Below are 63963 nucleotides of genomic sequence, written 5' to 3'. Positions count from 1 at the left end.
GGAGTGCCAGAATACCTTTCCATCCAAGCCACAATGCTTACAGATATATTTTATGTTCATATCTGATTAGGTAACTCAGGCTTGCCTTAAATGGTGATATGGCTGCTTCAGCCTCCAGAACTCACTGTGTGTGTGTGTGTGTGTGTGTGTGTGTGTGTGTACAATGGACTGTGAAAGAACTTTGGATAAATGATAAAGCATTTAAGTGAGAATACTATAATTTCTCTCCTCTCCCTCCATCTGTGCTTTACTTTATTTTGGTTATGAGACAACAGTCTTACCCTGTATCTAGGTGTCTTGGAACTTGCAGTATAGTCCAGTCTGGCCTTGAAGTCTTTGCAGTCTACCTGCCTCAGCCTCGATGGTGCCTCTCACTTTATTAAAAAACATAACAAAAAAACCCAGTTGTGTGCTTATGAGTAATTTTAATTTTTTCTCTATAGTTTTCAATCGTTCATATTATGGTAAGTACTTTTATGTTTTCTAAAGGGAAAAAAGTATGTTCTTCTCTAATCAAATCCTGAAATATAAAAGCAATTTGTCTTGTTTTTGTATCTTATATGTAAGGGAACTGTCCCAGCAAGTGAAGACATTTGTTGACAGTCACACAGCAATGGGTACATCCCATGTTTCACTACAGAGTAAAGATGTGTTCAGAAGTTCTTACAGGGCCAGACCTTGTGCCACCCTGGAAAAAAATGAATTCTTTTGTTTCCAAATACTTAGCATAAGTGGGTAGCTGATTTTTAGCTGTGAGACTTACTTGCAAACTTAAGAATTCATGCAAACTAAAAACTTGTCTAACTGGATTCTTCTCTTTACTGGGATGAGAACATTTTGTGACTGAAAGAACCTGCAAGACTGCCTTAAGAGACAAAGAAAGAAAGAAAGGAAGAAAGAAAGGAGGGAGGGAGGGAGGGAGGGGAGGGAGGGAGGGAGGGAGGGAGGGAAAGAAGGAAAGAAGGAAGGAAAGAAAGAACAAGAGCCTACAGAAGAAGAGGGCAAATGGAAATGTTTGCAGAGGCTTTTAAAGTTCAGTCTTCCAGGGTTTGTATAGGGGAAGAATGACAAAAACCCACTTCAAGTACCCATTAGTGGTTGCAGGGTTACAGGAAATGTGTATTGCTGCTGTGGAATGCCATATGGCCATTAAAAAGAAGGACATAGCTACTTGCACAGAACTTCAAGATATTATGAAGGAGAAATTCAGATATATGTATTCACAACACATACCCAACACTTACATATCTACTTCAATATTTATTATATCTTTATAGAGCAAAATAAACACTAATAGTGCTTTTCTACAGTGCTAAGATATAAAATGCTTAAAAATAGCTTTGCTTTTGAAATTTAAAACACACAGACATGCTTTTCTTTGGCTTCAGGAAAGCCAAGAAGTGATAAAAACTCATCTAATACATCCATCAGATGTCAAAATGCTACCTCCTCTAATTTCAGTGAGAAATAAAGAGCAGCTTTACAGAGTATTGCAGCTTTCCTCATCACCTCATTCTTGATGAACAGCTTCTGTGAGTTCATGTACATACAATGACACTTTAAAACTTCCAAGATACTGTGTAGTCAGTAGTTTAACACGCCTGTTAGAGAGCCACACTTTAAAAACTATACCGACATCACCTGGTTATTAAAGTTATCAAAACATTCAAGTAAGAGGTATGTACATTAGCAGCATTAACTAAAACTAATATATTATTTGGCATATTTTGGTATCCGTTTTATAACAAAGAAAACAGCATTTTATTCATTTTATCCACCATCTGTACAAACAGGAAAGTAGATAATCTTCAGGGCCATGGTGAGTGACAAGAATATTATATGAAGGCACTAGGCAAAAAGGCCAACAATTATTTATGAGGATGGAATGAACTTTGGTTTATTTGAAATTCTTAGGTTTAAAAACTCAGATCTTCAAATACAAGAAAAGGTTAGGAAATGCAATTCTTACATATATAAAAATCCCATGTTAATACAACCTCATGGAAGATCAAAGAAATGATTGTGTTGGGCTTGAGCATATGAGTTCCATACACACACACACACACACACACACACACACACACACACACACACACAGGACCCTTTATACACATACAGATGTGTTAGCCATGACAAGTTTGCTTTGCTTCCAGAGCAAGAAGCCAATCATTTTTAGGAAACAAGGCAGTGGGAGATCCTTCTTGGCAGCTTTCTAAAACATAAGTCTAGTTTTAAATGTCAGGAAAGGTTAGGAGCCAAGTGAAAACCAGTAGAAGACTCAAACTGTCTGTCACAGGACTGCAGCACTCTGACCAAAACTTTAAAGTGAAAGCCGATCAAACATTATTAAAAGGGTCAGCTTTGGGGAGGCATATGACAAGGTATTTATTAAATACGGTTTTTTCTGTTAGCGGAGATCTCAAGAGATACTGTTTTTGTAATGTTTTATAAAAACAAAGGTACACACATCCAAAGTTTTAAGTGCAGGCAAACCTAACCCTTTGAGATGTGTATTTAAGCAATCAGAACCCAAACTATGTTTATATTATGGGCTGTTCTTGTGAATAGGCTAGTCCATGGATCTACATCTGAAACCACACATATAACCCCGGAGCCTTACCCACAGCTTCAATACCAAACAGCACATTATAGCCTGGCTCTGAAACATTTGGTGTCCTTCAGGAATGAAGAGCTCTGCAAGGAAGACTAATGCCATTTGAAAACAGAGGAACTGTCTTGTCCACCTTACAAGGTTTTACCCTTCTTCAATTCTGTCACCAAATCTTAGAACTTGGAACCAGGTGGAAACAGAAGGTTGGTGGCTAACTAGTCAACTAAGGTCACTTTTCCTTGAGGAGTGAACAAGGCTGCAGAAAAGGCTTGGAGAGCTGAGGCGCAGGACCTGCAACCTGCCCCAGTCCCCTGCTCAATAGCTGACACTGATAGGGGCAGAGATTCAAGTGGTCCAGGCACAAGGCAGGGGCTACCATGATGGTCTCTCCACATTCTTATCAGCTTTAGCCTTTAGTACCTGAAGATGCCTGTTCACTTGAAAAAATAAGAAGTCAGGTTTAATTTTAAGTCACCAGTGGCATTTGAGAGAGTACTCACTCAGTCTGGAAAGACTTCCAAAGAGACCACCCAGCTTTGGAGATGGGGGAACTTAGTTTTACTTCGGAAAACAACACACACAAACCTTTAAATACTACAAAAATTTAAACAAAAATAAATAAATAACATTCTCCCTCTCTGATTTCAATTATAAAGCCTGAGAAACTTGAGAAGTTAGTGGTTTGGTGGAATCCCCAGCCAGCCATGGCTTCCCACGTGTCAGCCTGCATGGCTAAGTCACTTAAAGCTCTGAAGTCTAGAAAGATACATTTTAACATTTCCACTCAGAGCCCAGGTGGACTAGGCAGAGTCAAGTGCTGAGAAGTTGTAGTCATCATCTTCATGCTCAAGCCTGCTGGCTCCGCACATCCCTTTGAGCTTCTGTTAGTTTCTGGATGAGATAACGCTTGTCACGGCTCTCCTAAAAAAAAGAGAAGCAGGTCCGGAGTCCATCTCATGTTTAGAAATGTACAAAGCTACTTCTGTCAAATGAGTCTCTACTCAGGCTCAAGGGAAGGGATTCCAGCCATTGGACTGCCACAGTGCTTTGCAGTCTGGCCTGTCTCCCTCACTGGATTCCCCTTGTCCACAGCCCCTTGTCCACATGACAGCTGGAGATCTTCTAGAAATGTACATGGGGGCTGAGTACCTGGCATGCACACAGCCCTGGGTTCCACCCCCAGCACTGCATAAATTGGGTGTGGTGGGGTCCATGCCTGTAACCCCCATCCCTTAGGAGGTAGATGTAGGAAGATCAAAAGTTCAAGGTCATCCTTGACTACATTTTGAGTTTGGGACTAGCCTGGGCTACAAAGACCCAGTCTCAGATAGACAATTTAACCCAAATACTCAATAAAACCCAAACCTCCTATCAGATCTGCCTAATGTCAAAAACTCATCTTGCCACCCCCATCCACCACAGCCCTCCAGCCACACACTCCCATTCTCTTGTCTCCCCAGAGTGTCTGGCTTATTCCCACACTAGGTCCTTCCACTCCACTAAGGACCTCTAATAACTGGCTACTGCCATCCTTCCCATGTCACCTGACTTCCTTCAATAGATCTTCCACATCCGCTGGCTGAAGTAGCCTTGACCCCTCCATCACCCCACATAGCTAGCTTTTATGATCTTCACAGAAATTAGTTTTCAGAATGCGTGTCACTGTGTGTACCTGCCCTTGAGATGTGTACATGTTCATGTGGGGGTAGAGGAGCATATGTGGGGGTAGGGGAGCATGTGTGTGTGTATGTGGACATTCATGTAGCAGCCAGAAGTCAAACTCAGAAGTCAACCTCAGGTACCATTTCTCAAGTAGTGTTGGGAAGGTGGAAGTGGTATTTGCTATTAAAATTCTTTTTAGATTTGTTTATATCTTATGTGCATCAGTGTTTTGTCTGAAGGTGTGTATGTGCACCATGTGCCTATCTGGTGCCTGCAGAATGTCAAAAGACGGTGTCAGATCCCCTGGAACTGGAATTATGGATGACTGGAAGCCACCATATGAGCACTAAGAATTGAACCCGGGTCCTCTGCAAGAGGAACAAGTGTTCTTAACCACTGAGCCATCTCTACAGCTCCCTGTCCACCATTTTTTGAGACAAAGTTTCTTAATTGGACCAGCTTATAGGATAGGCTTCCTGGCCAGTCGGTCTACAGACCCACCCGATTCTGCTTCCCTGGTGCTGGGACTACAAATGCAGGCCATGGTACCTGCCTTTTACATGGACGCTGGGGTCCAACTCAGTCCTCATGCTTGTGCAGCAGCAATTTACACATTCAACTATCTCCCCATTCCAAATATATCATTTCTCCAACTCTTTAGTGCTTTTGTCTCTCTGGCATAGTACTAGATGAACCAGTGAATGAATGAAACCAGAGAGGGCTGTTTTATTCCCCCGCCCCATTTCTTTAATAGAAACAAGGTCTTGCTGGTGTAGAACTCACTATGTAGACCAGGCATATGTGGAACTTGCAACCTTCCTGCCTCAGCCTCCTGAGTGCTAGGATAGCCTGTGCCATCATGCCCCGAGTCCTAGTTTCATGTTCCTGGCCATGGCCCTCTGGGTCTGTGGTTCCTTACCAGGAACAGCTGCTCTCGGAGCTGGACAACCACCCGCTTGTGTGCTCCAGCCAATGCAATGAAGTAGAACATGACAAGGCTGCAAGACAAGACACATGGGTTATAAGGGAACCTGTGTAATTAGCCTGTGCTAATCATAAAGTTACTGATGCTTCTGCCCTGATGTTTGGGATGACAAAGTGAGAAGAGGAAAAGTCAAAGTCAGTTAAAGGTGTCAGAAACTGGCTGGGATGCTCACTTGGCAGGTACTCTGGCCTCTATTTCCTCATCTGTGAGATGGATAAAGGAAAACTTGGTGACAAGCTTAGGACTAAAAGCCATTAAAAACTTCTAGTCTGCAGCTCTGGGTCTCAGATAGAGTCAAGTTATGGTGGGACAGAGGGCAAGACCACATTTCATGGAGAAGCCAATCTCACCTCATTCCTGCCTAATGTCCCCAGACAGGGCTGATAAAGTGAGGACCAAATAACCAAGAGGTGTAGAGATCCTGCAAGTCTCTTCAAGCCACAGGCCTCTAAGGACAGCAAAGGCAGAGCAGATGTCTAACCACCAGGGGGCATGGGTGAACTATGAACCCATTGCTGCTGGAACACAGCTTCTTGGGAAGTCCAGGTCAGCTAGCTGAGCATCTCTAAGTTATTTTATTATTAATCTCAGCAAGGAATAGGATTCCTCTTTTCATGAGTTTTGTTTTTTTATCTTTTTATTTTTTTTTAATTTTAAGATTTTATTTATTTATTATGTATATAACATGCTGCTTCCATGTATATCTGCACACCAGAAGAGGGCACCAGATCTCATAATGGATGGTTGTGAGCCACCATGTGATTGCTGGGAATTGAACTCAGGACCCCTGGAAGAGCAGTCAGTGCTCTTAACCTCTGAGCCATCTCTCCAGCCCCAAGTTTTGTTTTTTAAAACTACTTTCTATAGTGGGATTTTACTGGACTAATCATGTCATAGGATAAGAGTGTTTTGTAAGTTAGGGTGAGGAAGGTACAGTCAGTTTCAGTTAATTGTAGCTTAGACATGGCAGAGGCAGGGTTCAAGTGCAAGCAGTTCTCTAGTGCTCTTCTGTTGCCCACTGATCCATTATTTTCTTTTCATAGAGTGTGAGATTTAGGCAAACCACCAGTGATGTCAGGAATAAGTCATGTTTACTGTGTTTTTTATAAGCAGGAACATAGGGCTCAGGTCTTAAGTGTGTAAACTTTCTGAGTATAGTCAACATTCCCCTGAGTGAATGTTATTATGTCATTTTAAAACTGGAAAGTGAGGCTCAGAGAAGTTAGGTAACTTGTCAAGCCTAGCACGTGACACTCTGGGGCATCCCCAAAGGCCCATATGCTAAGAGTGTGTCTCTCAGCAGGTAGTGCTGGGATGGGGTCTAGTGAGAGGAAGGTAGGTCTCTGGGGTGTGTCCTTGAAGGGGATTTTGAAACCCAAGTCCTTCCCTCTTTCTTTGCTTCCCAGTGGACATGAAATGAACAGGCTTCCTGTACCACGAGTTCCCACAGAAGGGACTCTGGCCAGCTCGAGGGTGGTGAGCCAGCCTCTGGCAGGCCTTGTTCTTCTCTCCCATTCCCTCTGCCTTGCTAAAAACTGTTAGTTTACATTCCTAAAGCTAGTCACCAAGGTCTATTCCCTTAGTAGGCCACTTCCTCCTCCTGAGGCTGATTACCAAGGTCCAGTTATCAAAGTATTGAAATCCATCAATCAAAAGCCCCTTTTGGCTCACCTAATTAATATGCCCAGTTAAAATTAAACACCTCTTTCCCTCACCCCTGCCCTGAAGTGGGTGGGAGAGCTGGCCCTGAGGTCATAAGAGTAGGAGAGCTAGGCCTACCATCATCAGCTACAGCACTGGGGAGTGTGGCCCCTATGCCATGCCTGGGCAATACAGCAGAGCTGACTCTCAAGGTGTAGATGTAAAAGAGCTGACCCTGAGGACATCAAAGCACAACTGGCCCCGCCCCTTGCTCATTGCTGCAAAGGGTGAACTACCCAGGGCAATGCAGGAGACCTCACCCTGGTGGTGAAGACAGGGAGAGCCTGTGGGCTGACCAACCCTCCAACTATCCAGGCCCAGAACCAAGATTATGGGCTGGCCTACCCCAATATCCACCCCATCTGTGATTTGCTGGAGCATGTAAAGGGACTGGTCCTGCAGACCCAAAACTGCACGATTTCCACAACACAGGGGAACAGCAGGATAACCAAGGGAAGTTCCAGCAAGGGCCCAGCACCAATGGTGTAGCAGAAATCAGAGACCTTGAACCAGACCAATGACTCTCTGCAATGAACACTTGCAAGTAAAGATATATGGACAGAAGGGTTTATTGAGTGGCTCACTGTGTCACACTACAGCTTCCATGATGAGACTGATTTTTTCCCCTTCTCTCTCCTTTTCTTTTTTCTCTTAAGTTTTATTTTTTGGGTGGGGAGGTTGCAAGGGCAGAGGGTAGATACGAAGGGATGGGGAAATGAATGGGATGGAGATGTATGATGTGAAAGACACAAAGGATAAATAAAAGGAAGGAAAAAATAAACATTAAACACCTCATCGTAACTCAGGGTTTCCCCCCTTTGCCTTTATAAACCTCCATTTTCCTATGGGCCATGTCTGTCTCCTCTCTATCAGACCTTTGTCCCACTCTCCCTTGTTCTCTTCCCCTTCTCCCTCATCCTCTATCTCCTGTCTTTGTCCCTTATCCCTATCCTTTGTTGCTCTGGGGCAAACAAATCTCCTTTGTGCTGAGAACTTGGTCTTGGAGGTCCTTGGCTGATACTTTTCCTTTCTCCAGCCATGCTATACAAGGCCACTACAGGCCCAAAGGCAACAGTGCCAAGCCACCATGGAACAGAGTGTCTGAAACCCCAAGGCAGGATAAAGTTCTCCTCTTTCTAAATTGATTCTTCTGTCATTTTGTCACAGTAACAGAAAGCATCTGAACACACATCCTCCATTTCCCATGTGGGAGGAGACACACTGCTCTGGTCTGGCTGTCACTTACCAGATGATCATGAAGAAAGGCACTGCGAAGGCTTCCGATGTGACACCATGGATCAGAGTCTGCAGCGAGCTGGGAAAGGTGCTCACAGTCAGGGGGATAACCTCCCAGGTGGTGTTGTAGTTGGTGAATGGCCCGCAGGCTTTGGAGGAAGGGATGCTGCCAGGACAGAGAGGGAGGGAATGCAGCCCAGCCTGAGAGGTCTGCTGCTGCATGGCCAGAGTATTTATTTACAATAGCCTGCAGGGAGCTTCCAAGCCCACACGTTTCTGGAGTACTATGTTTGAAAATGCTGACCCTGAGATTCCAACAAGTCTCTAGGTCTAACTTTCAGTTTGCCGGACACACAAGGCAGAAATGTAAGCTTGATGTCACAGAAGGAACACACTAGACATACTAGATTAATTCCTTTAATCTGAAGGCAGAGAAAATGGCCAGAACTCCTTAAAGAATCAAAGACGACTACAAAGATTTGACAGCTGAGCACAGTGGGAACAATTGCTGCTTTAAAATGAACCTGCGAAGACTGTGTTGGGATAAATGAGAAATTTGAAAACTGGCAGGAGTAAATTAGCAGTGTTTCTTCTCTCTCCTCTCCTCCCTCCCCCCCCCCCCCTCTCTCTCTCTCTCTCTCTCTCTCTCTGCACACGAATGCATGTGCACATGTATGCATGTGCGTTTGTGTGCACACGTGTGTTCCTGGAGGCAGAAGTCAACATCACTGTCTTCCTTTTTTAAAGCAGGTCTTCTCAGTGAACACTGGATCTGGGGCTTGCCCTTTTGACCAGTCTGGCTGGCCAGTGAGCCCCTGGGAAGCTGCCTGTCTCCATTCTCCCACCTGTCCTCTGCCTGCTACCCAGCATTGGGGTTAAAAAGTTGCAAGACCAAACAAAACAAAGGAAAACCAAAACAAGTATGTCTGGAGAAGCCAGTAGGGACTTCTGTGGGCTCTAGAAAAGCCCATGAAGAATGTTACAAGTTCTGGACCATAAAGAGATATGAGTCACAAAAGAAAGCAGTTTTAGAAAATGAAGGAATACTTACCGTGACATGCTGATTGTTAGTGGTATTATTGCTAAACACAGCCCAATCAGCAACACCAGCAGGAAGAAGAAGTTAGAATTGGATGCTCTGAACTGCCTTGGGGAGGGTCTGCAGGTGTAAAGAAGACTCAACTATGGAACAAAAGAGAAAGGAAAAAAAAATAAGAGTCCTGAGTAGTAGAGTCCCACGTTGTAGTGCAACTAGGGACTGTCTATCCCTGCCAAGGCACAGTATCACACAGGTGGAAAAGAAGAATACTCAGTGCAGATTCCACTTGGGAAAATTCATGCTGATGACATAATAAGAAGAATGGACCAAAACACAGTGACACTACAACTGTTGAATAGAGGGAACAACCCAGAAGGAGTGTTGAAAGCTAACAGTGAGGACTCCTTAAAGAGGATCTGAAAGATGTAGGGATGACAGCCTGTCACATATCATGCACTGGAAGGAAAATGTTAAACTTCAAGACCCTGTAAAGCACAAACTTATTAAAGTTTTACTATTTTATTATTCATAGAGATTTAAATATATATATCTACAGTGATCTATGTCAACTAAGGAAGATATTTTGCCTGAACAATTTACAAGCACATAATCTTTCCTATGTGTTAAAAATTAATATTTACACTGGAGGGAAAAGACTTGAAGGAAATACCAAGTAGAAAAGGACAGAATGAAAAATAAAGGCATACTATTCCCAATAAGACAAACAAGACACTAGCATTTCTGGGTAGGACATGAAACTTGTCTGAATTCCATAGGAACCAGAACAACTTGTGAGCTTCTAGAGGATACTCAGCCAGCCAGTGGGGCGGGCCTGAAGCCTGTGTCCCACAAGAGGCCAGTGACCCATTTCACACTCCTGGGCTTCACTACATTGCACATGGGAACTCACTAGCCAACCAGTATTTTCCTGTGAATGTGTCCACACTCCTGTCTCCTCTGATGACATCAGCTAAGTGATGTTTCCAAATGAGGACATGAGAACATCAGTCAAAGGCCAAGGCACCCAGAATAAAGCCTGGCCCAAGGCAAGGTCCCACTCACAGGGTGGGCAGTCATATTCAGCGGCAGCAAGCTAAACCTGACTCTAACACTCAGAGAACGTGCTCACACTGTGTGACCTGGGACTGGTTAGTCCTCTGAACCTCAGCATTCTCCTTCATAAAAAATTAGTGTTGGGGCTGGAGAGATGGTTCAGAGGTTAAGAGTACTGACTGCTCTTCCAGAGGTCCTGAGTTCAATTCCCAGCAACCACATGGTGGCTCACAACCATCCGTTATGAGATCTGGTGCCCTCTTCTGGTGTGCAGATATACATGGAAGCACAATGTTGTATACATAAATAAATAAAATCTTTAAAAAAAATTAATGTCTAATTCCAGGGCTGGAAGTAAGCACCACAGACAGGAAGTGGGGGCACTGAGGAGCACAGGCTAATAGTATTATTATTATCTGTTGTCACCATCATCATTATGAATGCTATTATTTCCATTTTTTAATTGCTAGGTAATCAATAAAATTTAGATTTGGGGTGGGTATACAGGTGAATGGCACGGTACTTGCCTAAACATGCTCATAGTTCTGGGTTCAAGTGCCAGCACTAAAAAATTAATTAAAAATAAATCTTAGGGTTGGTAACAAAGAATACAGCAGAAGAAGGGTGGTGATTATTATTTATATGCTTGTTTTATTGTTTAATGAGTATGGGGGCTGGTGAAATGGCTCTTACAGAGGACCAGAGTTAGTTTTCAGTACCCCACCCATACCAGGCAGCTCACAATTCCCTGTAACTGATCTGAGAACCTAGCACCTCTGCCCTCCAGATGTGTGTGCTGTGTACAAGTGTACACACACAAACAGAGAGAGAGAGAGAGAGAGAGAGAGAGAGAGAGAGAGAGAGAGAGAGAGAGAGAGAATGAGAATTAATAATAAAAAGATCTCTGTCGGGGGCTGGAGAGATGGCTCAGAGGTTAAGAGCACTGGCTGCTCTTCCAGAGGTCCTGAGTTCAATTCCAAGCAACCACATGGTGGCTCACAAGTATCTGTAAGGAGATCTGGTGCCCTCTTCTGGTGTGCAAGCATACATGGAGGCAGAACACTGTGTATATAATAAATAAATATTTTTTTTTAAAAAAAGATCTCTTTGTCTTCATTTTAAAAAATAATGAGTATGACTTGCTTTATAATAATGAACAAACTAGTAAGTCACCTTCAGGGCCACTTCACCCATATAGCATCTGATCCTGCCACAATGTGTGGGGACTATGAACTGTGCCAGTCACCAAACCCTGAAAAGCTATGCATTGACTCTGACATTACAAAACAAATCAACAAACCCTTGGCTAAATGTCACTGAAACATACCACTGTTGTTGGATTCCTATCCGAGACTCAGCTCAGTCAGTCAGTCCTATATAAAAACTACACTTACATTATAGGACGAAAGCAATTCTTAATGTGCTTGAGAAAGTTGTCAAACAAAACAACAACAATAAAAATGACCAGTGAGCCCAGCACTTGGGAGATCAAGGCAGGAAGATCAGGGATTTGAGGCTAGTTAGAGATACACAGCAAAAAAGAGATGAAAAGTTATTGGAAGTTCTTTCCTAGAATAAACACATATTAAGGAAGCAGTATTGCATGAGGCCCTAGATTGGAGGGACATGTAATTACGATGTGTCTCAAGGCTAAGGAATGGCCTTCAAACATGTGAGTGCCTCAGATGGGGCTGGGGACACAGCTCAGTGCTATACCACTGGCCTGGCCTGCTGGAGGCACTGGGCTCCTGTCCACAGCATAGCAATAGCAAAACAACAGAAAGAGCATACAGGGTGTGAGTCCCATCCCCTTTCTTACCTCTTTCACGTAAAAGATGATAACAAACTTCAAAGTGGCAATTGCAGGGAGGAGTGGGGAGAAGAAGGCTCCAATCCAGCAGATGGTCTGCCCATACACAATGCCCAGGACGTTGTCTGGGATGGCAAATTCCTGCTGCCCCCAGCACTGGATCAGCTTCGAGGACGAACAGTAGGTCACCAGGAGCCTGGAAACAAACTAGACATATCTACAAGTACCCCTAAGGCTACAGAACCATACCCACCAACCAACGTCATTTCCATGGTAAGTTAAGTGTATATATGTATGAGTGTATACATGTTTGTGCATGGGGGTGTGTGAATGTGCCTCTGGGGACCAGAAATTGACATCAATCAGATGTCTCCCTCAGACATGCTCCACCTTATGTTTTGAGGCAGGCTTTCTCTCTCTCTGAGCCCAGAGCTTACTGACTGGGCTGAAGTGGCTGACCATTGAGCCTCTGTGATCCTCCCATCTCCAATTCTGGAATGCTGGGATTCCAGGCACAAGCTGCCACTCCAGGCTTTTATATAGGTGTTGGAGATCTGAATTCAGGTCCTCCTGAATTTTGTATGGCAAGTGCTTTACTGACTGAATGAATCATTTCCTCAACCTAATGTTTCTTTTTTATTATTTATTGTGTTATTATTATTATTATTTATTAAAAAAACTTCATTTATGTATGTTTATATGTATGTATGTACCCACTGAGTGCAGATGTGCAATGGCACGTGTGTAGAGACCAGAGAGCAATGTGTAGAAGTCAGTTCTCTCTTTCCACAGTGTGCGTCCCAGTGAGCAACTTCAGGTGGTGAGCCATCTTGCTGGCCCCTACATTTGCTTTTCTAATACCTAATTTTAGGGTTCACTGGGCTTCTAGATAATTCCAGACTGGACTTCTAGATAATTCCACATCTGAATTATCTGCTCAAGTTGCCCAGGCTGGTCTAGAACTCAGGATGTTCCTGCCTCAACCTCCTGAGTGCTGGAATGACAGGCCTGCATCATCACACTCTGGGTGCCTTGACTGTCTGGCAAGCAGAGATTCACTTAAGACTCCTGAAAGAACAGTGGTGATGGTCACAGTGGTGATGGTCACAGTGGTGATGGTCACGTAATGTTGAGCTCTGTGCCACAGAGTGTTCTCCCTGTTTTGATCTGTGTTATTGTGGTGGTTTGAAAGAAAATGGCCCCCATAGGGAGTAGCACTATTAGGCTTTGTTGGAATAGGTGTGGTCCTGTTGGAGGAAGTATGTAACTGTGGGAGTGGGATTTGAGGTCTCATTTGCTCAAGCTGTACCCAACGTCACAGACTCCTCCTGCTGTCTGTGGATCAAGATGTAGAACTCACAACTACCTCTTCAGTACCATGTCTGCCTGCACACCACCACGTCCTGCCATGAGATAATGGACTGAACCTCTGAAACTGTGTTTGTCTCTTCACAGCAATAGAAACCCTAACTAAGTCAATTATCTTGCTTACTCTCAGAGGAAGGCTACGAGGTGGCCCCACTACCATCCTGTTCCTGTCTCGGGTGAGAAATTCTGTGTCTTGTTACTGAGAGAAATAACTTATGCATCATTACATGATCAGCAAGAAGCTTCTGGATGTGGATTCACATCCAGAAGCTGCACCCAGTGTGTCTGCCCTGGCAGGGTCTTGGCTGCATCAAGTATAGGAAGTCAATCCCAGGAGGCCTTGTGGGAGGAGGTACCATCTCCACCCCGGGTACCAGGGCACCATCTAAAGATGTGGTGGCTGATGCTGCTACAGTGTCAACAGCCTAGAGCCATTTGAAAGTCACCAAATGTCAGTGGTTCGCCAGTAACTGTGGCGTCACCCAGTTACTCATGGAGAACAGCTGGGTTGGGAGCATCCAGGCATGAAGTTGGGGTGGCAGGGACTTCCACACTTACTTCCTAGGGAAATCCACAAACAGTGTCACGGCCAGGATGATGATGAAGTCAAAGATCATCAGCTTGTACATTTCCTGTCCCACCTGTGTCTCCCAGCACTGGAATCAAGACACGGAGACAGTAAAGGATCCACTCCCAGCATAGGAAGCCAGCCTCCTGTATTCTCAATCATCTCCACATCCCACTGTCCCCAAGCTCATGCACAGACTTCAATAGCCAAGCTGTTGACCATGCCTGGCATGGGACCAGATTGGCCTTGAAGCTGAGAGTCAGGGCCATGGCTCACCGGGTAGAGTTTCTGGTTATAGCCACAGAGTTCACATGTGTTGTCACCACAGGATGTGATCTTGGAGCCCAGCGTGAACACCAGCACACAGATGGTGGCCAGCCGCATGAAGACACACCTGTGGGAAAGGGGAGGGGAAGAGAAGACGTCAGGGCTGGGCTTCTTGTGGATCTGACACTGAGGAACACAAGCACCTTCCTCTCAAGCAAACCTGAAGCTAGGCAGAGTTTCTGCTGGGGGAGTGGATGGTAGGGAATTGACAATGAATTGTACACTTTAAATGGATCAAATAGTAACTTCATGTTATATTATCAATTTTTATTATTTATATGCATATGTATGTGTTTGCGTGAGGACATGTGTACATGCATACAGGTGCCCATGGGGGCCAGAAGGGACATCAAATCCCCTAGAACTGAAGTTACAGGCCACCTGCTAGGACCTAAACTCGGGTCTTCTGCAAAAGTTCCTAACCACTGAGCCATCTCTCCAACCTCTACAAGTTCTAAGGCAGGAAAAAGCAAGGCATGATGGCACACAAATGATGAGTTCAAGGTCATGTTGAGCCACATAGTGAGACCCTGATTCAGAGAGGAAGAGGAGGAGGAGGAAAGAGGTATAGAGACAGAGACAGAGAGAGAGAGAGAGAGAGAGAGAGAGAGAGAGAGAGAGAGAGAGAGTAACCAAATTCAGCATGTGGACCTATGTGGGTCCTAGTATAAAAAGCCACTAGCCTCTCCATCATGGAGACTGGCTCTATTTTGGAATATGTGATAAAGTTTTGTTAAGCCTGGTGACTTGGAGACACTGAAGTGTTTGCGGGTGAAATGAAATGCCACCTGGGAGCTCCTTAATATAACCCAGCATAAACAAGAATGCATGAAATAATATGGGTCAAACGTCAAGTATGGATGGAACTGTTGAGTGGAAAGGGTTGAACATTCCTACAATGACAGGGAGGGTACCACATATGGGAAGGGAGACACAATGTGGAGGAAGTCAATATGATTGAAACACATTATATACATGTGTGAAAATATCACAATGAAACTCATTATATTGTTCTGATAAGTGCTAATAAAAAAATCTCCCCCTGCTCTGTCTTTACAAAATGCAAAGATTTTGTTGTTTGCTTGCTTTTAAAAAATATTCTGGAGTGCCTGTAAATCCCAGCACTTAGGTGGCTGAGGCTGGAGGATCAGAGTTGAGGCCATTAAGGACATAGTAAAGATTTCTAACAAGCATTGTATTTCTCAACAGCAGTTCATTCAGCCACATATAAGTCTATCCTGGATAAAAGATAAATTCCTTAACCTTCTTAAACATACTGAGATTGTCTCGGTCCTGAATAGTTTTATGTCAGTTTGACACAAGGAAGAGTCATCAGAGAGGAGGGAGCCTCAATTGAGAAAACCTCTGTAAGACCTCGATGTAGGCAAGCCTGTAGGGCATTTTCTTATTTAGTGATTGATGAGGGAGGGCCCAGCCCTTTGTGATTGAGGCCATCCTTGGGCTGGTGGTCCTGAGTTCTATAAGAAAGCAGGCTGAGCGAGCCATGGGGAGCAAGACAGTAAGCAGTGCTCCTCTATGGTTTCTGCATCAGCTCCTGCCTCCAGGTTCCTGTCCTGACTTTCTTTGATGATGAACATCGATATGCAAGTGTAAGCCAAATAAACCCTTTCCTTTCCAACTTGCTTTTTTTTTTTTTTTTTTTTTTTTTTTTTTTTTTTTTTGGTTTTTCAAGACAGGGTTTCTCTGTGTAGCTTTGGAGCCTATCCTGGCACTCACTCTGGAGACCAGGCTGGCCTCGAACTCACAGAGATCTGCCTGCCTCTGCCTCCCAAGTGCTGGGATTAAAGGCGTGTGCCACCAATGCCCGGCCCAACTTGCTTTTTGGTCATCGTGTTTTATTGCAGCAATAGAACCCTAAGACAGACTCAAAAAAACAACAACAACAAAAAAAAAAAACTCACTCTCAGATACTTGAGAAGGAGAAAAAAATTATCCTGTTCAAGCATAGTACCACTTGGCCATCTTTACTCACTGGTGTGACTCTCTGGACTCTGCCCAACACTGTCAAGTCTAACAGTTTTAGAACAGTTATGTCCTTTTAGGGCCCCGTCCTATGCTTTCAGTTAATACAGAATCGAAAGTATAACACTGACAGGAGGATCTGGAGTCTAAGTCCCTTCACTGCATATGCAAATGGCAATTTACTCATGGGGCTCATCAAAGGAAGGATGGCATAGCAGGAAAATGTGCCACAACCGATTAGCAATGTCTGCCATGAGTAAGCAATGGTCTAGCGGGCATGCAAGCAGTTAGGCATTACCTAAGAATTGTAAGGCGGATCTCAAAGCCTGGCGAATAATCCTCATAGTGGATGATTTTGGCAAAGATGATGGGGGTAATGAAATTGGCCAGTGTGATCACAATGGATGGGAGGTACAGTATCAAGAGGTTCTCCCCAAAAACCATCTTGTCAATTTCCTGGAAAGATAACAGAAAGCCCTGGTCAGCATAAGTGGGGTGGCGACAGTGACAACTTGAACTGAAAAGAACTCAACTGTGCATGCTGAGCAGACACACAAAGCACATTTATCATCCCATGTGGCTGGGAAACAAAAGCTTTGGATGCTTGGAACCTTTCTTAGATGCATACATACAGGGACCTAATGTCATGCTGGAAGAATAATGAAAGCTACTGGACATATCGGAGTGCACAGAATTCTGTGCATGCTGCATAAACAGCCCATTCAAGTTACTTTCAAGGATGTTGTGATGATTGACTTGTAACAGCCAGTCTGTCTTTCCTTTATAGGTCACTTAGCCAAATGTATAGCTACCCAAGATGAAAACTAAATTTCTTGGCCTTCCTTGAAGCCAGGTACAACTGTAACTAAATTCTAGCTGAGGCAGTAGAATTGCCTCTCATTCTTGAAGAGATGGGTCCGCTCCAGCCCCATCTCTTGTGCTTTGGCTAGAATGTGGAACAAGGCAGTGAACCATCTCGTACCATACAGAAGACAGCCACAGTATATGAATGGATGACAAAGCCATAAGTCAGATGCTATTTATGGTATTTGGGTATCTAATGCCTGATGATTGACAGCCACTAGACCACTAGATGTTTGAGCCTCCTAAGTGCTGGAATGCACAACCACACTCAGCTTCCACCACAGATTTTTTTTAAGATTTTATTTATTTATTATGTATACAACATCCTGCTTCCATGTATATCTGCACACCAGAAGAGGGCACCAGATCTCATTACAGATGGTTGTGAGCCACCATGTAGTTGCTGGGAATTGAACTCAGGACCTCTGGAAGAACAGTCAGTGCTCTTAACCTCTGAGCCATCTCTCCAGCCCCCCACCACAGATTTTTAAAACACTGCTTGGCGCTGGGGAGATGGCTCAGGAGTTAAAGAGTGTGTACTGCTCCTGCAGTGGACCTGGGTTCAATTTCCAGCATCCATAGCCAGCTCCAACTCTAACTTCAGGGGTTCTGACACTCAGCCCACCCCCCTACATATATATGTGCAATTTAAAATAAAAAATATTTTAAAACACTGATCTTTAGATAAACTGAGGTCCTGGCTATTAACTAGAAGAGTCAGAGAGAAAACACAGGCAGCCCAGCTTAGATCTAAATACTGTGAACTCTTCAGGTGGGAAGAGGTATCCCCCAAACAGCATTTTAGATGACTTCAAGGTGGAAACTGATCAGCTGATTTACAATTCCTATATCAACCAAACTTCTCTCTTCACTTGAATAGAGAAATGATGGTGACACCTTCCACACAGGTCTGCAAGGCACCCGGCATGCTGCCACACCAGAGCGCAAGGTCAGCCGACTCTCACGGAGCACTTACTTTCTTCATATGTTCTTGTGAGAAGGTAGTGGCTAGGTAGATTGCATAAAAGCATGCCGAAAGCACAGCCAGCACGATGCAGTTCAAGAACAGCCTCAAGGAGTAAATGCGTATGGTTTCGTCTGAGGTCCTCTCAGCTATTTTCTGTCGTATTCTCTCTTCCTCCAGATCTGCCTGAGAACCAAGGAAAACTGTGAGAAAAAGGAGGGGTACCATGTAACATATCTCACAGATTTCTCTTAAATATTCATGCTGTCCAAGATACTTTCCCAGGCTAAGCCCCACCAATTTTTATGTCTAAGGCTTATGGTTAAGAGAAAACCTAATCAAGATGGCATTTGCCCTTTGTAATAAATGTGTAAGCTGAATCAGCATTTAAGATGCTGTGTGTGCATGTGTGTGCACCCATGTGCACATGCAGATGTGCAGTATTTCTTTAAATGGGATATATTATTATTATTATTATTATTTTAATTTTGATTATTAATTTGTCATTTATTTATCTAAAGTTCTGAGGATTGGACCCAGGGCCTTGTGTATGCCAGGCCAGCACTCTACCATCAACCTACATCTTAGTCCTTAAAAAAAGTTATTATTTTTGAGACGTCTTACTAAGTTGCCAGTAAAGCCTCAAATTTTAGCTCTTGTGTCTGCACCTTTCAAGTAGCTAGGATTATGGGTACGTCCTGCTATGTTGGTTTGTTTTTAATCCAGCCTGGGAGTCTCCACTTCTAACAGGAGAATTTGACCTGTTAATATTTAGTGTAATGAATAGTATATACAGCCAATCCTACCCACCTTCCTTAAGCTTTAGATTCCTACTCTCAACCTTTTCCTGATAGGTTGGAGCAACATCTATTCATTTGTCTTTCTCTATTAAATGTGGAAGTTTTTCTGTTATATTTCAACTTCTCTCTATTCTATTACAACAGCATTCCCTTAATGGTTCTAGTGTAAACAACATTTATGACACTATGGCCAGGCAGGACATTAATAAGACAGGAGGGGATGGAGATAAGACACCATTTTCCTGTGTGTCCTACCTCCTTTCCCAGTCCCAAGTTATCAGCACACATGCTTAGATTAAAGGTGATCAATCTGTTTGCTATGAAGAGCTCCTAAAACCATCAAAGAGGAAGCTTGCTGAGGCAGAATGGGCCCCGAGATCCCATGTAAGCTGCAAACCACCTCCCCAGAGCCAGCCTGGCAGTGAGGTCCTTCCCCAGGGTGACCCAGCAGCACTCACTCGGAGCTCATACCGCAAGCTGCTGTGCTTCAGCTCGGCCATGCTGCGGTTGGTGATGCAAAAGTCCCAGCCAGCGAAGATCTTGTTACAGTAACTCTGGAAGTGCTCCTCACTTCGGATCAGGCTGATTTTGAACCCTTCCACCGACCTGACCCCAAAACACAAGTGTCATTCAAGAACAACAGCAAAATATAGGCCCATGAATTGGTCTCATTTAAGATACAGAGTTGAACGTGGCAACCTTGCTGGCCTCTTGTGACACAGCCAAGTTTATTCTAAAGCTATGTGTCAGCTGAACAGGTATCTGATAAAAATCATTGTATCCAGTAACTTCTTTTTTAAAGATAGACACACTTTATGTGTATGGGTGTTTTGCCTGCATGTATGGCTTGTGTACCATGTGTGCACCTGTTACCTGCTGAGGCCAGAAGAGGGCATCACATCACCTAGAACTGGAGATATATAGTTGTGAGTCACCATGTGGGTGCTGGGAATCAAACCAACCCTAGTCTCCTGGAAGAGCAGACAGTGTATATAATCACTGAGCCAACTCTTCAGGCCTCCACTCAGTAACTTTACACAAAATTGTTTTATTTTTATTTATTTATTTATTTATTTTATTTATTTATCTTAATGTATTTACTTGTTGCAATGCTGAAAATTGAACCCAAAGCCTCTCCCAGGCCAGATCAATCTCTAAGCTAGACTCCTGGCTCCCCTCCCCTTATAATACTTTTATTTTGAAACTTTCATTGAGGTGCCCAGGCTGCCCTCAAACATGAGATTGTCCTGCCTCTACCTCTGAAGTAGTTTTGATAACAGGGATGCACTAGCATGCATGATGCATGGCCCAAAGTTTTTAGTTCAGTAGTCTCGTGTGGTGGTCACAAATACAGCTTCTACTGTGTTCCGGCTAGTGTGTGGTGAGACAATTGTTGACAGTATTTAGAATCTCTCTCCTTTCTTGAGAGTTGCTCTCCAATCAAATCACTAGAGAAAGGCCTTGCTGTCTTATGGCCTGTCAGACAGACTTTTCACACTGTAGCAAATACCTGAGATTGACAGCTTAAAGCCAGAAAGGGTTATTTGCTTCACTGTTCCAGAAACTTCTATCCATGTTGGCTGGATCCATTGCTGGGCCTGAGGTGATGGGGAGGGCATTATAGCAGCTGGGCATGGTGGAAGAAGCAGAGGGGGGAGGAAGGTACCTCATGGTGTCCAGGTAGCAGAGGGGGAAGAGGGAGGTACCTCATGGTATCTAGGAAGCAGAGAAATGGAGGGGAAAGGAATGCTGACAAGGCATGTCACCTGCTTCCTCCAACCAGGCCCGGCTCCTAATAGCCCATTCAGCTGTGAACACATCAGTGGATTACCCCATTTATGAGGTTAGCACCCTCATGGTGCATCCACCTCTAAATAGCCCACCATCTGGGGATCAAACCTTCAACACTAAATTTTTAGAGGGAATTTCACATCCAATCTACATGTCCCTAACCAGGGAATGGAAACACACCATTAGGGGCTCAACACAGCCTCCTGGCCCTGACACAACAGAAGGGTCAGGATTGGGTATCTGAGTAGAAAGAGCAAACAACACCTTCACAGCATTTTGTGCCCACAATCAAGGGAGCTACAGGCTAATAGAAACTGATGTACTATTTCCCACCACTTCAAGGAGCTGCCACCACACAGACACTCAGAGATGACTAGGCTCTTGCTTTTGACATCATTCCTTAGCCATGGCTGTGTCCTTCTCAGAACAGTCTTTTCCCTTCCTTGGTTCTCTGTGTACTCAACTCCCCAGTGGTCCAATAGAGACCCAGTTAACAGAATCCTCCCCAGCCAGAATGAAGCCTATGAGGAAGAGGGACCTGGAAGAAGCACTTAGACCGCTACTCCAGCTCCTGACTTCTGTTTCCTCCAAGTCTTAGCTGTAGCACACTCAATCCCTTTCTCTGAAGACCACCTGTGGGCTCTGCTCATCTTTCAGGCCCTGACTTCCAGAATACACGAAACAGTAAGAGATTCCACCTGTTGAGAATTGGAGATGCCCTACAGACGTATGGGAGTGGAAAAATGTAGGGAACAGGCTCACAGAGGTAGGTCACAGAGCTAGACTCCTGGTTCCAGAGTGTTCTCTGCTTTCTGATCCACCACCATATGAACAAGCTGCTGTGTCATGCTCGCACTGCCATGCCTTCCCCACTGTGAGGGACTGAAATTCCCTGCAACCATGAGCCCAGATAAATCTTTCCTCCCTTGAACTGTTTCTGCCAGGTATCTGGTCACAGCAGAAAGAACGTCGCTGACACAAATGGCAATCAAAGGGAAGGAGAAAGCAAGGCACACTTACTTACCTTTTCACTATCCAAAGGAGACTCAGGGCCAGGTAGGCAATGGTGCTTACTAAGTAAGCCAGGGGCAGATCATATGTGAAGCTCTGGAATTTTACTCCATCAATGGTGTAATGTCCATAAAAAAGGCTGGTCTCCTCCAAGAAACCCTGAACAAAGCGAGAACATGGGGTCAGGTGGGTCAGCTCAGGCAGGCAAGTGAAGGAAGCATCCCTGACTCGAATGCCCCTGTTCATCCCGGAATCTCTCCACACCAGAGAAAAACCCATTGTGTAAGGGATGCTCAGTTAGTGTTATGGGGATAAGGTACTGCTAAAACCTAAGTACCAAAATCCACTGGTAAGTGCTAGAAAGATGGCTCAGCATTGCATGTATTGTGCTTGCAGAGGGCCCAAGTTTGGTTTCCAGCACCCACAGCAGGGGACTCACAACCTTCTGTAACTCCAGTTTCAGGAGACCTGATGCCCCCCTTCTGGCCTCCAAGGGTACTGCCTCATGTGCACATACTCCCACAAGACACATCCATACACAAAGAAAAAAATTAAATACTTTTTAAAAAATTAACTGGCAATTACACTTAACTGACGAGAGAAAAAATTCTGGGCCATTAAGTGAAAGGTTCAGGCTTTAATGCTGATCAGTTCTACCTCTTTAAGAGACAGACCCCACCCCCTGACAACAGTCAGGGCACACACAGGAACGAGCCATCACCACATCACCCACCACACATGCGTGAGGACTCTGGGCATGCGTGAAACCTCAGTGCACATACACAGTCTTTCCTTTAAAAGTTCTAACTTCCCTGCTTCTCTCTCTCTCTCTGCTTCTGCTTCACTCTCTCTTCTCCCATCTATGTGCTTTCTCTGCCTCTCTAGGTGACCAGCCATGGCAGACAGCCATTACCCCTGTTCCTCTTCTCTCTTACTCTCCCTACTCTATAGGGCCCTATAATAAACTGGTTAATATGTCTCATCTTGCACCTGCTTCCTCTTTTTCTTTATATCTAATTTAAACAAAAACATAACAATAAGTATCAAAAAGAACACTTAAGAATAAGTTTAACTCGAGTATAAATAGTATATTCTGAAAACTATGAACCACAGTTAAAATAAAAGTGGGCCAGGGATGTAGCTCGGTGGGTAGAATACTGACCTAGTATGCACAAGGTTATGGATTTGATCCCAGCTTAAAACAGGTATGGGGACAGACACATATATCTGGGTGGTAATGGTCACACCTATAGTTCATGTGCTTGGAAGGCAGAAACAGGTGAATCTCTTTCTGAGTTCAAAGCCAGCCTGGTCTACAGAACATGTTCCAGGACAGTCAGAGCTTTTACACAGAGAAACCTCATCTTGGAAAACAAAAAATAAATAAATAAATGGAAAGGTATCCATTTGTTTTGGATTGTGTTCTTGGTGCAGCATTTCCACATCAATAATCTACAAATGGGTCTACAGAACCAGCACAAACCCAATCAGAACCCAGCTGGCTTCACTCAGAAACCAACAAGCTGGTCTTAAAGTTTAGATGCAACTGCAAGGGAGTCAGTGCCTAAACAACCTTGACAAAAAGTAAAGTTGGAAGATCACTGTCTTGCCTCCAGGATTTACCACAAAGCAAAATCAAGAGTGTTAAGTGCAGGCACAAAAACGGGCACAGAAGCCGCCTTTAATCCCAGCAGCTGGGAAGCAGAGGCAGGATCTCTGTGAATTCAGGGTCTACACAAAACAAAGCAAACCAGCCGGGCGTTAGTGGTGCTCACCTTTAATCCCAGCACTTGGGAGGCAGAGGCAGGCGGATCTCTGTGAGTTCAAGGCCAGCCTGGTCTACAGAGCAAGTTCCAGGACAACTTTCAAAACAATACAGAGAAACCCTGTCTCGAAAAACCAAAAAAACAAAACAAACAAAAAACAAAACCAAACCAAACAGACAAAAAAAAAAAAAAAAAAGCAAACCAACAAACACCACAACAAAATCAGACACACAGCAAAAAAAAAAGAACCAACCACCCATACATCTCCAGCCAATGAGTTTTTATAGGGGAAAACATGTCCTCTGAACACAGGATTCACATGCAACATCAGCTTATAATGGATTAAGCATCTAAGCATTAGAGGCAAATATACAAAAATGCCAACAAGTTTAAGGTTAGCCTAAGTTGAATAGCAAGACTGTTTAAAAATAAATAGATAATAAAGTCCTATTTTTTTTTCATGACAACCATGTATTGTCACACTACCTGAATAAGAAAATGTTTAAATAGAAGCAAAGGTAGAAAGAGGAGACTCCATAGTATCTCCCACTCTATCAAAGGCTGGACACACACATCATAAAACCCTGTCCAGCTCTCCAGATCCCTTTCCACATGGCCACAGGTCGATCTCAGTTCTCACCAACTTTTCCCTCACAATAAAGGGACACCAAAGCCCAGGGAGCCGCCACAAGTCCTTCTGGACAGGGCCGCTGGAGAATGCTATCGGTGTCGCACATCTATGATCATGTGTCACTAATTATCCTTTAAAATACACTAACAAATGTTGCTTGTGGGATGCAACATAATGAAATGGGGCTATTTGGTGAGTTCCTGTCCTGGAAAGCCAAAAAGGAGGAGGAAGAGAGAGGACAGTAGATGTGAGGCTTGGTTCTGGGAACTTTTTTTTTTTTTAATGAGACCTGGTGTTGTCTCCATGTATCCCTGACTGTAGACCAGGTTGGCCTGGAACTCAGAGAGATCCACCTGCCTCTGCCTCCCTGTGCTAGGAACAAAGGTGAACTCCACCATAATAAGCCAAGTTTGTTCCAGTAACAGTGACTTCAGGTAAGATACTGAGTTGTTATCATTTGCACAGCTTCCATTTTCTCATTTATATACCTGGCATTTGACTGTGTACCCAACAATACCCTGAGTTGTTTGTAGAAAACATAACTTTGGGGATGTAAAGGCACTCCCCTACACACACACACAACATATTAAATGCAATGGGCAAACCCCAGGCTTTTTACCTACCTATTCAGAAAAGCAACAAGTTCTGTGATGTGGCATTTTAATACTAGCAACTTCCAGAAAAATAGCTTAATCTGTAGGCTGAGTGTCTTCTGTCTGAAATGCTTGGGACCTGAAGGGCCTGACATTTCAGAACTTCTCAGAATTTGGAATAATACCATAGACTTCACCAGTTGGGTGTCATCAGACAATCCCAAACGCCTCCCAAGAGTTTGGGTTTTCAGATCAGAGATGCTAGCTGCACAGCATTATAATTCAGGCCAATACAAAGGTGGCAGAGAGCAGGAAAAGGCCAATGGCTGGAAGCAGCAGAGTATTTCCTGAATACTCTAGTGGAAGGTGAGCAGCAGAGCACAGGACTTACTGATGAGTTCACTGCAAACCCTGTCTCTGCTGCTCACTGCCAGCACTGGCATTTGGCCTTCACTGGTCTTTGAAAAAACAACATTGTCTTTTGGATTTTGTTGTTGTTTTAAGGCAAGGTCTCACTAGGTAGCTTAGGCTGGTCTGGCAATCCTCCTGCCTTCACCTGTCAGATCACAGGCACACACCACAGAGCCCCATTCAGGACATTGAAGTCTAAATTACTTGATGTCAGTGTAAGGAGGGTCACAAAGGATTGAGTTAAATACTTACTGTGCCAGACAGCAAGTCTATGATGTAACTGTAAAAGTAAATGAGCCCAGAGCTACTTATTGGATAGACAGTGCACTGAATATCTGCAGGAAACAAAAACAAGGATATGTGTCAGAAACAGCCTCATTTTGTCAGTAACTTGTCTATTGCAGCTGAACATAAGCTGTGGCTACATATTCAGATACATCTGTTGTTCTATCTTCAAGTCCCAGTATGTCTGGTACATCCCTTTGCCTCTAATTTCTGTTTTTAGGGTTTCTTTTATTGTTCCTTTACTTTCCTTTAGCATGCGCCTTTACTAAATAATTTGGGGATATATCTATTTTGTTTTGTTTAGTAGGTTTTTCATAGCTTAAAATGAAATGCTTTTATTTGTTTGTTGATTATGTGTGTATGTGCAACATGCTCATGCAGGTGCCCACAGAGGGCAGGAGAAGGCATCAGATCCCATGGAATGGAAGTCCCAGGTGGTTGTGGCTGCTATGCTGTGGGTGCTAAGACCAGAAACATGGATCCTCTGCAAAAGCAGGGTGTGCTCTTAACTGCTGAGCCATCTCTCCAGCCCCTTGTTTCACTGTGTGGAGACAAGGTTTCACTATGTAGTTTAGACTATCACTCAGCATCTTCATACCTCAGCATTGTAAGCAGCAGGATTAGAAGATATGCACCACACAGAGCAGTTAATGATTAATAATACTGTACTTTTAATATGCATTTTATTTTCAATTGTGTGTACGGGAGGGTATGTGCATGCAAGTGCCCACAGAGGACAGACGGGGGCATCACCTCCCCCATATCTGGAGTTAACAGACCACTACAGAGCTGAAAAGCAGACCTACGCCATCTCTGCAGCCCTGACATTTGTTGTTCCTTAAATGATCTAAGTATTCGATAATGAAGTATTGTTTAAGGGAGGGAATAATCATCTTTCTTTAAATGATCACCCCGGCTCAACACAGAAACTGAGGCTCACAAGGTTAACTGACTGACTGACACAGCTGCCCTGGAAACCTAATGTTGATTTTCACACGGCAGCAGGAAAGAATGTCTCTTTAAAAAGAGGATACACAAGAAAATAGGAGGGCACACAAGGCAAAAAGCGGCCCTCAAAGTAAGTCTGAAGTGCTGGGTTATTTGAATTTTAAGTGAATTAAAATGGGAACAAAGATGAGGAGGAATGCATAGGGCCTCAGAAGTGCCCATCCAGGGCTCTTCTGGGTAAGGAGTTATGTCATAGGAGAACATGAGGGTTTGTAAGACCTCAGAAGACCTGAGACCAAGCTGGCTCCTCCATAGAGCCTGGGATCAGAGGCTTGCAGTGAGTATCTGTGAAATAGAGGAATCCCTATTTTACAGGATCCCCAGAAGATCTGATTTTTATTGAAAATACAAAAGCCCAATCTAGCTCTTACCAGAGTGTCCAGCACAAGATCACTGTGAATTGCTATTAGCTTCAAGTGCATTTTTTTTTTAAGTTGGTTTGTTTGTTTTTCAAGACAGGGTTTCTCTGTGTAGCTTTGGAGCCTCTCCTGGAATTCGCTCTGTAGACCAGGCTGGCCTCGAACTCACAGAGACCCACCTGCCTCTGCCTCTGCGTCCTGAGCGCTGGGATTAAAATCGTGCACCACCACCTCCAGGCCTTAAACTGCATTCTTATCATAGATAGCAATCTTGAAATGAAGTCACCTTTGGGTGAGGGATTGATTCTTTTAGGTTTGCTAAATATCCCACCCTGCATTGCTTCTCCTACATGCTCTCATAAACTCAGGAGGGGCTGGGTGTCCTGATTTGGCCAATGAGGTGTGGAAGAAATGTGTTTGTGTGTCATCTCCGAACAGAAGCTTCAGGAATCAGCACACATTTGCCTTTCCCCTGGGATCACAGTGACAATCGGCTGCCCTAGCAATTTGGGCTCCTGAGTGAAGATTCCCAGCCCAAGATGAATCTGGACTATGAGTGAGAAGTACATGTTTACAGTCTCTGGCACTGAAGATAATGGGGTCATTTGTTCCTGCAGCATAACCTAACCCATGCCAACTGACACAGTTGCCTAAGACTCAGAATGAAGATGCCCAGGGAAGGAAGCACTGCCTGGGGGACAGACCTTGGACTCACCCATGTCTTTGAATGGAATGAACACTAAAGTGCTGTTGGTAATCTTGTACTTGGTGAGTAAGATGGGGAGCAAAACCAACATGAAGATGATCAGGAATATCACCAGGTTCAGGACCACCAGGAACCGTAGGAAAGAGAAGTAGGACTGGATCCCTGTGCCGAACTTCCCTGGAAAAGAAGCAACGTGGGTACCAGTGACCTGCTGCACACACTGTGGACTCCATCACCAAGAGAAGGTTGAGGAAAGGGGATCCCTGCTGTGGGAAAGATCCCTGTAGGAAGGGTCATAGTCCTTCAATGCATGTTTTTAAAACTTGTGTGTGGGCCGGGCGTTGGTGGCGCACACCTTTAATCCCAGCACTCGGGAGGCAGAGGCAGGTGGATCTCTGTGAGTTTGAGGCCAGCCTGGTCTCCAGAGCGAATGCCAGGATAGGCTTCAAAGTTACACAGAGAAACCCTGTCTTGAAAAAAAAACCAAAAAAACAAAAACAAAACAAAACAAAAAAAACAAAAAAAAACCTTGTATGTGGGCACTGGTATGGAGGTCAGAGGACAACTTTCAGGAGTCTGTTCTCTCCTTTCACCACATGGGTCCCAGGGATCCACTTGGTCATTGGGCTTCACCTGTGACACCTCATGCTCTGTTCTCTACTTGAAGCCCAGATTCCCTGAGTTTTCATATGTTGATCCACAGCGCTTCTGAATGTGTCCTCTAAGAGCACTGTGAGGTAAGGGGGACTTCACAGTTACCTTTTGTCACATGAATATCCGGCTGCCTCAGCACTGTTGTAGATGCCAAATATCTACATCTGTACATATGTTCTGACTCCTATCCTGTCCCTGCTCCATGCATCTATCTTTACACCAATATGAGACTTAGTTGTTGCAGATTTACACAAAGGGATGGTCTCTGGAGCTACACATCTTCACCCTTTCTTCCCCGAGTTTATCCTAGGTGCCCTTGGTACTTAGCATTTCTAATATACAATGATGAGAATCAGTGCATCCATTTTCTCTCTCTCTCTCTCTCTCTCTCTCTCTCTCTCTCTCTGTCTCTCTCTCTCTCTCTCTCTCTCTCTCTCTCTCTCTCTCTCTCTCACACACACACACACACACACACACACACACACACACACACACACGAGTCTCTGATTGAATTACATGAAATACATGGATGAATTTGAGAAGTGACATCTCATCTTTTTAATATTGAATCTCCTGAACATGATATACTTGGATCTTCTTCAGCATTTCTCAGTAAGATTTTTCTACCTGCTTCCCTTTCCCTCCCATTCTCCTCTTTCTTTTCTTTTCTTTTCTTTGAGACAGGATCTCACTATGTAGCCCTTGAACTCTCTTATATAAACCAAGCTGGCCTGGAACTCAGAGATCCACCTGGCTTTGCCTCCTGCATGCTGGGATTTAAAGGTGTGAGCTACCACACCTGGTCTTTTCTGTTTTGGGGGAGAATCCTGCTATGTAATTTAGACTGGCTTTGAACTTGCCAGGTATATCTGGCTATTCTGGAATTTATGATCCTCCTGCCTCTACCTCCCAAGTTCAGGGATTATAGGCCTATGCCATCACATCTGGCTTCCATAATATTTTTACAGTTTTCTATGCTTGAGCATTATTTATTCTCCTTAGATAAACTTCTAGGGATTTGACCTTTTATGTGTGATTATAAATCATATGAAAAACTTCATTTCGTGGGGCTAGAGAGATGGCTCAGTGGCTAGGAATGTGTTCTGCTCTGTAGAAGACTTGAGTTTGGTTCTCAGCACCCACATTAGGTAGTTTACAACCACCTGTCACTGGCTCCAGGGTACCTTCCTCCTCGGGCACCTGCACCTACATGCATAAACCCCACACAGATGCACACACATAAAATTAAATGTTTAAATCTTAAAAAAATCCTTATTTTCTAAATGTTGCAAGTATGAAGAAATACACTCCAGGCTGGGGTTGTAGCTCAGAGGTAGAGTATTTACCTAGCATGTGCAAAGCCCTGGATTCCCCAGCAACTCCCTAAAGATGGGGGAAATACAACCATTTTATACGACTGTCAAATCAACAACTAACCTTGTTAAATTCACATATTGAATCTAATAGCTTATCTTTTTTATTTTCTATGCATATATTATCTGGACAAATGATATTTTCTTTCTTCCTTTTCTGATTCTTGTCTCTTTCTGCCTCATCCCTGAAATATACAGTTAGCTAAGACTTCCAGGGTAATACTGAAGAGACAGTGATAACTAACACATTTCCTCACTCTCAATCTCAGGCTTCCAGCATGCCATTGAATGGGACACTTGCTGTAGGTTTCTCATACATTTCAAAAGGCAAAATCTTTCTCTAGTTCACACTTGCTAAGAATGAATACTGGGGCTAATGGTGTTTTCTCTTCACCTCTCAGAATGAACATACTGTTGTCATTCATGCAGTGAACTTAGGGACAAAACTCAAACAGAAGAGCAGCCTCCTAGCAGAGAACTGAGGTGTCTGCTGTTCCTTGGAAGTCAAGAACACATGGCTGACCCTAATGATGGGTCACCACCATGCTCTGTCAAACACTCAGTGATGTCACCAGAGGTAATGGCTTTGATTTTGCACACCTTCTGGTTCTGCCACAGGGACATCCAGTCAGCCAAGAAATCCCAGTAGAACAAATGAATAGAAAGGCAAAGATCCAGTTCCCCAGGGAGAAGAGAGTCTCTAATGCCTGCAACAGTCAGTCAGAAGTCTCCAGGAGTATTCCACCAAACCAGGGAAGCTGGACACAGCATCCCGACTACTGTTCTTGTTACTCTGGTCTTGTACCTGACAACTCAAGGAGGAAGGTATATGGGGGCTCACAGTTTGAGGGAACACAGTCTATCATGGAAGAGAAGGCATAGCAGCAGGAGTGTTGACAGGACTGATCACCTTGTGTCCACAGTCAGAAGCAGAAGAGAGACAGGAAAGGGGACTCACCCCAGTGATCCATTTCCTCCAGTTAGGTCCTACCCTGAGGTAGTGACCAAGTGTTCAAACACAGGAGTCTATGTGGGACATTTCATATTCAAAACATACTTGGCCTCAGAAGCCCGACTGCCTGTGTGCCTCACCCTAGCTGGACTGGGTGCACTTGGGCAAGCACCTTAACTTCGTTGTGGCAGGCTAATGGTGAAGTATCCACATGAAAGGGTTTTGTGAGGCTTGGTGTGGTGACACATGTTTTAATACTAGCAGTAGGAGGCAGAGGCAGGCCAGCCTAGTCTACATAGAAACAAAGGGGTGGGGAGTCTTGTGAGGACTAACAGAGGTAATAATGAGTGAGATGCCAAAGGCAACACTTGGTTCATTGTCAATGCTCAGTAAAGAGTTGCTGGTACTTTGCTTAAGACCATGCTATGCTTCCATTTCAGGAGAAAGAGCGTGAGTGTGTAGCAAAGCTCTAAGAGCCTGGAAGACCGCTTAGAAATATGTTTACAGTCTCCATGTAAAACAGCAATTTACAAAGAAGAATACATTATCAGTGGTATAGTTAAAGATCTATCTTATTTTAATTATGTGTATGTGAAAGGGGGTGGGGACATAAAGATGCCTGTGGAGGCCAGAAGAGGGTGCTGGATTCCCTGAAGCTGTAGTTAGTCTGTTGTGAACTGCCCAGTGTGGGTGCTGGAAACAGAGCAGAGGCCTTTGCAAAAGCAGTTTCTACTCTTAGATGCTGAGCTGTGCTCCAGCACCACCCTCCCCAAAAGACCAGAGGACATCCCACTGTCTGTCTGTTTGGGGACAGGGTTTCAAGGTGTAACCTTGGCTGACCTGAAACTCACAGAGATGCACCTGTCCCTGGCTGGATTAAGGTCCTGGCCACCACGACTGGCAATATACTTTTAGGGTAGGTAATAAGGAAGATGGTCACTTCTCCCAAACATCCTGCCATGCTCCTTACAGACTATATGAAAACATCTATATCAGCAACTGAAGACAATAATCATAAATCATTTTGTTTTATGATAGAAAATACAGAATGGTAAGATGCATCTCCCTGCCCCAGTTCTGCTGGGCCTCTGTAGATGACAAAGGCATTGGCTCTACTAAGGCTAAGTGTGGGTCAAGTTCATACTTGAGATGGTCAGTCTTGACTGTCAGCTTGCCCGGATCTTGGCTCGCTGAGGAGACACCTCTAGGCATGTCTGTCTGGGAACAGAGAGGGTCGAGAGCACCAGCGTTTATCGCTTCTGTGTCCTGACTACAGACGCCACAGGACCAGCTCCTCAAGCTCCTGACCACATGTCCTGCCCTACCATGGCAGACTATATTCTGAAACTGTGACCCAGAATAAATCCTTGCTTCCTTAGTTTGCTTCTGTTGGGAATTTTGTTAGTCATTAACACAACATTCATCCTGAAAGGAAATCCTCAACATCACTTCAGCTAGGTGCAAACCCAACTTGCTTGCAGGGGAGCTTAGACTTGGCCTGCAGAGAAGCCAGTAGCAAAGGAACTCTACCTTCAATGCTGCGGATGTCCTTGCGCCACAGCTCCAGGTGGGTTGTCATCTCACGAGCTTTCTCTAGGAACCTCTTCCAGGACTTGCTGCTATACCGTTTCCACTGGTCCCACTCTGATAAATACTTCATCTGGGTTTCCTGAATGTCCCTGCATCAAAAAATGGCCATGAGCATGACAAAGACAAAGAGGTATCAAGTCTAAGCTCCAAGACTCCCTGGATGGGAGCCCTTGATCACAACTTTGGAATATTAGCCATAAAAAGGAATGAAGTACTAACACGTGCTCCAGTGTGAATGAACCTTGAAAGTGTTATACAAGGTGGAAGAAAAAAGAGCCAGACGTGGAGGTCACATTCCATGCACACATAAACCTAGAGACAGCAGGTCCCTGTCTGCCTGGGCTCAAGGAGGAGGAATCCAGAGTGCTTTTTTAATGGGTACAGAGTTTTCAGCTGCAGTGATAAAGCATTTTTGGAAGTAGCTGGTGGTGATGCATGCACAGCATTGCCAATAGGCTCAGTGCCACTGGACTATAAGCTGTCAATCACAATGGGTACTGTGTACTCAGTACACTGACCCTATGGTGCCATTCCCGACCTCTTGTCCCATCATGTCAACTGACCAAATTCTTCTATTTCACCTCCAGAATACCCCTTCTTTTGATAACACATCCTCTCCAATTAATGTCTGTTTCAGTATGCTACAAGTGGTGGTTTTGTTTATTTTTGAGACAGAGTCTCACAATGTAGCTCTGACTGGCCTGGAACTTGCTATGTTGACCAGGCTTGCCTTGAACCAGAGATTTATCCACCTACCTCTGCCTCCCAAATGCTGGGATTTAAGTTGTGTGCCACCATACTCAGCCTGATTCTACAAGCTCGTTAAAGGTTGAGAATGTATAATATTTGTTGCTGTGGTCCTCTGTCCCAGGGACACAGAGTGCTGATTCCATGACAGTCCTGGCCTGACCTGTTTGCTTTGCTCTCCATTCTGTCCAAAGGACAGTAGCTGGTGTTTAATCCATTCTTAATAAATGCCCACCACTAACTAAAGAACAACATTCAAAAAATACGTACATTTAATATGTACTGCTGTATTCATGAAAGGTGAACTGCTTTCCCATAGCACAGAGTATGCTTAGATACTATAAATGGATACCTATAAATAAGGTATTGATAAATGGATAGATAGGATAGACAAGTAGATAAATGGATATGGTTACAGATAATGATGGATGCATACAAATACAGACACAGAAGGATGGATGATGGATGGATATAGATAAATGGAGAGATGGATACAGATTAGTGGATGAACAGATGATGATGGATAGCCGAGAGAGTAATGATGGGTGGAGAGATGGATGCACACGGCGCACATGCTTGTAACCCTAACTTTTAGGAGGCTGGGACAGGTGAGTTCAAGATTAGCCTAGGTTACACAGAGATATCTTGACACACAAAAAAAGGGGAGAAGAGGCCTGGGGTGATGGCTCAGTGGGTAAAGTGCATGATGTGTAAGCCTGAGGACCTGGTTAGGGTCTCTAGGATCTGCCTGTAACCCAAGAACTAGGGAGATGGAGACAGGTGAGTCTTTGGGACTTGCTGAACAGCTAGAATAGCCAACTGCTGAACTCCAGGTTTAGTGAGAGAGTCTGCCCCCCCCACCAAAAAAAAATTAAGGTGGAATGACAGAGGATGACACCAAACGTCAACTTCTGGCCCCTACATGGGTGCATGTACACATATACATATACATATACATATACATATACATATACATATACATGTACACACACACATATGAGAGAGAGAGAGAGAGAGAGAGAGAGAGAGAGAGAGAGAGAGAGAGAGGGAGGGAGAAAAGTCTGGCTACAACATTCCCCACTGAACTAAACCTGGACTGTTAATTCAAACAGGAGGTGAACAACTTCTTGAAGGTCACATGTCACTGAAGCTTAGGAATGCTCACTACAGAATGAACTCTCAGTTCCTAACACGACAAACATACCACACACACCACATACACCCCTCTCCCAGCCTATAGCATGGCCACTTCCAGGCAGCTATTGAACAAACCTCAGTCTCCGCTTCTCAGAGATGTTCAGCGCGTACTTGCGGATGGATTGGCTGTTGAGGTTTTCTGTGATTCCTCCATCCAGCTGGGAACTGTAAGAGTCCGTTGGCTTTAGCAGGGTACCACTCTGCTTGTCCCGGGAGAGGATGTTTGTCCGCCTGCGTGCCACTGACCGATAGCTTGGCAGCTCTTGAAGGAAGTTCACAGGTGGAGAGAAGCTGCTAGAACCTAGAGACATGTTCTCTGGATGAGAGAAGAAAAGCAAAATTCATTACAGACAGCTTGGGAGCCTTCATTTCTCAGAGACCACGAGCAAGCCTTGGAGACAGTTGCTTGCACAGCCAATGACAAAGTATTTGGATTTCTTTTCTCTTTTACTGTGCTGGGAATTTAATCCAGAACCTTACACATGCTAGGCAAGTGCTCTACCACTGAGCTATCTAATCAGCCCTTTATTTATTTAGAAAAGATTTTGATAAGTTTCCCAGGCTGGCCTCGAATTTAGAATCCTCCTGCCTTGGTTTCCTATATAGTGGGAATTGCAAACCTGTGTCAACACAAATTATCAATCTGTAATTTGTTCTTCTTTGTTTTGTTTGCATGTGTATGAATGCTCTCCTGTGTGTGGGTGCATGTGTGTATACAGGTACACGTGTATGTAAGTGTTAGTGATGACAATGCTGGGTGTCTCCCTCCATCACTTTCTACCTTATATATTGAGACAGGATTTCTCACTTGAACCCGAGCTCACTCATCCAGATAGTATAGTTGGCCAGCTTGCTCCAAGAGATGGGATATCTCTGCCTCTTGAGCACTGGAGTTGTCCACCAGCATTTAAGTGGGTTCTGGGTATCCAAACTCTGGTCCTCACATTTAGGGAGCAAGTGCCTTATCCTCTAAGTCATCTCCCCAGCCCTAGATGTTCAGGATGATGCAAAGGACAGTGAAATCATCTTCACATGGGCACAAGCTATAGATGTGTCTGCATGAAACTTAGGTGGTAAGATACCTAAAGCCATGAGCTAAATGCATAGTCCAATTTTCTGAATGGAGATAGCAATGCGTGTTCTATCTCCAATAAGTGGGGGAGATGATAATGTGTAAGAGCCATGATTGCCTTAGCAATTGCCTCCATGGACATCCCAACTTCTATTCTTCCTGTGTAGTGTGATAGATAAAAGACCCAGAGACTAATATTAGGGTTCAAACTTCAAGATGAAGATCAGAAAAGCAAAGCAGCCAGCCACTAGCTCTTACTCTACCTCAGACTGAAAGACAATCCTGGCTCCACCAAACCTCAGACTGTAACCTCTCCTCAGTGTGGCCAGAGAATCCTGAGACATCAATGTCTTCCTATCCTCAATGTGGCTGGAGAATGAATTGCCTGCTCTGAGACCCTGTTCCTGTTGTATATACCTCCCTAATGCTGGGATTAAGGGCATATGATCTCAGGTGTTCAGATCAAAGGTATGAACTCTGTTACTCTTCATTCTTTTGTAGGCCATGGTGGCCATCTACCTCTTAATCCTGAGTCCTGGGATTAAAGTTGATTTTGCTTTCTGAATGCTCAGGTAAGCTTTAATAAATCATAAGTAATATATCACCACATTCCTGTTGGGTGCTAAATGGCTTAAGTTCAAATCCTGACCAGGCCCCTTTTTTGCTCTGAGTTTGGGATGAGTTAGTTAACTTCTCAGTACTTCAGTTTCCTCATCCCCAATAGTCATTCAACAAATAGGCCTACCATGTGTCCTTTATGGAGCCAGGGAAGTCATAGTAACCAAGGAAAACGTCCTAACTCTTACACATCTTATATTCTGAGGTGGTGAGAGGAGGACCAGACAATAAGCTTGTGATAAACTTAGGCCAAGAAGTCATAAGTACAATGAAAGCAAACCACAAAAGCACAGTGGGGTGATGCTGAAGGGTAAGGGCAGAGGTGATACTGGGGCAAGGTGCTGTTTTTGGTTAAGTTCTTTTTGTTTTGGTCAGTTCTTTCCCTAGATGAAGCTCAGTGAAAAGAGGGCACAGACTTGAGGCTATGTGGGGAAGATCAGATAGTAAGGGCAAACAGCCTGGGGCAGCAGTGCCCATGGCACATCTGTAGAAAGGTGTGCAGAACCCTGACTGCAGAAGAATTAACTGCAGAAGGAGCCCCGAAGTCCGTTTGGTTGGTGGATGGTGGGGTTATCCCAGCCCTCCTATACCCCCTGCCCCTAAGCCCAAGTTGTGACTTGTTTTAGCCAAAGGGCACAAAAGGAAAAGAAAAAACACTCTGCCAGTCCCAAGTCATAAAAGAGCCCAGAAGCCACTTCTGGGCATTTGGGTACCAGACATACAAGAAACCAGCCAGGGCCAGCAAGATGGCTTGGAGGGTAAAGGCACTTGCCACTGACACTGAGATCTAAGTTCGATTTCCAGAACCCGCATGCTGGGGGAGAAGAATCAACACCTGCAAGCTGTCCTCTGACCTATAACATGAACCACAGCACGCAAACACACACATTCATGCACACACATAAATGAACAAATGTAATTTAAAAGAAGCCCAGTCAGTAGAACCCATTGAAAAGAACAAAGCCCCTTGCCTTTGTCCCCAGCCACAGAGAACATCCATATGGGCATTGTATGTTGGGTGTGGAAAAGAGAAAAGTAAGCAGCCCGAATGAGTAGGCTAGAGTCAATGAGATCTTACAAGCTGATATGGCCTGCAGATGACACCTAGAAAGGAGCCACTGAAGACTCGGGACTTTAACAGGTCACCCTGAGCATGCTGCTGGAACCCATACTCTGAGCCTAACTCTCTGGAGACTAAGAGAGTTCTGATTTTGAAACTACCCAAGGCTACGTAGTGAGACCCTAAGGACAAGCCTGGGTACAGTGGGTATGGTCACAGCATTACAGGTGCTCACAAGGGTGCAAGTTGTCAGTGAGGTGGCAGACACACAGTGTCCCCCACCGTAGATGTACTTGGAAGTGTGAGAGGGTTCAGGAAGGACAAGGGACCAGCATTCCAGGTCTCTCTGGAATGTGCAGATTCTCTAACCTCTACCCTCCCCTGACAGGCATGTTCTGACATGAGACAGCAGTTATGTTACTGTAGATGACGCAGAGACATGTGCCTGGGCTCTGCCAACCTCATGAGCAAGCTGTGCCACATTCACCCTGACACACCCTGAGGATGTGAGCCACTCTCAAGTCAGACAGGGTTGCCTCCAGCAATTAGGTTCAACATAGAAGCGAGTAGGGCACGGGTGCTGCCTTGGGGCCACTCCTCCCCCTAGGCAGCAACAAAGAACTGTTATTAACCAAAAACAAAGGTCTTTGAATATGGAGCCTGTTGCATATTCAACAACAGTGGGGTCAGGGACCAGGGCAGGATGGGGACTGCAGCCAGGCTTGGCTTCAGATGCTGCACTGTTACCCACCAGCCAGGCCATCCCAGGAAGACATTAATTCTATTCATCTCAAGAACAGGGCCTCTAACATCACAAGTCACGGACACCTGTCACACTGTGAGCTGCCATGAACACTCACTTTGGGCATGGCTGTTATAAGTACTAGAAGCTAGGCCTAGCATTGTATACATGTAAGGCTGGCAGTCAGGAGGCTGAGGCAGGAGGATTGCTGCAAATGTGAGGGCCAGCCTGGATTACACATGATCTTGATTGGATTTGATCCCCAAAACTCACACTTCTTCAGCCTCTACATCTCCTAAGTGCCCACTCTATGAGTCATCCCCATCCTTCATCTATGCCATTTAATGTACATTGTCTCTATCCTCTCTCAAGGACCACCACCTCTCCACCACCTCTGAATCCTCAGGGTCTCTGCACAGGGCTTGGCACATAGCAGTGCCCGATAGATACTTGATGAATGAATGAATGAATGAATGAATGAATGAGGAATGGGTGACTCTGCTGCCGAGGACACAGTATTCAATTACCGACCTAGCTTTTGACCAAAGTTAGTGGTTAACATACCAGAAAGCAGGGTGCAAAAATCAAGGGGGAAAAAAAGAAGCATTTTCTTTATCATTCTTTTCTATATGGATAATACATTTTTACAATTGAAAATAAATTTTTTTCAGAGTATTTATGTATCCCAAGCTAACCTGGAACTCTGTAGCCCAGGTCGGTTTCAAACTCAAAGATCCTTTAGCCTCAGCCTATCCAGGCCTCAGGTTACAGGTGTGAGACATCATTCCCAGCTCTGCATTGAAACCTTTGAAAGGAGTGGGGGGAAGCTGGCAGGAAACACTGACTCCACTGACTCTACTTGATGTCCTTGTTTCAGGTTCTTTCTTTCCATAGTCTTGTTTATGGAAATGCACTTTGGTCTGTTAGGAACACAAGTCATTGTTCTTAAACAATCTGTGATTAACACAATCAGGGAGACACTGATTACAGAGTCTGGTTACACTGGTTCCTGAACGCTTGTCCATTCCCTATGGTTTGACGTCACTGTAATTCTGGAAGCTAACTGGAGGTAAAAAAAAAAAAAAAAAAAAGCCTGAAAAAACACATACTAACAGATTCCAACAGCTTTTACCTATAAGTTTCTAGAATTCAGAGATTTAAAAAGCTACCACTTCTTAAGAAACTTAAAAGAGACTTTAAAGAAACCATCAAACACTTTAAAAATATCCAAAGGAGCCATGGAGATGTCTCAGCACGTACAGCACTTGCCACTGGGTCTGGTGAACTCAGTTCATCCCTAGGACCTACTTGGTAGAAGGAGAGAAGCAATGTGACGTGACACATGGGCACATAGGCCACGCACAAATTCAGTAATTAAAGAAAAACAAAACTTCCTAAGCTCTGCCACTCCCACAAAGATCACCATCCTCCCACCCATGCACCCACCCACTCCCTCGTCTACTCAGCCACTTGAGCACATTTGATGAGAAACTACCACAGGCCAAACAGCTCTTTAAGACTAAGATACACCTGAATACAACATACCATACCCCTGTCTTTTACATATGTCAGGTGGTGGTAATATGAGAAAAGTTGGGGGTGGGGACGTCTTAGGGGATGGGGTATAATTTCAAACACTGTGATCAAGGACAGCACTCCCAGGAAGCTGACATTTGAGGAAGGCTGGGAAAATGGGGAGACACAGCTATGCAGGCATCCTGGGAAAGGCTATCAAAGAAGAAAACAGCAAGTGCAAAGGCAGTTGCAGGTGGAGCTAAGATGACTTGAAAAACAGTATGGTTAGTCAACAGGGAGGTCATGGGGGTGGGGAAAATGTCAGGTCACCTGGGGACATGAGTACTGTGGAAGACATTAGCTTTTGTTTGGAAAAGTGAGAGCCATGAAGGATTTGTGGGAGAGCAATGCTGCTCTGACTGGAGTTTAGCAGAGATCACTGTGACTACCACTGTCTCTACATGGTAGCATGGCTGTGGTGCAAGCTCAGCACACACCCCACAAGGAAGGTGTATGTACTGGTCATTTTTGCCAACTTGACATAAACCTACATATATACAAGAAGAGGGAATCTTTTTACTTTTTAGACTTATGTGTATGAGTGTTTTGTTTGCCTGTGTCTATACACCATGTGGATCCCTGGTGCTCTCAGAGATCACAAGAGGGAATCTTAATTGAGAAGATATCTCCACCAGATCAGTCTGTAGACAAATCTGTGGGACACTTTCTTGATTAATGATGTAGGAGGGCCCAGCTCATTGTGGGTGGGGCCACCCCTGGTAAATGATCCTGGTCTTGGGGTGTATAAATAGGCAGACTGAGCAACCCACAAAAGCAAGCCAGTAAGTAGAGCTCCCATGGCCTCTGTTTCAGTTTCTGCCTTCAGGTTCCTGCCTTGAGTTTCTACCTTGGCTTTTCCCAGTGATGGAGTGTTATCTGGAAGTGTAAGCTGAAATAAACCCTTTCTTCCTCAAGCTGTTTTTGTCCATGGTCCCCAGCAATAGAAACCTAAGATAGAAGGAAAAGTTCTGTACCTGGGATCATTAAGCAACTGAGGTGTGACTGAGAAAATTAAGTTTTCATTTGGTCACATGTCCAAATATGGCTGGTGCTATAGGGGATATTGTGGAATAGTCTGGCTCCCTGGGGCACAGAGTCTAGGGAAGATGGGAAAAGTGTCATCTGCCCAGGAGACACCTGGACAGCAGGCTAGGAGGACCAGCCTGAGTCACATTAGCTAGTCACATCAGAGCCAGGTCAGGGGTCTGGCTGGACCCATTTTACAACCAGATGAGCAAACAGCCCTCAGGAGCAGGTGACTAACTTGCTAACCAGAGCTACCACTGGGTAAAGTTCCTGGATCATATAGTTGTCTAGCCAGATTAGAGTCAGGTATGTTGGCTATGGGCCAGTTCCTGTGAGTCAGTGTGCCTGATGATTTGGCAAGGCCTGTAGGACAGAGCCTTGCCTCCCTGGCCACCTGCCTGGTGCTGCAGCCCAACTCCCCCTCCTCCCTGTTGTAGGCTAGCATGTGTCTTGACTATCCTGTGCCTCTGTCGGCTCTCATATGTAAAGTGTTTAGACAAGAGCCAAACAGAAAACCACGTGCCCTAAGTCTCTGCTTCCCACATAGCAGAAAAGATTCCTAAGTGAAAGTCACAGCTGTCTTCTAACAAAAACCCATTCAAAAAATAGATGGCAGCTGATGTGGTGAGACACATGGAAGCTGAGACTTACTATTCATTGATAAAGCTTAGTGTGTGAGATAATTCTGACTATGCATGGGAGATGTCTTCTTTGTAGGGGCGAGGCTAGTCCTTATTGATGGGGACTATTGATGGGGGACATCCTTCTGTGTATATGTTTGTCTTATTTGTTGATGAATAAAGCATTGTTGGCCAATAAGAAAGCAAGACAAGTGAGACTAAGAGTTGAGGAAGATTCTGGGAAATGTAGTAGAGGAAGAGTCACAATGTGAGCCTGGGAAGACAGAATGCTTGCTACCAGCATCCTCAATAAGATAAGTTTATAAAATATATAGATTAATGATTATAGTTGATACTTAAGACAGAGCTAGCAACTGAGAAATCCTAGTCATTGGCCAGCAGCATTGTACCTAATATTAATCTCTGTGTGTTATTTTGGGCAACTATGTGGGGATGGGGTCTCGGGCAGTGAAAAGACTTATCGATACAAACTATCTTCTCTCTACCAAGACAGCTTCAAAAAGGTCCAAAGCAAAGGCTGAGGCAGGAGGGTTGAGAGTCCAAAGCCTGTCTGGGTGAGGCCCTTTCTCAAGATAAATATAAACAAATGGGGCTAGGAAGATGGCTCTGTTGGTAACTGAGTTCAATCCCAGGACCCCCACGAAAAAGCTGAGTATAGTAGTATGTGATTATAATCCTAGCACCAGGAAGGTAGAGGCAGGCGGATCCCTGGAGGCAGCCAAGACTACTTGCTTTGCTACTTGGTGAGTTCCAGGCCAGTGAGAGACCCTGTGTGAAAAAAAAAAAAAAAGGAAAAAGAAAAAGAAAAAGAAAAAGAAAAAGAAAAAGAAAAAGAAAAGAATGTACCTGAGAAACATTACCTGAGGTTATCTTCTGACCTACACACACATGTGCACCTGCATGCATGTATTCATGAATATGTGCACACACAAATAATAAATAATATATGTAAATTCCAGTGTTCCTAGAAGCAATGACAGCAGCCTCCTGGGAACATAAGCACACACCACAATTAAGGAAAACGTTTACACTGGATCTCCAGTGAGTCTCACAGTGGCTGGATCCCACAGGGTCTTCTCATGCACTATCGTCTTCTACAAGCTAAGAACTCTGACCAAGAGTGAGCCAAAGCTTACTGTGAGGGGAAACCCTTGGTAGGACATGTTCACACATACATCCGCCATGGCAGTCTCCTGGCACCTAATAGGTTTTCAACAATGTCCCTCAGATGGACACATGGATATGTGACCTTGGGAATTTCTCTGCTCCTAGGTGGCCATAGTGTACTGGTCTGGTTTTCATCACTAATTCATCACAAAATCACCCAAAGCAACCAGTGCTTCATAAGCAGGTTGATTTCACACAGTTCTGGCAGTTCATGGTGCCTGACAGGCTCAGCTCTGGTGAGGGCCCCAAGACTGCTCCTGGAGGCAAGCAGTGTACAAGCCCTGCCTAGCAGAAGTCACTGGAAGTCAGGGAGGAGCCTAGAGACCCATAGTCTCTTTGGTGGACACCCTTCCCTTTCCTCTCTCCCCCGCTCGGTTTTTCAATCCAGGATCTCATGAAACCCCAGCTGGTCTCAAACTCTTATGTAGCAGAGGTTGGCCTTGAACTCCAATCCTCCAGGTTCCATCTCTCAACTGCTAGGATTACAGGTGCAGGCCACCACATATAGCTTCATCACTTTGCAATACCAGCAGTCTGGGGACCAAGCCCCCAACACACAGATCCTTGAGGATAAGCCACATCCAAGCCACTACAGGTGACTTGTCAATTAATTTCTCTGTGCCTCAGTTTCCACAGAGGTAAAACAAATAATGCTGTCCTGGTTTACTTTCTGTTGCTGTGATAAACACCATGACCAAGTACTACTTGAGTAGGAAAGGATTGGTTTGGCTTACATTCCCAGGTAACATGCCCATCATGGAGGGAAGTCAAGGCAGGATCCAGGAGACAGAAACCAGGAACAGAAACCTTGGAGGAACACTGCTTACTGACTTCCTCTCTGGCTCATGTTCACACCACTTTTTCACATAGCCCTTTTGGGTCTTACCCAGCCCAGATGCACCAGCCCCAGGATGACATCACAGGCCCTCTCACATCAATCACCAGTTCAGACAATCTCTCACAGACATGGCCACCTGACCATCTGACAAGCACAGTACCTCAGCTGAGATTTCTTCTTCCCAGGTGATTCAGATTGTATCAAGTTGACAATGAAAACTAACCAGGACAAACTCTTACTTCACTGAGTTCCTGAATATGTTACACACTCCATAGGAAAATGCAGACCAAGGCCTGGGGAGTCCACATGAACAGGCTCTGGCCTGCCTGACCCAGGCCACCCCTACTCCTCTAAGCTCTACCAGAGGCCTCTTCACACACACACCATGGCTGTCCACTGCAACTGATGCCCAGTGTAGTGGAATCTTGATATTGACCAAGAGAAGACTCAAAACTAGTCAAGAATGAGGCAAAGTTAGGGGGTTTACTGATTACACAGGAAGGAAGACTGAAAAAGAACCCACCGCAGGTAAGAGAAGCTTGCCTCCAGCTGCCACGGCAGTCACCGAGGATACAATCCACAGGCTTGCAAGCTATTCCAGATCTAAGTTTAGATGTTAGAGGAAGCCTATGCTGGCCTGGAGACTTATCACAGAGCTGTATCCCCAGAGAAACACAGCTTGCCATTGGGGAAGGGAACGCTGGCATAGGTAAAATACAACTAAAGGGCCCTTGCTCTTCCTTGGGTCACAGGATGCTGGACTTAAGGCCCCATTTAGTAACCAGAGTTCTTTATATAGAATTTATTTTTACTTTATGTGCATTGGTGCTTTTCCTGCATGTATGTCTGTGTGAGAATGTCGGATCACCTGTAACTGGAGTTACAGACAGTTCCAAGTTGCCATGTGGGTGCTGGGAACTGAACCCAGGTCCCCTGGAAGGACAGTCAGTGCTCCTGACCATTGAGCCATCTCTCCAGTTCCCAAATATTCAGAGTTCTAACAACCTTATATGTGGTGCTTCCCAGAAAGGATAGGGTAGTGCTGTAGACCTGGGTATCAGCCACTGAGAGACAGCAATCAGAACCAGGAGTGGGGAGGCCCTTCCTTCCTTTCCTTCACTCTCCCTCTTCCCTCTTTGAGACAGAACCCAGAACCCCACTATGCAGCCAAGGATGGCCTCCATGCCTTAGTACTCTACTGTTGTGGAATATTAATTGAAGATGTGTTGCATTTATTTATGCTGTGGAGTATTTGTTTAATGATGCAAAGATGTGTTGCATTCTTTTATGTTGTATTTGTTTAACTTTGTGAAGCTGTGTTACTTTGCCTGTCTAAAATACCTGATTGGTCTAATAAAGAGCTGAACAGCCAATAGCAAGGCAGGAGAGAGATAGGCAGGGCTGGAATGCAGAACAGGAGGAGAGGGAAGAGGAGGAAGCAATAAAAGGGGAAGGAAGGGAGGACCAGGGAGCAGCCACCCAACCAGCAATGGAGTAAGAAGTAAAGCAAGATATATAGAAGCCAGGCGTTGGTGGCGCACACCTTTAATCACAGCACTCGGGAGGCAGAGGCAGGCAGATCTCTGTGAGTTCAAGGCCAGCCTGGTCTCCAGAGCGAGTGCCAGGATAGGCTCCAAAGCTACACAGAGAAACCCTGTCTCGAAAAACCAAAAAAAAGAAAAAAGAAAAACAAGAAAAAGAAAGGCATATAGAATAGAGAAAGGTAAAGGCCCAGAGGCAAAAGGTAGATGGGATTATTTAAGAAAAGCTGGCTAGAGGTTACAATCTACAGACTCAGAGAAGCTAGATAAAAAGGAGGCCCCTAATAGGGACACACGTGGAGGGCCTCAGGAAGGGGAAATAGTTAAGATTTCCTGGGTAAACTGGGAGGGGGTAGAGGGAAGGGATTGGGGATGGGAACATGAGGGGTCAAGATGGCCAAAGTTGGGGGAGGGACAGAGAGGGAGAGCAATGAAAGCTATCATGATCGAGGGAGCCATTATGGGATTAGGGAGAAACCTGGTGCTAGGGAAACTCCTAGGTATCCACAAGGAGGATCCCAGCTAAGACTCTTAGCAAAATGGAGGGGATGCCTAAACTGGGGATGTCTTCCCCAGAAATCAGAGTAATGACCACCCTAACTCCCATCATAGAATCTAGATCTAGTAACTGATGGAAGCAGGTGCAGTGACCCACAGCCGAGCACTGGGCTGAGCTTGTGGAGTTCAGTTGGAGAGAGGAGAGATCCTATGAGCAAGGGGGCAGGAGTCAAGATCTGCTGGAGAAAACCACAGAGATAGCCAACCTAAGCTAGTGGTAGCTCACAGACTCTGGACTGACACCTGGGGAACTTGCATGGGACTGAACTAGGCCCTCTGAATGTGATAGTTATGTGAGCTGACCTGTTGGGGGGCAGGGCTAGCAGTGCAACCAGGACTTATCCAGGGTGCGTGACATAGCTTTTTGGAGTCCATTACCTATGGTGGGATACCTTGCCCAGCCTGATTCAGAGGGAAGAGGCTTGGTCCTGCCTCAACTGGGTATCCCAGACTTTGGTGACTCCCCAAGGGAGGCCTTATCCCCTCTGGGGGCTGGGATGGAGGGAGGTGAGGAGGCAGGAGAAGGGGAGAGAGGGAAACTGGGGTTGGAATGTAAAATGAAAAAAAAAATTTAAATAAAAGAAAGAAAAGCTGGCTAGAAACAAGCCAAGTTAAGTAAGAGTAAGTAAAAACAAGACTCTGTGTATTATTTTGGAGTTGGGTGACAGGCCCCCAAAGATTAAAAAAGAAAAAACTACACTCCCCCATTCCTCTGTCTCCTGCTAACTAGTCATGGGTACCTTGCTTGGCTCCTCTCCTATGCTGTTTAAGTTTGGTTTCTAATATTACATTTACCTGTTGTGTAATTGTGTACATTACCTGGGTGAGCCAGGGTGCATGCATGTAGAGGTGAGAAGACCACTGAGGGGCACCGCAGACAACTTTTAGGAGTCTTCTCTTTCCACCATGTGGACCCGGAGACCAAACCCAGGTCACCAGGCTTGGCTGAAGCATCTTTGTTCACTGAGCTCACCAGCCCTGGTTTGCCTTTTGAGACAAGGTTTCACGTAGCCTAGGCTAGCATCAAACTGGCTGTGTATCTGAGAATGGCATGAACTCCTGATCCTGCCTACACCTCCTGTGCCTACCCCTCTCTATTTCTTAACTAGCCCCTCCTACCCTCTGCCCTTCAGGTCCCCTCTCCCTGAAGGCTCCTCCCACTTCAGTTGCCAACAAAGGCCCCCAAACACTCTTTATATCCTCCTGCCTCAGCTCACAGTCACTTCACATCTGGGCTGGTACTGCATACCACCCTCCCACTCACCCAGCCTTTGTCTTTCCCAGCAGTTAGGCTCCCTTGGATTTTCTTCCCATCCTTCCCTCCACTGCATACTCCCTTGACCTGGAGCTCTGTGGGCCGTCTCTTGCAGGCTGGCTTTCCAGGGGTCAGCCCAAGGGCCTGACTAGAGCTGACCCGTCTCCCTCCTCCTACTTCTGGGAGGGAACCCCAAATGCACAGCCCAGTTTGACTGGGTGGTCTCAGACCCAAACAATCCTCCTTGGGAGAGCAGCCAGCTTGCAACAAAGTCACAACCCTGCAAAGACATTTCCCTCTTTTATCCCTCCAATGTTTTCACTTCCTGAAAGAAACAAAGGAAGCCACCTCTAATCTGGGTTGCTGTTGCTGGGCAGAGGTGGGCTCCTCCAGACAGAGGGGCCAAAATAGCTCAAGAGAACAAGTCCCGAAGAGATCCCTGACTGAAGCCCTGTCTGAAAAAGGCTCACGGAATCCCCAGCCTTGTCCACAACATTCCACCTTCCTCAGAAACCTAGAAGAGCTGTGGGTCACTCACCGGATGAATGGGCTCAGCAGATAAGCAAAGACAAACACCACAGGCTAATGGCTATTTGTCTTCATGTTTATTGTGGTATAGTAGACTTGACTCAAGTAGAAGAGAAGAAGTCTATGCAAATGTCTGATGGTATATCCGCAGAAGCCCAGGCATAATGGGCCTGTCACAAACCTCATGCTGTTAATGTTACAAAGACCAAGCAAAAATAGTGGTGCTGTCAGGGCTCTGGGACAATATCCTAAATTACCATGCCTCAGAATCTCATGTCCCAGCTACTAGGCAAGGCACACACACAGAACTTCTCTTGCCCAAGACTAGTCATGAAAACTGAAATCCTTTGTCCTCAAGACAGAAGAAAGTTAATGTTAATCTCCCCAGCTGGTTTAGGTGGCTGGAAGGGCTTCTCGGCCTGTGTTTGACGGGTGCTGACAGGAATCTCAACAAGGAAACTCCTGGTGATCCCTGAGAAGCTGGGTGCCCTGCCTGGCCTATGAGCATAGCTCACACACAGCCCTGATGTGCCTCTCCATTCTCTAGAGGTGACACCATGTGGCTTTACCACCTAAGCAGCAAAATGGAGAGGTCACCCTCCATTGGGTCTTCAAGTCTATAAAAACACTTTGATGTGGATAGGCATAGTACACACCTTAACTGCCAGCATTGAGTGACAGGCAGGACGATGGTAGGTTCAAGGCTAAACTTGGCTACACTCTAAGACCCCGTCTGGAATATGGTGGCGGGGGGGGGGGGAGAAGGGAGAGGACAAGGTTTTCCAACAAGAAAGCCATAGACATGTGGGCTGAGCAACCCTCTTCACAGGGACCCAAGAACTGAGTCAGCCTGGATGTCCATCAGGGGATGTGTACATAAACAAAATGGGACCCAACAGACAATGGAATATTAGTCACCCATGAAAAGGGACGAAGCACTATTTCATGTGACCATGGATGACTTCTAATGATGTGCCAAAAGGAAGCCACTAAGCACTCATATTAGTGTCTAGATTGGGACTGATGGATGGGGTGGAGTCTCTCTGAGGATAATGGAAGTTTGCTGGAGCCAGTCAGCCCCAGTCAGACCATTCTCCTGAGGCAAGAGAAACTTTTTAAAGTAGTAAAATCAATGCTATAAAGGATTTACTAATTAACTTGCTTAGAAAATATAAATTATACAAAGTGGAATTTATCTAAAGGAGCACTGCCTCCACTATGACTGGAGATAAGTAGTACACTAACCAGGCTTGCTAAAAACTTCAGGAAGAAAAAAATTTATGCCATAACTAAGTTTAGGGTTGTGGCAAAGAACATGCCCCTAAGGGCAGCTCAAGGGGCAGAGCAGGTTTACAATCATCATTAAGTCCTGGTCTGCAGTTAAGTCCCCTGAGCTTTTACCAGGAGATGCATGGTTCTGTCAGGTGGGCAAGATGGACCTGGGTAACAAACATTTGAACAGAACAACACTGGTTGTTAAGAATAATCCTGGCAATATCGCAGCTATGTAACTCTGCCATCTGCCCTAATGGCCCAACTTCAGTCTCCTGTCTCTGTTTAAATTGTTCTAAATGTGATCTGGGGCTGAACAGAAAGGGCTTTAAGGATGACAGTGTGTGTGGAATGCATGAGACTAAAGTGTGTAGGTTAATAAAACCTCCAGGTCAGCTCCTTTTTGGGCATCAACTAGGGTAGGGTATGAGCTATCATTAAAGAGCTTTCTCCTTATTCTTCCTGAATAGCAGAGTGGGTGTTCACTGGGGAAGGGGGGCATGCAGAGTGGGTTCACACTGGGGAAGGGGGCATGCAGAGTGGGTTCACACTGGGGAAGGGGGCATGCAGAGTGGGTTCACACTGGGGATGGGGGTGTGCAGAGTGGGTGTTCACTGGGGAAGGGGGCATGCAGAGTGGGTTCACACAGGGATAGGGGTGTGTAGGGTGGGTTCTTACTGGGGGTCAGGGAGCATGCTTCTGCATCACTCCATGCTGATGAACAACAGCTGAACATGTGTGATCACACCCCCATGAAGGAAAGAGAAGAGGAGGAATGGAGGGACGAAAGAGAGAGGGAATGGGGAGAGAGGAAATGTTAGGAATAAATGATCACACAGAAGAGTTCGTAGACAAAGTAGCTCGGCAAGATAATCCTTTTTGTAAAAAGGATGCACCAAAACCCAGACTGGGAGAGCAAGCACATGGGACAGGAAGCTCAACTTCATTTTCATTCTGACACAGGTGGTGACTGTGTCCCCCACTGTCCCGTTGTCTGGGGTTGGACCAATCTTTCAGGATTGCTTAGTTTTAAAGGGATCCATGCAAAGGAAATGAAGGAAAGTAGAGGCCACTTAAATTCTGATAACACAGCTGGGCATGGTGACCTATTCCTTTCATCCTAGCATCTGCAAGGCGAGAGTGGCAGATCTCAGAGTTTGGGGTCAGCCTGGTCTACACAGTGAGTCCCAGGCAGGCCTGATCTGCATAACAAACTATTTGAAACAAAACAAAAATGCATTAAGCCAAGGATAGGAAGAATCAATCCCTCCCCATCAGGGGAAGCCAGAGGACCTCAAGAGCATATGGTGGGGACAGAGTCCAGCCTGGGAGAGGCAGTCTAGGAGGGCTTCTGGGAGGAAGTGACCCTGAAGGAAGAGAAGAGATATATGCACCTTGTAAGGAAGGTCATGGTCCCCAAGGTAGAGGGACAGGAGCTAGAGAAGAATAGTACCATCAAGTGGGCATGGGAGGAATGTGAGTGAAGGGTAGAAAGTAGAAGAAGAGAGAAGAGTAGAGAAGGTCATCCATACAAATACTATTATCAGCGTATGTCAGGCACTGGTGAGCCACTGAGGCCACCTCCAGTGGCACAAGGAGGCACAGCCATAAATAACAACAGTTAACATTTTGTAGCATTGCCACTGGCCCCAGGACAGCCCTATAGATCCATGTTCCCAGCATCCAGGTATTCACATTCAAACCCAGCACCCTGCACTCTGGGCAAGGAGACCTCCGTGACCAAGGACTTGCTGCAGAAACGTGGTATGGACTTCGAATGGACACAGGACACTACAGCTTCTGGCCTGCTCTTCTGGAGTCATCTGCTCACGGAAGGACACGGGCCATGTTGTGGGGAAGTGCAAATTGCCCCGAGGAGGCCCAGACAGAGAGGAAGAAAAGCCTCTGCCAGCAAAGTTGGGTCACCCCACATGACCAGGACATAGCCCCAGGAAAAGGTGCAGGCAACTGCAAAAGCAGACGCCCCTTGACTACAACCTTTCTATAAGAACTCAGGGGGCAGAGACCTCCAGAGGGTTCACTCCTGACTGTACACACTGTGGCCTAGCACAGGACCGCTGCTCATATACAACATACCATGCCACTGTGGGGTCCTTTTCCAAAGAGGCCCCACTTTATACTACTTTATTAGGAGATCAGAAAACAGCATTTTCCTGGGGCTGGCAGTATGGACCTGTATCCCAGAATGCCAAGGCAGGTGGGGATCATAAGTTGAAGGCCAGCTTGGGCAGCATAGCAAGACAATGTCTCAAAATTTAAAAATAAACAAAAACAGAGGTATTGGTACACACCTGTACTTCCAGCGCCAGGAGGCAGAGGTGTAAGTCCAACCCCAGCCTGGATTACATAAGATTGTGTCAAACAAAACAAAACTCAAAATGTAAAAGAAGGCTGGGGAGTGTAGTTCAAAGGGAGAGCTCTTGTCTCTAATGTGTAAGCCCCTGGATCAATCCTCAGTGTTACAAATCAAGCAAAAACTTGTAGGTATCCAAGAGGGTGGGAAGATGGTGGGAAGAAGGGGCCCAAGAGTTGCTTAGTGGCCTTACAACACTCAGCAAAGATATGAGATGAGGTGACTGGCAACAGTGTAACAGGGTGTGCTGAACTAAGAGGATGATCAGTGGGAGCCAACTAGAATGACAGTTGGCTTTCACCATGCTGGGATGGAATCCTGGAACTTCATGATAGGCCAGAAAACTCTACCAGGGGACCCACCCCTCACTGGGGGATTCTAGGCCAGTCACACTGTAGCCTCTGACTGCTATGGGGCTGAAACGAAGCTGACATCAGCAATGCTAGGACTTAGCGAGAAAAGAACTATCATAGAGCCTAGCCTGATTTTTTTTTTCCTGTTTCCAGATCATTTTCCAGGATTGGGGTCTTTCTTCTTTCTTCTTGATGTTGAAAACAATCCGAAGCAAAGGGCCCAATGCCTGCTTCTACATCCTTGCAGCATGCTAAGTTTTGCCTTTGTAGATACAATCTCACACTGAAACTCAGTCTACAGATAACATTGTGAGGTCTGGCTCAGAGCAGAAACAAAATAAATACAAACTACAAGGAAGCCTGCTTGAGGGGCTTGGCAGCTCTATTGTATCTACTGGGCGGTGTCTTTTACACATTTCTGTAAAATCTTATAGGACGCTGTATAACTGACTGTATGTTGAACACAACTAAAAAGAAAATCTCCCTGCTACCATTGACTCTTGTCTCACTATGACCAGGGCTGTGTGGGGCATTTATTAATACTTCACTGTTTCTTGGCCAATCCAAGGCTCAGAGAAGGCAAGTCACTGGCAAAGTTCACACCGCAATGAAGACCAGAGACAGAATGGCTTCCAAACCGATCTAAAGGTAATATCCAGGGGCAAGCGGCGCGAGGCCAGCCTGTAGGGCAGGCAGGTTGTCACAATCTCTTTAAAGAACAGATACCACGGCGATCTGGAGGCTGCCCTGGGTCCAAGGGTCGTCCTGTGGAAAGGGAGTACTGCCTCCCCCAGCTCGGTAGACAGGGCGAGGAGCCTCCTTGCCAGGCAGGTCCGCTGCCCACCACTTTCCCCGCAGCGATCCCCTGCGGAGGACCAGGGCGGTCACCCCGCCTTCCCGCACGCCCGGTCCCGCCGCGTCCTACCTGGGTGTACGGCCCGCTGCCTGCTGGACCCGCGGCCCGGGTCCCCCGAGCTGCCCTCGCTCATCTCGGCTCCGCGAGGACCCTCCAGCCGCCTGGGCCAGCCGCCCCGCCTCGTCGGGTTCCGGATGACGTCACAGAGGCGGGCGGGGCCGTTCCCACGGGCACGGGGTGGGGACCAGCTACCTCCTGGCGCCTCTGCCTCTTCTTAGTCTTCTTTCTTCTCTCCTCCTCCTTACCCCCTCCCCTCTCCGTCCTCTTCCCTCCCTCGGTCTCTTCTGGTACTCTGAGACCTAGGCTTGAACTCCTAATTGCCTGCCACCACCTCCGAAGTGCTTGAATTACAAGCCCCACTGTTGTAAACTGTCATTATTTGGTAGCAAGGAAAGTGTGGAACGTTGCCATTTGGGTTCGTGTGTGTGTGTGTGTGTGTGTGTGTGTGTGTGTGTGTGTGTGTGTGTGTGTGTGTGTGTGTACATGCATAACTAAGACAGTCACATACCTTGCACCAATTATCAATCTGTGTGTAGCTAGCTCTCTAGAGGATGCTGTTAACTTACTTCCATGGTTACTGGGGCGTGGGGACGGGTGGGGGAGGATTTGCTACATATGCTTGTCTTAGAAATGTTCTCATTTCACGACACCGCATACCTATATTCATATGCAGCTAAAACATAAAATTAAAAGTAATGAGAGGGGCCAGTGAGGTGATTCAGCAGGTACAGCCACTTGCTGCCAAGCCTGACTGCCTGAATTCTAGCCTCAGAATCCACATGGTGGAAGATCGATCCCCCTGCATGCATACAGACACAAAATAAATAACAAATAAATGAAATGTGAACAATTGTCTTGAGAGAAGAAGGTTCATTGGTTAAAAGCACTTCCTGATCTTCCAGAGGGTAGAGGACACCCTCTTCTGACCTACACAGGTGCCTGCAAGCACATGTCATATGTTCGCACAAAGGCAAAAAAATAGCTCTTTAAAAAAGAGTTTGGGATACATAGGCAGATATCTGTGCATTTGAGCCAGCCTGGTCTACATAGCAAGTTCCAGGCCAGCCAGGGCTATATAATGATACCCAGTCTCGGAGGAGGAGAAGGGAGAGGAAAGAAATGGAACTTGATGGGAACTTGAGGCTGAGGCAGAAAGCTTGCTCAAGGCCAGCTGGGCCAAAGGAAAGAAAAAGAGTGGGGGGGAGGGGTTGGAGGTGGGAGGAGGAGGGCAGGTGGCAACAACGCAGAGCAAGAAGTTCTATTTTGAGAATTACTAAAGGGCTCATACCCTGCTGGCATTGGAGATCTTTAGCAGCAGCAGCAGTGAAGGCAGTCAGGCAGGGTCACTATGGCTGTTTGAAGGTCACCCAGTTTCCCTCCCTGTGCCCTTTGCAGTCCTGGTACACCTCCCTATTTTCTTATACTGTGCCTTCTTCCTCCCTTGTCACTAAGTGTCTTTTGACCTCTGGATGTTTACACAGTTTCTGTCCTTGTAGTTTCTCTGTCCTAGTGGATGATTAGTACAGGATATTAACATTGCTTTTAAAAAAAATTGCCAGGCATGGTGACTCAGGCTTGAAACCTCAGAATTCTAGAGAGCAAAAACAGAGACAGAACTATTTGGAGTTCGAGTCCAGCATGGACTACATAGCAAGACCCTGTCTTAAAACAAAAAATAAGAAAAAGGAACTATAATATTAAAGAATATGATGCAGCTGCTCAGAGTGCTCAGGATTGCACCAGCTCATCCGTGTATAAATTACAGTCTCATCACCAGGACCTGAGCCACTCCTCCTCAAACGGAAATCTGTCTCCTACTGTTTTTCTTCTTTTTTTCCAACTTTCTTTCACTTTTCATTATTTCCAGTTAATTATAATTTTTAATTTATGAATATGGATGTTTTTTCTGCATGTATGCCTGTATGTAGTGTGTGTGCCTGATACCCTGGAAATGGAATTGCAGACAGATGTGAGCTTCCATGTGGGTGCTGGGAATTGAACCCAGGTCCTCTGGAAGAGAAGCCAGTGCTCTTAACTGCTCAGCCATCTCTCCAGCCTCTGGAGAATTTGTTGTTATTTATTTATTTATTTATTTATTGGTCCTGAACTCATTATGCAGCCAAGGATGACCTTAAACTCTTGCCTCTGCCTCCCAAGTGCTGGGATTGCAAATGTGTCCCACCAGGTCCAGCTTCATTGTCAGCTCTTCCAGAAAACAGCATCTGTAATAAAGAAATACAAATTACTGAGCTGGGTGTGGTTGTTTAAAGCCAGCTTTCGTAGTGGGACCCTTCGTCAAAAAGCTGGGAGGGAGGGAAGAAAGGAAGGAAGGATACCGAAATGGAAATAGGAGTTAGTCATTATCATCATCATCACTTGTGTGTGTACAGTGTGTTTGTGTGTGTGTAGGTGCATATGCACAGGTATGTGGAGGTCAGAGGTCACTTTCAGGTTTCACACCTCAGGAGCTTTCTACCTTGTATTAGTTATATTTTTATCACTGTGACAAAATACCACAACTAAAGCAACTTATGTAAGCAAGAATTTGTTTTGGGTTTATGCTTTCAGAGGGTTAGAGTCCATGATGGCAGGGTGCAGGTAGCAGGCAGTGGGCAGCTGGAGCAGCTAAGAGCACACATCTGGATCTGCATGCAGGAGGCAGAGAGGGCTTATTCCAAATGGAATAAGTCTTTTGAAACCATAAACCCTGCCCCCAGTAACACACTCCTAATACTTCCTAAATAGTCCACCAACTGGGGACCAAGTATTTAGGCATAGGAGTCCACAGGAGCCTTTCTCATTGAAACCTCCACACTGAGGTAAAGTCAAGGTCATGCTTACTGGCTCAGCCATTTCAAAGTTTGGGGATACTTGGGATGCCTAATGCATATGTTCAGGACCTACTGTGTGTCCTTTTCCTCAGACTTTTTCTCCTCCAGTGCATCCCAAGCTCTCAAAACTCTTTATATGGACCGGGCATTGGTGGCGCACACCTTTAATCCCAGCACTTGGGAGGCAGAGGCAGGCTGATCTCTGTGAGTTCAAGACCAGCCTGGTCTACGAGAGCTAGCTCCAGGACAGCCTCCAAAGCCACAGAGAAACCCTGTCTCGAAAAACCAAAAAAAAAAAAAAAAAAAAAAAAAAAAAAAAACCTCTTTATATGGAGGCAAGATCCTCCAGTGGATAGCCACAGAAGCTCCGTTAGTGCTGAGTAACTTAAGTAACCACCTGACCTTCTATGAACCTCTTTTTAAGACTGTGTCTTTCAATGGCAAGACACTCTGTTAGACTGGCTGGACTGGAGCCCCAGTGATCCTCCTGTCTCCACTCTTAAGACTGTGATTACAAACATACACTACAAACAAGGTCTCACTCTGTATCCCTGGCTGGATTCAAATTTACAATCTTCCTGCCTCAGTCTCCCAAATGCTAGGATGACAGGTACATGCCACTACACCTAGCTGGAAGCCATTATTTTAAACTCTCTTATTAGACACATGTACTTTAACTATTTCTTTGACTGGACTCTCAATAGACAAATGGAAGACACCAAAAACATGTATTTATTAAAATCTTCATCATTGATGCACTTAACAATATTAGACCACCCCAGCTGCTAAGTGGTTGTGCAGTCATAGTTAAATCAACTCCCCCAGTGGGTCCTTGATTTTCATGTCTGAATAGCACATGGGTTTGGGCCATGTTGCCAGGCTGGAGTGACTCCTGCTGGGGTTAGTTTGAGAACACTGGTGAGCTAGGAATGCTTTTGATTTGAAGGGTGGAAACCAGGGTTGTTCTCCAGCACCAAGCCAGAGGTCATCCTATCCCATACAATAGCCATCCTGCCTCCAGGAACTTGGTAACAAAAGCCTAAGCCAATGGCTAGAGAGATGACACTGCTGTTAAAAGTGCATATCACTCTTGCAGATGACTCAAGTTTGCTTCTCAGCAGCTAGCTCACAGATGTTGGTAGCTCCAGCTCCATGGGATCCAACATCCCCTTCTGATCTCCAAGGGCCCACACAGACACATACAATGCACATAAATTAGTAGGAGCTAGAGAGAGGGCTCAACAATTAAGAACATGTACCATTCTTCCTGAGTAAGTCATTTAGTTCTAGAGAGGGCTCAACAATTAAGAACAAGTACTGTTCTTGCTGAGTACAGTTGTTTGGTTCTTGGCACCTACTTCAGGCAGCTCACAGGAACTTCAATTCCAGGGGATTGGACACCTCTGGCCTCTGCAGGCACCTGCACTCACATACACATACACATACCTACCCACCCCCATATACACAAGTATGCATAAATATTTTTTAAAAAATTGAGCCATGTATTGCACAAACAGCTGTCTGGTATATCTGCTTCCTTTTGACAAGAACACAATTTTCCAGGAACACAACTCCACATATATTTTAAGAAGAGCACCTAAGATTTAGTCTCAAATTTCTTCTGACGATCAGTCACTTGGAGTCTCGGTCTTCCCTGTCTATGTCGGTTCACATCTGTAGATGCAGCATTGGTGTTTCCCCTGGAAGTCCTCTGTTGTGGAAACCATCCTCAAAGCCATTACCATCTTCATCAGAACAGCTGTGATGGCCCAAAAGAGACCCTCAAGATCAGGTCTATGGAAGTTCCCTCATGGAAAGAAGACATGAGGAGTGACAACAGCCCCTCACGGGAGACTCCAGCTGGATGCTATTCTGTCCCCACTGTTCATGGTCTCTACAGGTGCTAGAGTATACAAAGGGTAGAAGGTTAATTGAAGGGGGCGGTATCTATACAGTTCAGTCTTGCTGGGCTGGGACTTTGGGGTGATGTAACTATTTTAGGGTAAACTCTAGGAGGTGGGGCCTGGATGGTAATGATAGGTCACTCAGGGCAGGCCTTTAGAAGTTTTAACACAGGATGGTTCAGGGTTCAAGGTGTCTTTATCCTGCCCATCACCATGTGAACTAGCTACTCCATCCTACTATCACCCTTCTACTACCATGCTTTCCCCAGACATAATGGGCTGAAATCCCTCTGAAACCAAGAGCCCAAGTAATTCTTTCCTCCTTGTTTTGTCAGGTATTTTGGCCACAGCAGTAGGAAAAGCCACACACCTGCCATTTCCTGGGCTTGCCCACCCGCATTTCCTACTCTCCTCGACCCTTGCCTCTATGTCTCCTTTTCTCATGGCATTTACCATTCTCTAACAAAATAAACAACAGCTTGCTTCTCTGGTTATTGTGCCACTATTGTTATTCCTACCCCACAACAGAATGAAAGTTCCATGGCCGGGATGGTCTGTGATCCTGGTGGTATGCCAAGATTTTTGTTTTTGTTTTGGACCATCAACCAGCTCCCAAATCACAACACAGAGACTTATTATTAGTTCTTCTGTTTCTCTTTAAGTTGCCTCAGGGCTTTTTACCTTTCTTTCCTTGGGTATATCTTACTTTCACTGCTTCTTGTGTCTGGCTAGCTGGTACCTGCCTGGCTTTTGGCCCCAGGTGTGTCCCTCTTTTTCTCTCAGTTCTCTCCTTCTTCTCTTTCAAGCCTAGATTTCTCCTCCCACTTATTCTCTCTGCCTGCCAGCCCTGCCTGTTCCTCTCCTGCCTAGTTATTGACTGATCAGCTTTTTAGTAGACCAATCAGGTGTGTTAGGCAGGCAAAGTGAAACAAATGCAACATATCTTTACATAATTAAACAAATGCAGCACAAACAAATATAACACATCTTTACATCATTAACTAAAAGGGGAAAATTAATGAAAGTCTAAAACCTGACTCCAAAGCCCAAAGAGGAAAACTCTTAAACTTCTCTGAGTCCCCAAAAGGCAGCCCAACAGACAAGGACTCAAGGCCTTAGACCAGATATCACACCCTAGAGTTCCTCTAGTCCAAAGAGGATCAGATAGTTATCAATTGTAGAAGTCCCCAGCTCAGGAGATAATTAACAAACTCATTTACTCTGCAGCATCCTGCTTAATTGCACCTTGCCTGAATCATACAACCTGTCCTGTGTAACCACGGAAGTTTTGTAATCTTGGGGCTTCCAACCATACAATTTTCCCCTTATAAAAACACCCCTCAGTCGAAAGTGGGTACTCCATTTGTTCCTGAACGAATGGGGTCCTTGCTGTAGCTCGTAACCTCTTGGTGGTTCACCAAGGAGTTCACTAGGCATGTGGGAATCAATGGATGGAGTAGGAAGTCTCTTTCTCTCAAGGATTGCTCTATATTATTTATCTGTTCATTTCATTTTGCTGACTTACTTGTGTTTGTTTTTCTTGGTTTTCCGGGGTTGGGAGAAGAGGGTAGGAATTTCATGTGTCTCATGCTCAAATTCACTAGTTAGACTAGGATGACTTTGAACTTCCAACTACCTGCCTCCAATTCCTGAGTCCTGGCATTACAGGCATGCACAGCCATGCCCTCGTTCGTGGGTGTTAGGGAGCAAACCCAGGGCTTCATTCCTGCTACCAACTACTACTACCCATTATGTCTGGGGAAAGCATGGTAGTAGAAGGGTATATATATATTGATAGCCTTTCTGGGGATATATCACTATGTAGCCTAGCCTTGCCACTATGCAGCTCAGCCTCCCAAGCGGCAGGGTTACAGGTGTGCACCAATATACCCTACTGCTCTCTGAATTTGACTAGATGGATTTGGCTGGCTTCTTGTTAGTCTGTTGGCTGGAAATCATACCACTTACTCCACGGGGCTACAGATGGAACCCAGTGCCTCATGTGTGCTGGGCTGTTCTTGAGTGCTGGGTGCCTCATGAGTGCTACTTGCTGAGATTTCTGTGCATCTGTCACTGCATCTGAACCTAACAGGAACAATCACAATTGATGTTTGTGTCTTCATTCTGGAGTCTTCCATATAAACAAAACTTGGGTTAGGTAAATTGGCATACTTTTCTCTTGGCAATTGGCCTTTTGCTATGAAGTATTCACCATGATTCCTCACAATAGACAGAGGAAGAATGTCTTTTCTCCTACACACTGTAGCCTCCTCACTTACCAGGTCCCCACCCCAGATTTACTTCAGGTCCATCTGGAAAACATTTACTCCTAAGAACTTCCGTCTCTGCCCATTACCAAGGACCATGCTACATTTTCCCTGTTCTCACTAACTGAACTCTGACTCCAGGGAGGACTTGGTGGAAATGTCCCATGCAGGAGCCAACGTTTCTCTGAGGCTGCTCGTGGCCTATAAGCCAGCTCCCCAGAACAAAGACCCGGAAGCTTGTCTGTGAGTGGGGGAAAGGACATCTCCCACTTGGCTATTGTTGCCAACAGCAGGACGCCAACATAGCCAGCAGCCGCCCTCTTAGATATTTATTGTGTGTCTATATGAGTGTGTCAAAGTCCAAGGGCTCCTTTTGGGAAAGACTATTCTGTTCTGATGTGTCATCATTCCAACTTTCTCAAGTTAAGCCATCCTTTTCACAGAAAGGGTAAGGACAGCCTTGGATCAGCTGTTGGCTCTTCACTCACTAGCTGTGTGATCCTGTTAGACCCCTGGAAAACTCAAATATCCGGGGTCCCAGGCCACGACTGCAGTCACCCCAATCACCAGGCGGATTTGAGAGCTTGATGCAAACTGCATGAGGCTTTATTGTAATTTAACGAGCTAACCCCATGTTAGCTCGGGTCTTTCACCCATCTGCCATGGCAGATGGCTAGAAAAGACAGCTTGAACCCGCTGCATACAGATCTTTATAGGGCAGCGTAAGGGGAATGTCTAGGGGTACGCACAGGCTCACTATTGGTGTGCCTCCAGCCTTGGAGGGCTTGCCCTGTGTTGATTGACCAACTGGCTGTTATGGCCCATAGGCCCTCCCAGGGTGGTTGTTATGCTTTGTGCGGCATTGCTGTCACTTGTCCATAAAGCACACCCAGGGTCGTAAAGCATAGCGCCACCAGCTAACTTCTGATTGGTTCCTTGTCACGAGGCAGGCATTTGACTTTCTAGTGTCTAGGACAAGGTCATAGAAGCACGTGTTCAGCCATTATGGCTGCCAAAAGGGAAGCTGGTCCCTTCAATCCAAGGCACGTTACTAAGCCTCTTTGTACTTCTGTTTCCTAATCTTTTTTCTCTTTCCTCTATCTTCTTTTTAGATAAGAGCTTGCTATGTAACCCAGGCAGGCTTTGAACTTACAATATTCCTGCTTCAGTTACCCAAATTTAGGGATCACAGGTAGGCATGACCATACCTGGATCTCCTCCTCTACCAAATCTAGTAATGGTATCAATTTCTCTGTTAAATCATTAGCTGGACCTGGATTTTGCAGCCAGGGAGAGGGATGAGTTTGCCTCCTAATGTGACATGGGTATGTGGGATCTGTATCTAAGGAATAGGGTGGGGCTTGCTGATGGGAAATCACTAAGAGGAAATATCAGGGCTATGTGAGGTCTTAAGTTGCCCTGACCAGATATTGGACAAAACAACTTAAAGGAGAAAGAGTTTATCTTGGCTCGAGGTTTCAGAGGCATCAGTCCAATTTATATCAAGGCAGCCAGGAAACAGAGAGAGGGCGTAAAGGAAGAGATCAGGGCACAGTGTAGCTTTCCCATGACTTACTTCTTCCACAAGGCCCGCCTCCACCTTCCAACATTGGTGTCATGGAGTTATGAACACACCAAGATATTAGGTCAAAGCCTCCAGTATCTACCTGTGGGCAGTCTATCACATGCACAGCAGGAATGTCCTTCTCTAATTAAGCCCGTGGGTGATTCCCACTCCAATCAGGGCAGCTGTGACATTCTGATCTAACCATCACAGGGAGATAAGGGAGTTTCTGGTTAGGCTGAGCTGATGGGCCTGCAACTGACAGACAGATCTAGGAAGAAGGCCCTATTCAAACAGTGAGGGGCACCAGGTATTAGGGGCCCTTCTTTTTCTGACTGAGTATAGCTCTCTGCTAACACTGGTCTTCAGGGGAAGCATACAGGCTGGCCTAGGAGGCAGTCGGGAGCCTTTCAGCCAGGCCAAACAAAGAATTGTAGTCACCTCCATGCAGGTCAGGGATGGACCTGAGCTACAAAGGCAGGGCACCTGAGCTATGTGTTAAACAAATCTGAGTCCAGAGGGCACAGGCTGAGCTTTCTGTGTTCCTGTGTCCCACAAGAAAGAGTTGGACCAGGGACACATGATAGTGGAAGAATTGAAACTGCTTTTAAAAAGAGACTGTTCCCAAGCATGGAAGTGGGCTGAAAAGCTGAGGAAGGATAGAGGTGCTAATGGCCCCCAGCTGGAAGTGTAGAGAGCTGGTGAGCCTGCAAGGGCATTTATATGGCATCCGCCCTCTCCTCTCCGGAGAGCTCCTTGGGCTTACTGGGTTTGTTCCTGGTGGGGAGGAGTTCCCAGGCCTTCTGCCAGCTGGCTTCTTTCATATGCTAACCTATCTCTCTCTCTCTCTCTCTCTCTCTCTCTCTCTCTCTCTCTCTCTTCCCCCACTTGCCCCCCCCACTCTGCCATCAGTTTCTGTAACAGAAGACCCCATGCTGAATAGTTTGCAGGGGAAAAAAATATAGTTCTCACAGTTTCCAGTTGGGAAGCAACATCTGTTCAGAGAAGGGTGACAAATCCAGACTCTTGAACATTCTTGTGAAGCAAATTGCCTGGGTGCTTCAAAAACATCTGTAGCTGGGGGTGGGGGCAGCAGGGGCTAGGGGCGGGGATGAGGAGAGAAGCTGGGTGGTAGAGCTCTTGCATAGTGAGCAGGAGATCCTGAGTTCTGCCCCAACACTGGGGGGGGGGGATGGAGGGGGGCGAGTCATCAGGATTAGCAGAAGAAAGGGAGGAGAGGAGGGCATTGGGCATGGGACTAAAGGTGAGCAAAGCCAGAACTTGATGGGCTTCCCAGTGATCTCCTCTGCTTTCATTAGCTGATGCTTGCTATCTGTGTGCCACAGGGAAGACCTTGCTACATGCTGGCACTCGATCTTCAGATTTCCTGCATCCCGAACTATGAGACTATTCAAAAGCCCGCCATTAGAGACTGGGGGATGGCTCAGAGGGAAAGCTCTTGCTGCACAAGTTGGAGTATCTGAGTTTGGATCCTCAGCACCCATGTAAAATTGGACCCAGGAGCCCACATCGATAATCTCAGCTCCTACAGTGAAAAGAGTCACAGGAGAAGCCAGGAAGCCCTCAGGCCAGCTGGGGAATTCAGCTGTGAGCAAGACTCTGCCTCTCACAGGTGGAAGACAAATGTCTCTCTTTCAGTGGTCTCTTCCTGAACCTGGAACTCAGCAGGCTGCCAGCAAGCCCCAGTATTTTCCGCTCTCTACACCATCCCCACCATTTTCATCCCAGAATGGGGTTACAGGTGTGCATGCAGTCATCCCTGGCTTTTTACTGAGTGCTGGGGATTTGAACTCCAGTCCCCATGTCTGCAGAGCTTACCCACTGAGCTCTTTTAATTTGCAGACACTTGTCTTAATTTACAGACATGCTATACTAGCATTAAATAAAGACTGGTGCTTCCAATGGCTGTGAGCTTCATCCTGGAACCTGCATGGTGAATCACAGCCTTTGGTGAGCCTCCTCTGTGCGTTGACTAATGGGAGAGGGCTTTATCCTAAAAGGTATGGAATTCTCATGAGTGACAATTTTCGTATGAGTGGAATAGTAGAATTCGGATATAGTCTGAGCCCCATTCATGCCAGCCAAACATATTACATTCAAATCCATAGCATGACAGAGGCAGTATAGGTTATGTGGCCCTGAGGTCAAGCAGACCCAGACCATAGCACTGGCTCTGTAGTTTACTGATGGGTCAGCAATGTTAGGCAAGTTCCACTTGTCCCTGTCTGAATCCACCTCTTTGTGTCTAGATTTGAAATCTTAAACCTAAGACAAGATATGACTATGTTTTCTGAACCGGTCTGGAAACCCAGGGCTTAAGCAATCAATCCATCCTCCTGCTTCAGCCTCGCTTGTAGCGCACACAGTTCAGTTTCTGTACTCACGAAGCCACCTCATGGCGTTGTCACATGAGGGAGGGCACGATGTCAAGTTCCAGATGGGCTCCTAGTCTGAGCTTCTTTGGCCAGTGAGCCCCATTCTTGGACTGAGCTAGCTCCTTTCTTAGTCTAGGTTAACTCTTTTCCTTGATGAATACTCCCTTTTCTGCCTCGCACCAGATGCAGGTGGCCACAAGAGAGTGCCAGAGAGCAGGCATGGATGCCCTTCAGGCTACCTAGGGAACTTCACAAAGTTTGAATTGCTGGAGACTCTGCAGGTTGTAAACACCATCCTCCCAGGAGAGGGCAGACCAAAACTGCATCTTAGCTATAATGAATGCTCCCCAAGGTGGCCAGGTTTCTGTTGGGTCTCTGTGGAGTCTGATCTCTGGCTGCTATGGAACTGTCACAGCTTCTCCTCCTGAAAAACACCCAGTCAAGTCCCTTCTGTGACTCAGAGTCACCACCTTTCCAATGGTGTTATGTTTTATGTGCTTTATGAAGATATTTGGACAGAAACTGGAGGGCATTTGTTCTTTTTATTATTATTATCTGTTTTGTTTTGTTGAGACATGGTCTCACTACATGGTCCCACCTGGCCTGGAAATATTTTTGTAGACCAGGCTGTTTTCAAACTCACAAAGATCTGCCTGCCTCCACTCCCCCACCCCACCCTGCCCCTTGAGTGCTAGAATTAAAGCCATGTGCTACCATGCCTGGCCATGGGGGCATTTACAAAATGATTCAACGAACACGACATGCTCACATTTTAAACTTTTTATTAGTGTGTGTGTGTGTGTGTGTGTGTGTGTGTGTGTGTGTGTATTAGAGGACAACTCATGGTAGGTAGGCAGGTCTCCCTTTACACCATGTAGGTGGAACTCAGGTCAGCAGGCTTGGCAGCAAATGCCTTTACCCTGAAAGCCATCTTACAGTCCCATGATTTCATTTAAAGAATTTTGTCTGGCACCAGCTCATCATGACCTTCTTGGTCTCAGAACCAGGTGTTAGTATCCCCTGAGATCACTGAGCAAACAGACACCACTTCCTTAGGGAGAAGACCCAGGACCCTGACATCCCTGAAGCCCCATGTACCCCACAATAGTCAAAATGACATCTAGGACACTCCGTGTGGTGCTGAGGCAGACCCGGGAGCACTGTGCATGCTGGGCAAGCACTGCACCCTTAAGTTACACCCCAGCCCCTTACTGTGCATTACTTAAACAGAAATGAAAAGCAAATGACACACAACATCCTCATCTTTCTTAATTCAGCTAATGGGGGACAGCCACAGTACCATGTAGCGTCTCCAGAATGTTTTTATCTGGTCCCCCTCAATGCCCCCCATTCTTTTTCCTACTTCTGTCTGTGGTTGTTTCCTGTTCAACAAAGAGTATTCGAGCTGCTGTGCCAGGCT

General features: G+C 45.5%; 1 protein-coding gene across 1 annotated transcript; it reads right to left on the bottom strand.

Moving 5' to 3' along the window:
* Positions 1 to 3457: 3457 nt before the first annotated feature.
* Tmc7 (transmembrane channel like 7) lies at positions 3458 to 51654 on the bottom strand. Its single transcript, XM_027410161.2, has 16 exons — positions 51591 to 51654; positions 34121 to 34361; positions 32042 to 32190; positions 27542 to 27709; positions 25427 to 25509; positions 21787 to 21932; positions 19430 to 19577; positions 18184 to 18357; positions 16642 to 16799; positions 14310 to 14427; positions 14024 to 14121; positions 12107 to 12293; positions 9247 to 9377; positions 8206 to 8361; positions 5193 to 5271; positions 3458 to 3532 (listed from the first exon to the last, which is right to left on the bottom strand). Exons 1-16 carry the CDS (start codon positions 51652 to 51654, stop codon positions 3458 to 3460), a joined length of 2175 nt encoding a protein of 724 aa, XP_027265962.1.
* Between the last annotated feature and the right edge of the window lie 12309 nt (positions 51655 to 63963).

Source organism: Cricetulus griseus, chromosome 3, assembly GCF_003668045.3.
Source record: "Cricetulus griseus strain 17A/GY chromosome 3, alternate assembly CriGri-PICRH-1.0, whole genome shotgun sequence".
Lineage (NCBI taxonomy): Eukaryota > Metazoa > Chordata > Mammalia > Rodentia > Cricetidae > Cricetulus > Cricetulus griseus.
This window is presented reverse-complemented; position numbering and strand designations above follow the sequence as displayed.

Excerpts from the sequence above, each read along its gene's own strand:
- Tmc7 (XM_027410161.2), bottom strand. The coding sequence starts at position 51,654 with ATGAGCGAGGGCAGCTCGGGGGACCCGGGCCGCGGGTCCAGCAGGCAG. Across the intron at positions 25,510-27,541 it reads CATTCCATTCAAAGACATGG|ATATTCAGTGCACTGTCTAT; the intron begins GTGAGTCCAAGG and ends TGTTTCCTGCAG. Across the intron at positions 5,272-8,205 it reads CCTTTCTTCATGATCATCTG|CCTTGTCATGTTCTACTTCA; the intron begins GTAAGTGACAGC and ends CTTGTCTTGCAG.